General features: G+C 37.7%; 1 protein-coding gene and 1 pseudogene across 1 annotated transcript; both read left to right on the plus strand.

Moving 5' to 3' along the window:
* Positions 1-28276: 28276 nt before the first annotated feature.
* On the plus strand, positions 28277-31241 carry LOC149234859 (serine/threonine-protein kinase PEPKR2-like). Its single transcript, XM_089371969.1, has 4 exons — positions 28277-28634; positions 29031-29874; positions 30034-30330; positions 30452-31241. Exons 2-4 carry the CDS (start codon positions 29748-29750, stop codon positions 30847-30849), a joined length of 822 nt encoding a protein of 273 aa, XP_089228095.1. The 5' UTR covers positions 28277-28634; positions 29031-29747; the 3' UTR covers positions 30850-31241.
* Positions 29115-29720, plus strand: LOC149234860 (serine/threonine-protein kinase PEPKR2 pseudogene; annotated as a pseudogene).
* Positions 31242-72089: the final 40848 nt, after the last annotated feature.

The following is a 72089-nucleotide window of genomic DNA, read 5'->3' on the forward strand; positions in this document are numbered from 1 at the left end:
AACCTGAATGCTAGAGTAGCGGACATCCAAGCAGCACTAAATAGGGAATTTAGTAGGCCTAAGTTTGAGTCGCATTCGATTGTGGGATTCAAAGAAATCGCAATGCGACCAGGTGATACGCCTTGGGAATTGGATCAAAGATTGAAGTGTCAAATCTGTGAAGCCAATATGAATTTGACAGATGGACAACATCGTGAGTGGTTTGTGGCTTCGCTACTACCCCACTTAAGGAGCACGTTGTCGCAGAAGAAGATAAAAACTTAGGCAAAGGCCTTGGAGATTGCCATGAGACTGCATGAGACTCTTATGCAAGATCCTAATCTAGGAGTTTAGAAGATCCACGTGCAGCTGCAGAATCTGTGCCTTGAGATGTAAATTTTGAAGCAGGACAAGACAGTTAGACCAGAGGTACGCGAGGAGACATGGTGCTTGAAATGCAAGAGTCAGGGTCATGACAAAGACCACTTCTCGGTCTTTACAAATTACCTTGTAGGAGGAAGATCGATGCCTTTAAGGCCGGAAGCTTAAGCAGGACCTAGCGCGATGCCTACTTTATGGTGTGATATCTGTCAAGTAGCCGGAAAACATGTCACGGATAACCGCTACTTGTTACAGAAGTATGTTAATAGTTGTTCTGCAACTTTTGCATATCAATAGGACATGATGAGCGTACTTGCAGGAGCTATGAATCAATGATGGATAGAACTCCCACCTACAGGGTTCAGGTTGAAACACGACCCCTTGACCAGAATGCAGGGATGGCGCGGATAGGATTTCAAGGGCGCGGACGAGGCCGAGGTAGAGGAGGACCTGGTAGAGGTCGTAGATAGTTGATTTGCTACAATTATGGAGGACCAGGACATTATGCCCGCGATTGCACTAATCCAACGCGCCCGTCGTGCAAGTATTGCTCGTTGTTTGATCATGAAACAAAAGATTGTCCTATGCTGATAGCTAGGATACGTGACAAAGGGGCGCTACCGCCTCCCCTGACTCAAAACTTGCAGATGATGAGGTATGAGTTATGCGAGGAAGATTTGCATGTAAATATAGTGCTTTGTAGTGGAATCGAAATAGGAGATGACAAGGGGAAACAACCAGAAGACAATACATGGGTTCGCAAAGACCCAATGAAAGAGGCTGAGTTCAATTTGGAGCACGCTCGAGGCCTCCACTTCAGGAAGAAAGGATAAATTGGAGCTGGAGATGGACCCCTCTATGCTCACAACTTTCCTGGAAACCTGCATGAAGTTACTATGCGACAGTAAGGCTGTGAAAGGGTTACAAGAACTCATCAATAAATGTGCTGGGACCACGCCAGGTGAACCGTGCATAGTCCGAAAGATTGGTAAGCATAAGATAAGGATGGGGCGTGAAATGAGACTCATCGTGCAGATTGAAGAATACGAAATGGATCAAGTCATTATGGATTTGGGATCAAATGCGAATGTTCTACCGAAACAAACATGGGAACGATTGGGGAGACCTGCACTACAATGGTCCCCAATTCAGCTAAGGATGACGAATCAACAGAAAATCATACCCATGGGGTGGCTACAGGGAGTGACAGTGGATATTGAGGGAGTGAGCACGCTGGCAGACTTTGAAGTAATAGAGATTGTGGATGACAACAATCCCTATCTTGAACTCATGGGAATTGACTAGGCTACTGATATGAACGGGGTAATCAATCTGAAGAAGCAAAAGATGATCTTTGAGAAGAAATCATTACGCATAATAATACCCCTAGGTCCTGTTGAAGGATCACACTATACGGAACCAGTCTGTGATTATGAGAGTGATGATGATATGGACTGGATCTATAAGATAACAACGCGAGACCAAGACTGGGTGAATCCCACCGCGCATGGACAAATTACATGGGATCATGAGAGTTCCTGCACTTCAGACTCCGACAAAGAAATAGAACATTGGCAGAATAGGTTACATAAAGTAACTACGCTGAATTGCAACATGATGAGCAGATCGTTGCGCTGTGTGTCATCAGAGGTAAGAACTTTGTCTACTTATGATGGTCTAAATGAGGTAGATACCTTCTTGGATGGATTTGAAAGGGAGGTTCTAGAAAAGCAACGCTTCCAGGCCTTGGACTGGGCATTGCGCACTATGACCGCAAGATGGTGGGGAACGCACAAGGGAAGTTTTGATGATTGGCGCGAATGTAGGACGGTGATGCGAGCGCGATATGGGAAGCCTATGATGCGACTGACAGACAAGTACGATGGGAATATTAATCCATATGCGCATCTGGCCAAATGGATGTAGGCCTATGGAGAAAAGCCACAACCTGAATGGGTGCACCTATTCTATCATACCCTGGACATTATCCCAATGAATTGGTATATAGAAACAGAGCTCCACCATGGGACAGGTGAATGGGATATCCTGCGCGAAGGGTTCATGATGACATTTAGTTTTGAGGACGGTTTTGACGGTATTGATGAAGCGCTAGAAGAGGTGAAAGTAGCCATATTTAGGATACCGCAGGATCCTTTATACCCGACACAGCCTGAATGGGCTACTTAGCTGAGTCGTGCACTGGAATGTTATAATGTAAATACTAAAGAGGAGGACGAGGATCCGCAGAAGATTAACATTCCAAAAACAGAGGGCCACCATGAGGTCCAAGGACCGCAGATTGAGAACCCTGATATAACCGCACCAGTGAGAACTAAACAGAGGAACATTGGTACAGAGGCAGAACCCAAATTTGCGAAGATTGGAGACTAATGGGATGACACGATGGTAGATAAGGTAGCTGAATTTCTCCGCAAATATCAGGACTTATTCCCTACCAAGTTTACGGATTTGAAAGGAATAATCAGAGATCTAGGAGTGATGAAGATCACATTAAAACCCGACGCGAAGCCAGTTAAGCAGAGGCCTTACCGCCTGAATCCAAAATACAAGGAAAAGGTTCTATTAGAGCTAGATAAAATGTTAGAAGTAGGCATCATTGAAACTGTGGAGGAATCTAATTGGGTAAGCCCAATGGTGGTGCAAGAGAAGAAGTAGAAGGATGAGATATGCGTGGATCTCAGAAAACTGAATAACGCTTGTGTGCATGATCCTTTCCCAACTCTGTTCATGGATGAAGTGTTAGACAATGTAGGTGGCCAAGAAGCATACTCCTTCACTGATGGGTTCTCTGGGCACCACCAAATCAAAATCACGCTGGAGGATAGGAGCAAGACAACCTTCATGACTGAGTGGGGTTGTTTTCAATACACTGTAATGTCGTTTGGATTGAAGAATGCGCCTGCTATATTTTTGTGCGTGGTTGTTGCGGCATTCAAGGAATTTGTTCATAAGTTCCTAGATGTATATTTTGATGACTAGACTATATTTTGGTTGGTTAAGCGCCATGTAGCGAGCTTGTGCTTGATGTTGGATACTTGTCGAAGATACCAGATCGCGCTCAACCTCAAGAAGTGTCTATTTTGCGTTCCTTTTGGGAACCTATTGGGGCATGTGGTTTGCAGACGAGGGCTGATGGTAGACCCCGTGAAGATCCCGGTGATTCTAAACTTGGAAGTGCGAGGAGTGTGAAACAACTTCAGGCTACTCTGGGACATACGGGATATTACAGGAATTTTATCAAAGGCTATGCCCAGATCACTGTGCCGATGGAAAAATTGTTGAAGAAGGATGTCTCATTATGCTAGAACGATGACTGTAAGAAAAACTTGGATATATTGAAAGAAAAGATGGTTACAGTGTCGATTCTAGTCTTTCCGAACTGGAAGAAATATTTTCATGTACATGTTCATCATGTATAGTGTTGGGGGCAGTACTAATACAGGATGGTGGAGAAGGATTGGACCACCCTATCACGTTCCAAGTCGCAGATTATCCAAATTAGAGAAGAACTATTCCATAATTAAGCGTGAGGGGCTAGCTATGGTGTATGCACTCCAGAAGTATCGACATTGCTTGCTAGGAGGTCACTTTAAGATGTATACGGATCACTCCGCGCTAAAGTACCTGGTCAATAAGCCTGTGTTGGGGGGGAAATTTGCAGATGGCTCTTGATGTTCCAAGAATACAATTTTGAAGTTGTTGTGAAGCCTGGACGATTGAACGTGGGACTAGATCACCTACCGCGCATCGAGATAGGGGAGGAACCCACTAATTTGGAGGAAGGATTACTTGATACGTAGTTCTTTGTTGTGCGTGTCACGAATGGAAATTTTGAGGATATAATACACTTCCTAACAACAGGAACTGCGCTGGAAGGATACTCTATCCAACAAAATAAGGAATTAGTGGTGCACGCGGTAGATTTCTCTGTCATTGCTGGGCATCTATACAAGATGGGGACTGATGAGATATTGTGAAGGTATGTACCTGAGTTTGAACGAAGCAGCATCCTCGCAGACACTCATGGGAGTGTTGTGAGAGGACATTATGCAAGGAGAGCAACCACGTAGAAGATTCTATGTGCAGTGTTGTGGTGGCCAACCCTTCATCAAGATTCAAAAGCATATTGCAAGGTGTGTGATGTATGTCAGTGAACAGGTAGGCCATCGCAGAGGGATGAAATGCCTTTGAATCCACAAATAACATTACAACCCTTCGAAAAGTGGGCAATAGATTTTGTAGGACCTATTCAGCCCCAAGGGAAGACAAGCGCAAGGTACATTATCACTGCGACAAAGTACTTGACTCGTTGGGCAGAAGTGTAGCCGATGAAGAATTGCATGGGCGTGACTGCCGCAAAGTTCCTATTTGAGCATGTAATGATGCGATTTGGATGTCCAAATATTTTGATGAGTGATCGGGGTACGCACTTTCTGAACGAAACGATTAGCGCGCTGACGGAAGAATTTCAGGTGTATCACCAAAAGAGCACACCTTATCACCCACAGGTTAACGAGACAATGGAGGCATTCAACAAAGTGCTCGAAGTGATTGGGACCTATGCATACCTGTAGTATTATGGGCTTATCGAACGACGTGCAAAAATCTAACAGGATAGACACCCTTTAGGTTGGTATACGGGGTTGAAGCGGTAATGCCTATGGAATACATCGTGCCTAGTCTGTGGATAACAGTGCTCACAGATATGACAGATTGCAGAGCCCTGGAAGAGAGGCTCATGTAGTTGGATGAGCTTGAAGAAGAGAGATTTTTGGCTGGATTTCACCAGCAGGTCCAAAAGCAGCGCAAAAATGTGTGGCATGACCGACATATTAAGCTGTGCACTTTTAAGGTGAATGACTTGGTGCTGTTGTATAACAGTAAGTTTGATAAATTTCCAAGGAAATTCAAAATGCATTGGCTGGGGCCCTATGTTATTAAGGAGATTACCGACGGTGGCACGGTCCAGTTGGTTAAGTTGAATGGCGATCCCTTCCTAAGAAAGGTGAATGGCAGTGGATTGAAGCCATACACAGGTGGCCCAACCATCTAACTAGGCAACAGAAGCACAGTCTTAGCACTCTAGGAAGCTGGAAGGAGGCATGAGACTATAAACTACATTTCCCGGGTTGGGGAGCTGCGCGATTTCAGAACTGCTTGAAGCAATGAAGTGTCACAGGGTCTGCGACAACGCAAAGACAACTACGATAGTGCGTAGTTCTGTCGGAAAGTGACTGTTAAAGTCACTATTCATGATTTGATGGTCAGTTTGAGGCCAATTGGAGCGAGCGACAGGAATTTAAGGCAAACTTTATGGCTCAGATTCTTGAAAATCTGCCGCCAATCTAGCATTAATGGGCCGAATGTGGGGGGAATGGTCAAATTTGAATTCAAAAGGCCCTATAAATTACAAGTGGCTGTCCAGTGAAAAACACTTGGCATTTTGAAAATCCAGTTGTTGCGCTATCAAGTGTGTATGGACCTTATGAATTTTGAGGCTTTGAGAGCAAGTTCAACGTTTGCGACATATCCGACAGAGACACAGGACCTCCTGACTAGAATGATGTTGACACCCAAGGAAGCCGCGTAGGAAATTACGGTAGTAGAAGCCCCAGAGAGCATTGGAGCAATAGTTGAGGTCCCTAAATCACCCAGAACACCGAGACCTAAGAAGGATAAGCAGGCTATGATCCTGGTGCGCATCTCACCACGAAACCCACAGAGGACCAAGCTCAACTTGCAGGAAAAGGGGAAGGGCATTAATCTGGACAATGACGAGGAGGAATCTAAAGAAATCCTCATGGATGAGGAGGACGTGGAAATGGAAGTTGAAACCTAGGGTGCATACCCTATTACTCGGTTACTCGAATATGTTCCTCAAGATCGCAGAATTGCAGTCGTGGGCTCAACCCTCAACTCCACTGGAAATCAGGGAACAACGTACCACCACTATTACAACAACAATAACGGCGGTCAAAAGTGCAGTAGCAGACTACATGCAGCTTTTTGAACAGTCATTTGAGGTCCTCACCACCCTGTAGGAGGACCCGGATGTAGAGTGCCTGGAGACAGAGGCATGTGAGATACAACAAAAATATGACAATTTCAAAGGGACCGCGCAGATGATTGCCCTTACACAGAGGCTCTCACGAATGTAGGAGGCAAAGGAACTCAAGGAACAAGTGGATGCCACTCAGCATAAAAAGGTTGTCTTAAAAGCGTGCCTAAAGCCATGGATAGATGAGGCTTATGCGATCACAGCCTCCATTGAAGGAAAGCTCGCGTAACTGCAGGCAGATCAATAGAAGATTCAGGGCAACAGTTCAACAACAGTCACCGAGAAGCGCATGGAAGAAGTCCAGCAGGCGGCAACTCAGTGCGCTACCGAAGTTGCAGTGATCCAAACAGAGCTGGGATGTCTTCACGCTAAGCTCTACGCACCTATAGAGTGACTCGAGGGTGAGTCATGATGTTTGTGTTGGGGGCTTGTTGGGTGCGGGATCCCCCAAGGGTAGCTTTGGGGCTAAAAGCCCATATTTTGGTCAAAATTTTGTACTCCAAGTGTAAAGACTCCGCATTTTGTGGTCGTGGAGCACGTAGATGTTAAAGAGTCATAGGGTTGTCTACCCTTATTTTGGAAATGTAATGTCAATTGTAAAAGATCTAAAATAGAGTTAAGCTCTAAGTAGTTAGTGAAATCAATAAAGAAAGATTGAACATGTATGAGAGATAGCTCTGAAGTAGAAGTCTAAGTCTTGGGTCGTAGCATAGGTAGAGGCTCTGCAGCTGAGTGCGCAAAGGCCTAGAAGTCCAAAGCTGAGTGAACGGACCCTTGTAATTGAGTGCACAGGGCGGGTCAAGTCTGTAATAGTTGGGAATTATCAATAAAGAGAAGTATTCAACAATTTCTGCGTCATTATTTCCTGTTTATGCATCTGGTTATATTGGGTATGAATTTCACTTATAATGCTTATATGATGCGCGAATATATGTAATTGTGTTGGTTAAGTGAACTCAAGTAAGAACATCTGTTTACACGAAGCTAAATAAGATTTGTTAATAATACAAGTAAGATACTTAGCGTAGTTTGGGAAATATCGCAGCTCGCTTCCCTAGCGGCACGAAAGTATATCAGCCCCAGGTTAGAGATGTCCGGAAGCCAATTGTACCCTTTCGCGAAGGTAGTGAAGGGTGGAATAGAGGGCTAAGAAAACTGCACAAAGGCAAGTATCATTGGAATAAAATGACATCGCATCCATCTCAAGGGTGCGGAAACTTGGTTCCAGCATCTCTGGGTGAGACTTCAGTCCACGCTACATGGGCTGATGCCGAAAGGGACAGTAGTGTAAGGATTTGTTTGGATAACTAACGCTGAACCTAGGTCAGGCCCCCACAAGCCAACATAGCATCAAGCCCTTCATAGGTGAGGTACTATGTGATGTTGCTCCTCTTGAAGTTTTTGATGTATTATTAGGCCAACCATACTTGTCGAAGAAACATGTTGTGCATGAGTCTAGGCCTCACACTGTTATTATTGCTTTGAGAAATAAGTTGTACAAGATACCATAGGTAACACCGCCTACTGGAATTTCTTTGATCACTACGAAACAATGTAGTAAGATCATTTCCTGGACTGGGAAATTTGTTTTCCTTGTGATTTTCCCTCAGTGCAAGAAGAAGATTGTGGCCATGACCTCCAGACAAGGCTCCTCTACACGACAACAACAAATGGAAAAGGTTGTGGAGGAGTACAGGGACATCTTCACCTCACCCACATGGGTACCTCTACACTATCAGGTCAAGAACTCCATCGATCTGGCCCTGGGCATGCCGCTACGCAATGGATTGATCTATCGATGCTCTATTGTGAACAACAATGAAATCAAGAGGCAGATTCAAGAGTTGCGACAGAAAGGGCACATCAGGAAAAGTTCATCACCTTGTCGGAGCTCGATCATGTTGGTATAGAAGAAGGACAAGACCTAGAGACTCTATATTAACTATCAAATGTTGAACAAGATCACTATTCGGAACCGTATCTACTCCCACTGATTGATGACCTTCTGGATCAGCTTAAGGGAGCCAAAATATTTCAACAAGATTGACTTGAAGTTTGGTTATCACCAGTCACAGATCGAACCCTCCAATGTGTGGAAGATTACCTTCAAATCCAAGGAGGGCCTTTTCGAATGGCTAGTCATGCCTTTCAGGTTGATGAATCCCCTCGTTACCTTCATAAGGTTGATGGACAACATCTTGCGACCCTTCACCAAATCATTTATGGTGGTGTATTTGGATGAAATTCTAATATTCATCCAGAGTTGGGAAGAGAACCTCCACCATATTCGATAGGTCCTCCAAACCCAGTGACAACACAAGTTGTGCTAATTTGGAGAAATGCACTTTTGGTATGACTCCTTCACCAGGGACCAGGTTCAATAGAAATTTCCTCACCTCATGGAGGTTCTCGACACAATGGGGACCATTGCTTCATAATAAAAGAGGACTTATTGAGTGGATATTGGCAGCCACCCACCTATTCAACCTAGACCTCCAGTTGGTTTCATCAATTTCCTTGTTTATAGAAACATTTACTATTTTTAGCAGTTTTTCAGGTCCTAAACTTCCGGAGCAGTTTTGACCCCTTAAATGACATTTGTTTCAGGTCCGCCATAGGCACATACTCACAAAACTATTAAAAATCATGTAGTACTCAAATATATCTTTCCAATGAGGTATTGTACATGCCAAACATAGATAATATGACCAAGTTACGACCCTGAGAAGTTGGTTTCCCAACTAACCCCAACGGGCCCCACAAACTCATAGCGTTCCATCTCTTGGGGTTAGGGTTTTGGTTGTTTAGGGTTTTCCCTGGTTGTTAAATAATAAAAATACCCTTGAGCCTCATTGTAACAAAGTTCAGAGGCATGTAGCCTCCACATATCTTCTCAGAGATAAGCTACCATCGCTTGAGCTAGTTTATTTCCATTTCTGTATGTAAGCATATTTGAGTTCTTTGATATTAATGAAATGGAATTTTATTTCCGTTGCATCTCTGTGTATATGTTTATTTCCATATTGTGTTGTGTTCTTGCATAAGTCTGTATTATTGGGGATCTTTAGCCAAAATACCAAGTATAGAACGCCACAAGCGATGGCACGATCAAAATTCAAATCTTGTTGCACAAGCAGTGGCAACAGGAGCACCAGTGCTTGGGAGGAATTAAAAGTATCTAGGATGCTCTCATCTAGGACTGAGGGTGACTACATTTGATTATGAGGCTTCCTGAAAAATAAATCCCTCAATGCAATGATGGGAATTAATTTTGCAGGCGTGGAGCATCCACAAAATAAGCATTGATTTTCTGCATAATTTGAAGAGAATCTGGACATAGTCTAAATAAATTTGAATTTCAATTCAACTTTTGATTTCACCACCCTTTCAACTTTCAAATTAGATAACGACGTTGGAAAACGGTGGATAACGTAGGTTGTCAAACTGTGGGAGACGAGGATGGTCGACGGAGCTTGCAAGAGGAGATGGGATATGTTTGACTGGTCGGAAAAGGGAGATGGTAGATGTCACTAAAAAACTGAACACAAACATCGAGGTGTTGACCGACTACAATTCTCGGGTGAAAAATATGCCTGGGTAGACTACTAAAAAAAAAACCAACAAATATGCTATGAAAGTATTGCATGTGTCATTGAACAGTGGGACCCTCATCATAGTCTAAAAAATTGACGCTTTTGTGCTTGGTGCTTGGCGTTGTTGTGCTGCAATCACCTTTGTGGATCGACCACTTCATAACAAAAGCAAAGCTCATGTGTTATATATACCTCTTCAAGCTTGTATAAACTCTAATCACGAAAAGGCAAGTGATAAACAAGGTTTGAAATGGTTTTTAGGATCAACGATGGACGAATTTCCATAATTTCTATCAACCAGATGTGTTGATTACCCAAACAATGTTCGGTTCAAGGACAATCATGCGATATTTAGCCAACCCACCCTTTTTGAATCTTTTGCTTCACACTCATCTCTTCAGTATTGGGCTTCTTTGTTTCTCTGTCCCATCTCTATTTCAATTTACGAGGTATGCTATAAAAGCACCACTGTGCTAATTGCATAGGAGGACAAGCGACGACAAAGCCTCACACATGTTGAAAACACTCCTAAAAATGTATAATCCAACTACAAAAAGAATCATTGCGAAATAAGAGGCAATTCCTTTGCACCAATTTGAAGATATATATATATATATATATATAGTAATGTGGAATTTATATATTGTTTGTTTAATTTTTAGTCAATATTGAATTAATTCGAGGTCAACACATTACTGAATGTGTTATGAGGGATAATAATAATCAAGAGAGTTACACCCTCATAATGATTGCTAAAACTAAAACTAGTAACAAGCACTTAAAGTGTCATGTTTGATATTTAATTCGAGGTCAACACATTATTGAATGTGTTATGAGGGATAATAATAATCAAGAGAGTTACACCCTCATAATGATTGCTAAAACTAAAACTAGAAACAAGCACTTAAAGTGTCATGTTTGATATTTTTTTTGCTTAACGTAAATAGGGTTTTTTTTTTTATGATTTTTTTTTTTAAAGGTATTTATTGTTATCATTTTATTTAAATTTTGGTTATAAATTATTAGAATGATAAATTTTAGTGGCTAAAACTATAAAATTTAAATATATACAAATTAGATGGAATAGCTTTTTTGTTAAAATTCAGGCAACATAATTGTGTAGAGAGGCGGCCCGTATAGGGTATATGTGTGAGTGTTAGATGTGAGATGTTAATAAGGTATATGTGTGAGAGTTAGATGTGAGATGTTATACGTTAGACGTGTTAGATATTTTGTAATTTTTATTTATTTATTGTAATTTTGTTTTTTATTAATAAAATTACAAACAATTTTTTAGATAAAAGAAAATATAATATACATATCACATTAAAATATATAACATATAAACAATACTTATAAATTAACATCCATTTTACCATATAAATTAAAATAATGATTCCATAACCATCTACAAATTTAATTAATAAGTAGATAAAAACTTAATATTTACAATATGACAAGATTTTTAATCATGAATATTACCATGAATATTATTAACTTCTAAATAGCATTTTTTACAATACCATGAGCCAATATAGAGAGGGAGGGAGAGGAGGGAAGAAAATCAAAATACCATGGGCTAATACCATGGTTTATCAATACCATAAGCGATCTAGGCTTTTGATTATTATGTCATGGATCTAGGCTTTTAATTATTTTGTTACAATAACATTGACCAATACCATGGCTTATCAATATCACATGCCCAAAAACCATAACTTATTTCAAAATCAAAATATTTTACAAATACTTAATTTTAATTTAATTTTATAAAAAAATTTAATTAAATCTAAAAGCAAAAAGGTTATAATTACTAAGCTATATCTAAACCCTCCATCCTCACGACTACTAAAAATATTCCCATAGAGATTAAATCGGGGTTTTAATAAATTAAAAACGAGAATGATTTTAAGCCAAGAGAGAAAGCGAAGTGACTAACAATGATAGAGGAAAGATAATGCATGATTCTTTTAAGTTTTTTTATTATTGTACTTTATTTGACATGATTGATCCAAAATATAGATTTAATATTTTACAACCAATTATTATTATTATTATTATTATTATTATTATTATTATTATTATTATTATTTAAATTTAGATACTTTCTTAAATACAATACACTAGGATCATATTTAAGAGAGAGAGTGAGATGGAGTGGGAATAGAGTGGGGGAGAGAGACATAGAGGTGGGAGAGACAATGAGAGAGAGGAAGGGGGAGTGAGGAGGGAGAGGGAGGGAGAGAGATGGATTTGTAGGGGGAAAGAGAGCGAGGGAAGAACAAAGACATTGAGATATAGAGGTGTGGCGAGAGACAAGGAGTGACAAGGAAGAGATGAAGATGGAGTGAGGGAGAGAGAAGATGAGGGAAGAGAGAGAAAAGGAGAGGATATATATAGGGAAAGGAGGGGAAGAGAGAGATAGGGAGGCATAAATATGGAAGGGGGATAGAGGGCGACAATGAGAAGGAGAGAGGGAGGGAGATAGTGACAGAGTAGGAGGGTGGAGAGACATAGGGAGGTGGGAGAGAAAGGGAGAGAGAAGAAGGTAGAGAGAGAGGATTTGAGAGAGAGGGGAGAGAGAGGATTTGAGAGAGAGGAGAGAGAGAGGGGGAGAAAGAGATGGAGTTGGAAGGGTAAGAAAGAGATAGAGAGAGAAAGGTGGAGAGGGAGAGGGAGTGACAAGGGAGAGATGGAGAGATGGTGAGGGATAGAGGAGAGAAAGAGGGAAGAGAGAGAAGGAGAAGGAGAGAGAGAGGGAGACAAGGGGAAGAGAGAGAGAAGGAGAAGGAGAGGGAGAGGGAGACAAGGGGAAGAGAGAGAGAAGGAGAAGGAGAGAGAGAGGGAGACAAGGGGAAGAGAGAGAGAAGGAGAAGGAGAGAGAGAGAGACAAGGGGAGAAGAGAGAGCGAGAGAGAAGAGGAAGAGAGAGAGGGAGTGGAAGAGGGAGGGAGAGAGAGGGAGAGAGAGAGAGAGAGAGAGAGAGAGAGAGAGAAGAGGAAGAGAGAGAGGGAGTGGAAGAGGGAGGGAAGGAGAGAGAGATAGATATGGAGAGAGAGTGTGTATGTTTTGTGGGTGAGAAGGAGAGACAAGGGGAGATAAATATATAGATGGACGAGGGAGAGAGGGCATAAGAGAGAGACAAAGAGAGGGGGGGAGGAAGAGATATTGATACAGAGAGAGAGAGAGAGAGAGAGAGAGAGGGAAGAGAGGGGGGGGGAGAGAGAGAGGGAAGAGAGAGAGGGAGGGAGGGGGAGAGAGATAGATAGATATATAAATATGGAAAGAGAGTGTGTTTGTTTGGGGGCTAAGATAGAGAGACAATGGAAATAGAGACAAAGGGGATAGAGATATTGATGGATGGGGTAGAGAGAGAGAGAGAGAGAGAGAGAGAGAGAAGGGGAAGAGATAGAGAGGGAGAGGAAGAGGGAGAGATACATAGATAGATAGATATGGATATAGAGAGTGTATGTTTTCGGGTTGACATAGAGAGATAAAGGAGATATACAGGGAGATAGAGATATAGATGGAGGGGGTGAGAGGAAAGAACACACACACACACACAAAGAGAGAGAGATGTGTTTAGGGGGCTGAGATAGAGAGACAAATAAGGAGAGATGGAGGGAAGTATAGATATAGATGGTAGGGAGAGAGAGGGAATAAGATATTTTAGTGTAGTTGTCGGTTTTTGATTCTATTTGACCGCTTGCACTAGATGCATTGATTTCAATGTAGATTTCGAATTCTAATCCTATTTAATACCTTAGACTAGATGCATTGATTTCAGTGTAGATGTTGATTTCTACTCCTATTTGATTTCTTGCACTGTATGCATTGGTTTTAGTGTAGATATTATTTTCTAATCCTATTTGATCAATTCCACTAGATGCATTTATTTTAGTGTAGATTTTGATTTCTAATCCTCTTTAATACCTTACAGATGCATTGATTTCAGTGTAGATATTGATTTCTAGTCCTACTTGATAGCTTGCACTGAATGCATTGGTTTCAGTGTAGATATTGATTTTTAATCCTATTTAATTGCTTGCAGTAGATACATTGATTTTAGTGTAGATGTTGATTTCTAATCCCATTTGATTGTTTGCACTAGATGCATTGATTTCAGTGTAGATGTTGATTTCTGATTTGATGCAACTAGATGTATGATGTACATTAATTTCAATGTAACTAGATTAATATGGTGCATTGATTTCAATGTAAGCACATCTCTCCCCCCTCCATCTATATCTCTATCTCCCATTATCTCTCCTTCTTTATCTCTCTATCTCACCCCCCAAACATACACATTCTCTCTCCATACCTATATATCTATCTATCTACTGTTACATTATCAATTTGCACTCAAAATTTTTATTTCATCATTCAAGTTACTAACAATCTCTCCCAACTCAACAAACTAAGGTAACTAAGAAATTTAAAATTAAATTGATCAAATTAATGTTAGACATATTTAGCATATTTAAAATGATCAAAATAATTAGATGTTCAACAAATTTTGTATGATTGCACATGATTGAAACCAACCTAGATCCATATTAACCCCGGATCTATTAAGCGACAAGAGGGATCAAATCTCTCAAGGTGCAAACCTTTCCTCAAGTTTTGCACTCAAAAAAGAGGTTTTCTCCTCAAGAGATTTGATCCCTCTCGGTGCTTGATAGATCCTAGGTTAAGATGGATCTAGGCTGGTTTTGAATAAAATTGTATTTTCTTTTTTAAAATGCACTTTTGAATGCATAAATAGCTTCAATTCCCTAAAACACTCCTAAAGCTTTCCAGATTAAACAACTTAAAATTTTGATTCTTAAAAATCTCTGTCAGATTTTGGAATAAATTGTAGGTTTTAACCCCGTACAGAAATTACCTGCACACGAATTCTAAAACGCAGAAAATAAACAATGCGATAGCATAACACATAAAACACATATACACAGAGATTTTCCCCTAGATCCCAAAACTGGGACTACTAGATTGATTTTTCATTATATTCCTTTCAATGTCACAATACATATTTATACATGCCAAAGCATTCAATACCATGGACCGAAAACCATTGCGTCCAAAACCATGGACCGAAAACCATTGCGTCCAAAACCATGTGCGAAAATCATGCACACAACCATAGGTAGGTCCACCCAACCTAACATAAGGTCCAAAACCAAAATTTTTCGGGGCGATGCCTCGGACCCCATAGAGTGGGGTTACTTGCACCCCTCAAACCCCCTGTGACTCCCCTCGCTACGCAATCGGCGCAATGAAGGGGGGGCTCCTCTCCCCTTCTAACCCCCCGGTTAACTACGTGGGCTAGTTGTGGAAAAAATATAACACAACCCAACATTCTCCCACTTGTTGTTTTCTTTCCACAGGGGGCCACAAGAGAGCTTAGTCATTTATCCATCCCTGCAATGCCCATTGTTTCTCTACACCAAGAGAACTTCTCAGAGCTCACATATTTTGTCAATGCATCTACAGTATTCGTCAAAGTGTCCAACTTTACCAGCAACACCTTTTTGTCTTCTATCATATCCCTCACAAAGTGATACTGAACATCAATGTGCTTTGTATTTAAATGATATGTAGGGTTCTTTACCAAGAAAATTGCACTTTGGCTGTCACAGTCTATCTTTATAGCTCCCTGTACTAACCCCATATTTGAACACAATATCTGCAACCAAACTGCTTCCTTGCTTGCATGAGTGGCTGCCATGTATTCTTCCTCTGTAGTTGATAGTGCCACTACAGATTGTTTCTTACTCATCCAACTGACTGCACCTCCAAATAGGTTAAACACATACCCACTTGTAGATCTTCTCTAATCCATATTTCCAGCCCAGTCTGCATCAACAAAGCCACAAATATCCAACACTTTGTCCAATCCTGGTCTTTCTTGGTAGCACAAACCATAATCACTAGTGCCACGCAAATACCTGAAAACCCGCTTCACTGCTGTCCAGTGCTCCTTCCTTGGTTTTGACATAAACTTGCTCAATACTCCCACTGCATGTGCAATGTCTGGTCTAGTACAGACCATCATATACATCAAGCTACCGACTGCACTTGCATATGGAACACGGGACATGTCCTCTTCCTCTTCTTGTGTCTTGGGACACTGTTCAGCAGATAACTTTACACCTACAGGAATAGGAACCTTTCACCGGTTTACTATACTTCATATTAAACCTCTGCAATATTGTCTCAACATACTTCCTCTGGTTTAATTAGAGCTTCCTCTTTGTCCGATCTCTTTTAATTTCCATGCCCAAAATATAGTTTGCAGCGCCAAGATATTTCATGTCGAATTTGGAGGACAAATGGGTCTTCAAATCCTGGATAATTTCTTTGTCATTTCCAACCAGCAACATATCATCCACATACAAGACCAGATAAATAACACGGTCACCAATTAATTTAAAATAAACACAATGATCTTCTTTGCTTCACGTGAAGCCAAGTCCCCGTATAAATGTATCAAATTTCTGATACCACATCCTTGGTGACTGTTTTAACCCATACAGAGACTTCTTTAACTTGCATACCAGTTCTTTCTTACCCTTCACCGCAAAGCCTTCAGGTTGCTTCATGTAGATCTCCTCTTCCAGATCCCCGTGAAGAAATGTTGTCTTCACATCCATATGTTCTACCTCAAAATCAAAAGCAACAACAACATATGAAAGTAATCTAATAGAAGTTACCTTGGCAACAGGAGAAAAGACATCACCAAAATCAATTCTCGACACCTGGGAATAACCTTTTGCTATGAACCAAGCTTTGTATTTCTCCACCTTTCCTTCTACATTTGTCTTCTTCTTGAACACCCATTTGCTGCCAATGGGTTTCCTTCCAGCCGGCAACTCCACCAGATCCCAAGCCTCATTTTTGTGCAAAGATGCCATTTCATCAACCATGGTTTCTTTCCAAAGTTTTCCATCCTCTGAATCTACTGCTTCCTTCACAGTTCTAGGATCATCATCAGTAATAGATAAATCAAAATTTGAACAGAAATCATATGGACTATACCTTTTTGGCTGCCCTCTTTCTCGAATTGATCTTCTCACCCCCGGAGTTTGTGGCTCTTCATCTTCTAATTCCTCCTCTTCTGTAGAGTCTGATTCTTCCTCCTTTAGCTCAAATCCTATCTTCTCAGGTTCCTTTGGTTGGACTTCATGTTTAATAACATCTTTCACCTCTCTGAACACCACATCTCGGTTGTACACAACCTTCCTTGTTACTAGGTTCCAAAGCTTATAACCATTTAAACCATCCTTATACCTAATAAAGATGCACTTTTCAGAATTATTATCCAACTTGGTCTGTTTCTCCTTTGGAACATGTACATATGCATCACATCCAAATACCCTAAGATGTGAAAGAGAGGGTTTCTTACCAGTCCATACCTCTTGTGGAGTCTTATCCTCCAATGCTGATGAAGGTGATCTGTTGACCAGGTAACATGCTGTCTCCACCGCCTCTGCCCAGAATTCCTGTCCTAACCTGGCACCACTGAGCATGCTTCTTGCCCTTTCCATCAACGTCTTGTTCATTCTTTCTGCAACTCCATTTTTTTGAGGTGTATATGAAGTAGTCTTTTTCCGTGCTATACCACACTTCTTACAGAATTCTTCAAATTCCTTACTGCAAAACTCTCCACTGTTATCTCTTCTCAGCACCTTTATCTTCTTCTCTGTCTAGTTTTCCACCAGAGCCTTAAATTCTTTAAACCTGTCAAAGACTTCAGATTTCTTCTTAAGGAAAATATACATGTATTCCTTGAGAAGTCATCTATAAATGATACATAGTACATAGACTTACCTAGTGATGGAACCTTCATAGGTCCAAACACATCACTATGCACAAGCTCTAATATATGTTTTGCCCTCTTACCACCAGAGGGGAAACTCACCTGATTCTGCTTCCCATATGCACAATTTTCACAGAAATCAAATTCCAGAGAGCTATTACTCATATCTTCTACCATACCTTTACCATGAAGTATTCGAAGGCCATTCTCTCCAGTATGTCTAAGCCTTTGATGCCACAACATGGTCTTCTCTCGAGAGACCACTAGATTTTCTGCTCTAGTTTCAGGAACCACAGAACTGTTGCACCCATCAACAACCATGCTACTTTGCAGCTTGTATAGAGTTCCAATCCGAACTCCCCTCATCAATACTAGTGCTCCCGAACCATCTTGTAGGTATCCTTCTCGAACATTGTTTTTACACCTGCATCATCCAACTTGCTTACCGAAATCAGATTTCTGGCCAATGCAAGAAAATGTAAAACATGCGGAAGTGTTCTAACCCTTCCACCTTGCAACTTCAACTTTACTTTTCTGCGACCAATGATTCTAGCCTTCCTATCATCCCCTAAGAAGACATCACCACCATCGTATTTCTCATACTCGCAGAACCACTCTCTATGGGGAGTGAAGTGAAAGGATGCACCTGAGTCAATCAACCATGTCTCATGATCTACATGTGTACTTGAAGAAGCCAAGTACACATCCCCACCTTCATCTGAGGTGGTTTTCGCCTTTGTAGAAGGAGCATCATCAGATACCTTTCCTTTATCAGGAGCTTTAGATTTACAGTCCCTTTTGTAGTGCCCTTCCTTTCCGCATTTCCAACACACCACCTTTACAGGTTTTCCTGGAGATTTAGATTTCCCTCTAGATTTAGATCTCCCACTCAGTGACTTATTTTTTTTATGTTTTGGGATCGTCCTTGTACAAACAAGGTATCACCATTCTAGCTCTCCATATTTTTCCATCTCATCTCCTCCGTCAGCAAGGATGAGACTATTTCATCAAACTGCAAGGTAGTTGCATTGCTACCTATTGCAATAACCAGACTATCCCACAAATCTGGTAGAGAACAAAACAAACTAATGCACTTATCTTCATCTGAAATTTTAATATCAACAGATGCTAACTGACTTACCACAGTATTAAATGCCTTCAGATGCTCTGTCACCGAGTCTCCATCTTTCATCCTCAGGTTATACAGCTTTTTTCGCAACAACAGTTTATTCACCAGAGACATAGATTGGTACAAAGTCCCTAACTTGTCCCACAAAGCCTTCGCCGTAGCTTCCCTTGATACATTCAGCAATACTAAATCTGAGACACATAATCGTATTGTGCTCTTTGCTTTCTGATCCAACTTCTTCCATTCTTCATGGGACACTCCTGTTGGTTTAGTACCCGGATCTACTGTGATCCACTGATCTTTATCCACCAACAGATCTTCCATCTTGAGTTTCCACAACTCAAAACTCTAACTATTAAATTTCTCGATCTCTATCTTTCCACTACTCGCCATCTTTTTTCACCACTAGAATCGATCTCGCAGATCTCCCACTGAACAGGGTCTACCACAGGCTCGATCGAAACCCCTCAGCAACAAAGGTGTCCCCTTGAAGCCAAAACAACTCTGATACCAAATGTAGGTTTTAACCTCGTACAGAAATTACCTGCATACGCATTCTAAAACATAGAAAATAAACAATGTGAGAGCATAACACATAAAAAACATATACACAAAGTTTCTCCCATGGATCCCAAAATCGGGACTACTAGCTTGATTTTTCATTATATTCCTTTCAATGTTACAATACATAGTTATACATGCTGAAGCATCCAATACCATGGACCGAAAACCATCGCGTCCAAAACCATGTGCGAAAATCATGTACACAACCATAGGTAGGTCCGCCCAACCTAACATAGGATCCAAAACCAAAATTTTCCGGGGCGCTATCCCGGACCCCATAGAGTGGGGTTACCTGCACCCCTCAAACCCCCTGTGACTCCCCCCGCTACGCAATTGACGCAACGAAGGGGGGGCTCTGCCCCCCTTCTAACCCCCCGGTTAATTACGTGGGCTAGTCGTGGAAAGAATATAACACAACCCAACATAAATTAACTACAAAAAATACCAAAAAAAAACATTTTATTTATTGATTAAACTCTACAGTAAAAAAAATTACAATTTTAATTATTATGATTACTAAAATCTTAAATCATAAAATATTTAATATTACAGTCAAAGGAACTTAGCTCACGTGGTATGATTCACGATTCTGTCCCAAGTTACACTATGCCTAGTGAAATGTAATCATATATATATATATATCTATATATATATATATATATATATGCAACATTGTTGCTTAGTACCTTCTTCTTATGTAAAAAGTAATTGATAACTACTTTAGATTAATTTAAACGTTTAGAGTTAAAAACCTTCAAAAGCATGTAATTGATAGTTACTTTAGATTAATTACATCGTAAGGCGTTTCCATTTGAGAAGAACTCCCCAGTTGCCACTTTGCACTCTTTTGCGGCATCAGATTCATTGTTAGACGATTGAGAGTTCTTCCACCCTTAGATCTCACTTTTTTAACTGTCAACCAAATCTTGATTTGTAAAGCCAAATAATGGAACAATTAGGGGACAATTTAGGTCAAACAATGGGCCCTCGAAGCTCCTTGAAATGTTGTGTTTTCCGCAGTAGTAGGGTGTTGTATGCTATTGGATGTAAAGCCATCACGTCTTCCTCATAATTTTCCTATCTTTTTTAATCCAGAGATCATTGGTGAAAACCCGTGCGCGCAGGATGAAACCTTGAACCCCAAATTTTGTGATCGCCCAATGTTCCAACACCCTTCATTCTCTGTATTTGGCGGCTTTATAATCTCGAACTTCTAGGCAAGTCCTATGCCCTTTGTGCATTTTCAGGCGGTTGGCCTCCCATTGTTTGTTTCGTGTTCAATTCTTGTAACCCTACATTCACCTCTGCGATTTCCTTTCTCACTGAAGAAGAAAAATTATGGGATTGATGGTCTCGTGCGCCCAATGGATGGAGGCGGTGAGTCTGGACGTCATCAGGGTCGTCCACCTTAGTGGCCAAGTGGACGAATTTTCGACGCCATTTATCACCAAGCGAGTGCTGCAAAACCACCCTTGCCATTTTATCTATAGCTTGCATGATCTGTATGAAGTTAGCTGCCCACCATTGCAACCCATAGGTGAGCTCTACTTTCTCTTGTCGCTCTTGGCCCTCCAGTCGGTCAAGACTTTGGTGGCCTTGGTGGTGAGGTTGTATGTTGCCGCTAGAAAGGAGGCATATGGGGCGGCGCAACGATGGAGGAGCGGGGATTCGACCTCTGGTCTGCTAGCTGAGAGCTTGGTGCCTAGGTGTGATGATTTGGAGGTGAAAACATCTCTTAATGTTTCTACGACTTAAAATTTTCCTTTTCAGTTTTAAGTTCGATTAATGAGAACTGTGATGTATATTCAAATACACCTGGGAAAGCTAGCAAACCTAACTCCTATTCTTCTTGGGGCAAGATGAAAGACTTTGTAGGAGACATGGAAAGGAGAACTTCTTATTGATTCCTGGCTTACCACAAACTATTTTGGAAATCAACAAGATCTAATACAAATTTCTCGATAGGTTCCTCATTTCAAATTATTTTCTCAACCCTCAAACTATCTCACAACAAATTGTCTAATCATCTCCCATTTTTTCTTAAATCGTCTGTCGATTCAAATAAACATTCACACCCACTTTGTTTCAACCAATATTGGTTTTCTAAAGAGGATTTTAAAAATATGGTCGAAGACACATGGTCACACTTACATCCTACACTTAAGTAATATGATATAGTAATTAACTTATACATGTAATACAAAAATCAGAAACTTGAAAAAAATCAAAGAAATAACTAAGAGTAAAAACATGAGTGAAGGAAACTGATAAATAAAATGTTTTATTTTAAAATTTAAAATGGGTAACTACATATGTATACATGTGAATGATACATGCTAGCATGAATATTTTAGATAAAAGTAAATTATAATTTTGAATGGGTGAGATGAATGGCATAAGCCACAAAGGCTATAAAAAGAGGGCTTGGGATTAAAAAAAATAAAAATACAAATTTATACATCCTAATGCTACATGGATGTCATAATGACAAATGAATTTTGATTAATATTGTTGAAAGTTAAGTTAATTGAGTATTATAGAGAAATGTGATATTATCAAGTTTAACATCCATAAATCATGGAGAAAAATTAAGAATGTGAATCTTAACTCAATTTCAATTGTGAAATAAAATAGCAGTTGTGGAATGAAAATAACAATATACACCTAGTGAGATATAGTAATTAACTTGTACATGTAACACAAAAACAAGAAACTTTAAGAAAATCTAAGAAATACCTAAAAGTAAAAATAGGAGTTAAGGAAGCACATAATAAAATGGTTTATTGAGCGAGGGCTCATTCTACAACCCAACTGTAGACGCCAAAAAACTAGGTCTAGAAACTCTTTTAATAATGTTTTTTTTGGAAATAGGCATTTAATGTGCATGTAATGAAAAATAGAGTGCCATGTAATATCTTGTTTGCTTTTACATATGTAGCTTCCATTTATTAGCCTGCATTAATCAACTCACCATCCTTAGACCATTCAGTAATATGTTTTCATTTTACACTAATAAATTTACAAAATTCAAATTAAAAAATCTCAACATTCAAAAAGAAAAATTGAGTTATAAATTGTCAGTTTGCACATTTAAAATTATATCATAACTACAATAAGCATAGTATCATCATAGATAATATGATCATATGAGAAATTGTCACATAATGAATTGAAACTTTGAAAATCTCATTACTTAAAAGCTTTCATTCATGCACTACACATGTATTACTAGAGGAAGAAGACATTGAAACACAAACATCTGAATATAACTCATGATTTCCACAAGATGAAGACAATGGGACACAACAAATAACTGAACTAGAAAATAAAGCTCACTTATTGTCAAGGTGTTTCCTCCATGTTGGCAATCGCTTGGAAGCTTACCTGAACTAGTATGTGTGAAGGACTTTACATTGAGATATCAATATCTGTTAACCAATCATTTGCATCAAATGGTTTTGTATGCAAAGAGTCCTAGATGATGCATTGGACCCATGGTTTTTTAACTGAATTTATTCATTGAGAACTTGTGTTCCCTTTCCTTTTATATACCAAGGAAATTAGTGGGCATAAATGTTCTGATCAGAGAGATATCTTCATTGGCATTATTTGATTTCCAATATTTGTGCTTCAATGCGTTTCTTGGGATCCTAGTGTATAATCTACTTACTTGTATCAATAACTTAATTTAGCTCATGTCTCGAATCATTCTTCAGTTTTATAAAAGTCAAAATATGGAATTTGGATATGTTCAAACTATGGAATTTGGATATGTAAAGCATCACATGAAGGTATGAAATATTGAACAAATCAATAACATCATAAATATATGGAAAATTGAAATTGAAATAATGAACATATAAGACTTGAGGTATTTGCAAGGAAATTCTTCTAAAGTGGATTTGGCACAATCTCTCATTATATTAATTTGACTTGCAAAGGAATGAATATAGACTATAACACATTAACATAACACATTTGCAAGGAAATTCTTGTAAGTGGATTTGGTAACAATTTGTCATTATATTTTATTTCACTGGCATAAGAGTCAATATAGACTATACTACATTAACATAATGTGTTACTTCACTAGTATTGGAGTCAAATGTGTCACTTGTTATAGAAGTTAAATACAAAATATAGGGATGCTACATTACAACAAAACATTTTTCCCCAGATTGTCTTCTAGACTACCTACACTTGTCATCTGAACATCACACCTTAGATATTGTAAATCACATTGAAACTAGAATGCTTGTGTGGAATCAAGAACTTCCTTCAAAACACACATGGAAAATATAGCAAACCTAAAAGTCTTCTTGGGGCAAGATGAAAGACTTTGTAGGAGACGCGGAAAGGAGAGAACTTCTTGTTGATTGAGCAAAAAGTCTTCTACTAGCCTTGAAGCATAGGTTTCCTAACTTTCCACAAACCACTTTGGACATCAACAAGATCCAATACAAATTCTTCAATAGGATCCTCATTTCAAATGATTTTCTCAACCCTCATACTATCTCACAACAGATTGTCTAATCATCTCCCCATTTTTCTTATATCATCTGTCGATTCAAATAAACATTCAACACCCACTTTGTTTCAACCACTCTTGGTTTTATAAACAAGATGGTCAAGGAAACATGGTCACACTTACATCCCTCATGCTTGAACTCAGATATGGCTCAATTTGCAAAAACCATTTCCAGACTAAAACGGGTCGTGAAAGGATGGTTTCAACATCATAAAGACAATTAATTAGTTTATTTAAATGAAGTGGAACATTACATAAAATCATTATATATTAATTCCAATGGGGTCTTCTGGAAGGATGTACTAACCACTCTTAGAAAACAGGAACAAGAGAGATATGGTCTTCCTAACAAAGAAGATAATGAATGTCACCTTAAAAGTAGATATGTGTCGATTAGTGAGGGTGACAAAAATACTAAGCTTTTCTATTGCATAGAACAAGGTATTCTTTATGAAAAAAATATGACAAAAAGGTAGTTTAAAATCGAAGGGTTGTGAATGTTACAGAGATGATAATACTCCCCACTAGCATAAAATAATTTACAAAATTGTAGGAAAAAGGACCAGTAGCATAAAATAATTTACAAAATTGTGGGAAAAAGGAGAACTATTTGTCAGAAAGAAACAAAATTGTCGTAAAAGTTGTCATAAATTCAAAACCAATGATAGGTGATCATAAAATGAAATAAATAGTACTAACCCTATTTTTTCATGTTGCTTTTTTAATCAATTTTTGTTCAGTAGTTAAGGTAATTTCGAAAGAAAAATAAAAATAAAAATAATCTTATGTTAAAATAATAATTTTATGTTATTATTATTATTTTTTAATTAATTTTTGTTTGGTAGTTTTGAGTTGGCCAAGTTATAGGTGGTTGGTGGTTGATTGGATTTTGTGAATAATTAATGTCTTCAACCATGTAGAGGGTTCTCCACCATGTAAACTATTGCAATGGTTTGTTGCAATTGTCAATATAAATCGATGATATATACAAGAAGTTATAAAACATATTAGAATTTTGGCCACCAGGAGATGTAAACCTTGTACTGTTGAGAGGGCAATGCTAAAATAGTTTGTTGTTAGTTTCAGTGCAATTCAGAATGTTTCTTTATAATTTTATAAATGAATGTTTCTTTACAATTTTAGAAATGATGTTTTTAGATGAAACATTGGAGATATTGAACATCATCAATTGCACTGCACTAGAGTTTCCCATGAATGTTGCAGATTTTACACCAAAAGTTATGAATAACTGAGAGATGATGTCTGGCTCATTTTCATCTAATACATGGTGATGTGTGAAATTTGTGAGGTAGCGATGAAATTTTAGATTTGGAAAGATAGCCATCATATTGTTCATGAATTAATATTATTTTATTTACTACCTGTATTTTTTCAAAATATATCAAATATTTGCTATTAGAACTTGAAAGACCATCTTTGAAGATTAAGAGGCAATCTATGTTGGAAAGGTTATAGAATCTGTCAATTTGGCATAATGTACATGGTTTCTCTTTATCTTCTAGCTTTGAATGTCATTTTGTTTACTAATTTTTATCTTCAATCATTTTTTATATGGCACCGTTCTTCTGGAATGTATGCCTTACTACATTTCATTTGCAACATCTGGTGCAATTGATAGTTTAAATGTTTACAGAATTAAAAACCTCCAAAATCATGTATATATAAAGTATGCTACATAATAATCATAAACCCCAATTTAAAATAGCCTAACATATAATATCATATTTATATCTCTTAAAATTAAATTAATATTATTAATAAATTTATTATAAATAATATTATTAAAAGTAATTAGTAGTAAAAATTTTATTATTATAAATAATATTATTAATAAAATTGATTATAATAATAATATTATCAAACAAGACATAGAGTAAGATTATAACGGTTAGTTTGAGTCAAGAATAATTATAAATATTAATAAAATAAAAATTATTTTATAACAAGAAATAATTTATAATTATAAATTATTTAAAATAAATTTATTATAAATAATATCTATTTATAACATTTATAAGAAGAACTCATTCAAAATAAATTTATTATAAATAATATTATTAAAAATAATTAGAAATAAATATTTTTATTATTATAAATAATATTATTTCAATCAAGGGATAGCACAATATTTGAACCCCAAGACTTTGTTTGGTGAGAATTCATTTCCACAACGTTGACATTTAAGCTACCCCAAGCAAACATACATTTGATAATATTATTATTATAATTTATTTTATTAATAATATTATTTATAATAATAATTTTTTTTACTAATTATTTTTAATAATATTATTTATAATAAATTTATTTTGAATAATTTATAGTAATAAATTATTTCTTACTATAAAATAAATTTTATTTTATTAATATTAATCACCGTTCTTGAGTTAAACTAGCCATTATAATCTACTATATGTCTTGTTTGGTAATATTATTATTATAATTAATTTTATTAATAATATTATTTATAATAAATTTATTTTTGAATAATTTAGAGTAGTAAATTATTTCTTAATATAGAATAATTTTTATTTTATTAATATTAATAACTGTTCTTGAGTTAAACTAGCCATTATAATCTAATGGCTAACTAGCTTTTCTTTACATCTATTTATTTCCATGTCTAGATAGATTTGATAGTTGTACTCTTTATTAAATGTTAGGACACTTCGTTTAATACTTTATACAATAACAAATTATTTTCATATATATTTAGATTTGATAGATGTACTGTTTATTAAATGTTATGACACTTAGTTGCATACAAGGTTTTTTGAGTTTTTGTTTTTTAAATAATATTTTTTTTTTACAATTCAATTTGAAATAGAGTTCTCTAACCAGGCGAAAGAATTGCCTAAACAACAAAAAATAAACGGAATTCATTAACCATTTGATGTAAATAAACCAATCATAAAAGAAATTCAAATTTCAAAATTCATTTTTAATTTTCAAAATATTTAATTTTTTCAAAACATTAATAAACTTTATAAAATCTATTTAAAAAATTCAAAACTATTTAAATATAAAAAAATTTAAACTAAAAACAAAATAACTCGCTTTCCACAAATATAATAATATATATTTAATAACATTTAAATCCCTCCTCATATTTTAAATAGTAATCATAATAGCTGAAGTTGCAACTTCACGCAATGTAAAAAAGCAATATCTTACACTATGGCATTATATTCACACTTAAAGGACTCTCGCTATCATATTCGACATTAAGTGTTTTATAAAATAATATATATATTTTTTAAGTTTCTAATATGTTTATTTTAGTTATTATTATAATAATTCATAAATCCTTTTCTTACCTGGGAAATAGTAAGACTCATTTCTATAAAGTCTACTATATATTGATATTCTATTTATATTGTATACTACTTTTTAATATAAGTTAAATAATAGTAGAGAATTTTCCCCTTTCATGATTAATGTAAATAAATTTAGTATACATAATATAACAATAATTATAATTATTTTAATCTTTTCATTTTATGATATTATCCATAGATCTATTAATTTTACATTAATTCAACATAATTTAATAGATGTTAAATATTAAAATTCTCTATTTTTTCATGAATAATCTGAAGGGAGCTAATATATATAATATAAGGATAAGTATGTAAATTTTATAATCCTTAATTAAGACTAACACTATAACATTATTATAATAAATATTATAATATTAATTATTAGTTATTATTATACTTTTTTATTACTAACTATTATTTCAAGCTATTTTAATATAATATAGCAACTTTAATTTAAATATTAATCTCTTAAATAACATACGTTAAATACCATAATAATATTTTAGCAGTATAATATTATATAATTAAAATTGATTAGTCATATTGACTCGTTTTTGGTCAATCTTAACCATTTATCTAATCTAAATTTATATAGCCATTTTTCAATATAACCATTTTTTAGCCAAACCTAGCCGTTCCATGATCTGTTATCCCTATTTAATATGTAGCCGCCTTGATCTGGTTATTCAACTTGTGCTGATGATGAGCCACACTCATTGGTTTGAAATGCGTAGACAAAGGAGTAGTCTACCTAGACAGAGGAATGGCTGGTTTTCCGACACTGCCCGAAAAATCATCCTGTTCTGGCCGCTGACAATCCCTCAGCCCTTGATCGGGGCATGCCCTGATAGATTGGGTCCGAGCCGGAGAGTTATTGCCATTGGAAATTCGAAATGAGGAATTGCGATCCCGCGGGCTGCTCACTTACCTTCCTCCTTGACTCGGCGCCTCCCGCTCTGCAATTCCTAAACTCTGCAGCTCGCCACCCAGGTACAATTCGGACGAACCTCCGACTCTGTTAATTGAAATTTGGTGGTCCGAACAAGCATTTCTATTGCGAATTTGGTGGTCCGAAAGTGGTTCTTCAAACATCGAGGGTTATCAAATTGTATCGGTCATTGTAGTTCTACGACCCGGAATTATGCACTTGCCGGATGCAAAATTGAGGTTTTCTCACGGATATTCTAGCGGGAGTTGAGGCGATCAGCAGAGAATGCCAGAGGTATGTAACGATTCCTAAATTTTGGGGCTCAGGGTTTTCTTTTTCTCGCGTCTCTGTGTGGAAAGGAGGGTTGGGGCATATTTGCGGTAGTAGGATGTATAATGTTGGGGATGGGATTTGAAAAGAGGGCGCTATAATTCTTCTGGATTAATTTCGGTGGAATATTGAGAAGGGTATTTGATGTATTTCGTGAATTAGAAAATAGGGTATTCGTTAGTGTAGAAATGACTACGCATTATGAAGAAAACGGGAGGGTATCATGAGCTTGTCATATATTGACACAGCGTAGGCAGTTTTGATTCTTTGTTTTCTCGTGCTTTTTGTTTTGAAGAAGCATTTCAGATCGTATGAGTGGTTGTTCTTGTTTTATTTACTGGTTTTTTCTTGTGTCCGCAGATCGATTTGTTTTCCCTAGCTCCTATTTGACAAATAGTCATTCTTCGCGTCCTCTGTGGTCGAGAAACCCCAGAGACCTTGGCTATGGATTCATTAAGAAGGAAGCGAAAAGGAGCAACAATAGATCTTGCCATTTTGGAACAGAGAGCTCGTCTATGTGATGATGGTGCATCTTCCACATCATTGGCCACACACCTTTCTTTCCAACAGCAGAGGAAGCGGAGGAAAGAAAAGATGAGGGACGAAGAATTGGGTTCCCGGCATCTGCATCCTACAGCAGCTGCTACTGCTCCTCCTCCAAGAAGGGGTTGTTTACCTAATTCACCAGGACGAGGGTTAAAGAGAAAGGTTGGCTGCATTGATCATGCTACTCGGACTGGCAGGAAGCGGAAGCTTGAAACTGATTATTCTTTAGGCCTAGAATTGGGACGAGGCAAATTTGGTCTGGTAAGAATATGCAAGAGCAAGGCTACTGGAGAAGAGCTGGCCTGCAAGACTCTGCCCAAAAAGACTGAAGAAAACGTGCATAAGGAAGTTGAGATTATGCAGCATCTTTCAGGCCATCCCAGTGTTGTCACACTCCAAGCCGTGTATGAAGATGCAGAATCTTTGCATCTTGTGATGGAATTATGCTCTGGTGGACGCCTGATCGATGAGATGTCTAGGAATGGATGCTACTCTGAGCACTAGGCTGCTAAATTGATCAAAGAATTAATAATGGTCATTAAGTACTGCCATGAGATGGGCGTCATCCATCGAGATATAAAGCCTGAGAATATTCTTCGAACTAGTACAGGACAACTGAAGCTAGCTGATTTTGGCTTGTCCATGCGGGTTGCAAAAGGTATTTATTTCTGAGCTTCATTGTAATCAACCCTGTCTCTCATTTTAGTAAACACATAATTTTATGACATCCAGACAAGGGCATTATTATCATTATTAAATAACCATGGATTTATGTTGACTTATAGTTCATTAACATCACTTGTATTTATTCTAACAGGACAAAACTTATCAGGTGTTGTGGGAAGCCCTGCGTATGTTGCTCCTGAAGTTTTGGCAGGGACCTATTCAGAAAAGGTTGATGTGTGGGCTGCTGGTGTCCTCCTACATGCACTGTTGATAGGTGTATTACCATTTCGTGGGGAATCTGTTGAAGCCATATTTGAGGCAATAAAACAAGTCCAATTGGATTTTCATTCTGAAAAATGGCAGTCTATCTCAGGACTAGCAAAGGATTTGTTATCAAGGATGCTTTCCAGGGATGCTGGAAAGAGACTTTCTCCAGAAGAAGTTTTGAGTAAGTAAAACTATTGTACTACCAAGAATTACATATTTTGTATGCGGTGTCTTGTATTTTTTGCTAAGATGCAATTATGCACATATGAATTTTATGATCATATCTTTTGTTGCTGCTGCAGGCCACCCTTGGATCATGTTTTACACAGAATCTAATATAAAGGTGCGATCAAGCAGTTCAAAAAGGAAAAAACATACCTATCCTGTCAAGGATGAATGGTCAGAATCCCTGCCTTCACTATCTCCACGTACAAGGGAGAGGAGAGCACAGTTCATAAATTCAATTCTGACAGAGCATGGAGAAGATGAATCTTTGTCTGGGGATTTGCTCTCACGTCCAAAGCAACCAGAGTATGATATCCAAGCAGCAGGGAAATATGACCTTGTAGATGCTCTTGCATCTGCTATCTCCAGGATAAGATTATCGGAACCCAAAAGGAGCAGATTGTGTACCACTACATATCCTGTTCCACAACAGTGTTCATCTAATCTAAAAAGCAGCTTGTGTACAACATTTTGAAAAACATGCTGACTGTCACTGACTGGCAGTGCTCATTAATTACTGATTTTACGGCCCAAAATACTTTGACATTTCAAGAGTGACTGATAACATGAGTCATGCCATACACTGACTGAAGTAAGCGTTGCAGCAGCTGCATTTTGAAGATTAAAACTGATCTGAACATGAAATGACTCCATTGTTTGTGCCAGCCTAATTTGCAACTTCCTATGGTGATCAACAATTCTAATATCATTTTATGTATAGCTTCTAAAAGATTAGTTTGACTATCTGTATATATTGGGCTTCCCAATGAAGATGGAAAATGCAAGATATTAGAATTGCATTTTCTGTAAAGCATAACAATACTTTCTATAACAATTTTTGGTGAAATACTGTTATTTCAAACTAAATTGCTCTTGTTTGTGTTTTAAGTCCTCGTTTGAGGTAAATGATAGTACACTCTATGACGTGCATTGAGCATTTTAGCAAATTTGGAGGAAAAAAGAATTGCTCAGGACCAGATAATTAATAGAATCAAAGTCATTAATGAGACATCTGTCAATTTTCATGATACATCTAAGCTTTTGACATTTCTGTGTTGCCTTGCAATTGGAAATCATTGCAAAGTTCAAACAGTTTAATATCTTATCCCTTGCATCTACAATTACTTGTTTACAATGAACAACCATTCTTTGGATTTAAATCCTTTGAACAAATGTTCCTTTTTTTATAATAACTATAGTTTGCTAGGCCTCGTTGAAAATTTGAACTAGGGGCTCCATTTGTAAATGAGATAGCAACACTCATAATTAACGCTGAGTGAAACACCATCCCTGACAAAATTGTTTCTTTGAGTTCATGTCCAGTGAACAAGTGTTTGTCGCATTTGTTGTCAATTCATTGCTCACTAAGGGAATGTTTTTTTCACATCAAATGCCTACCTATGGAAAGAAAATTGCCCATGAGTAGCATTTCGGAATGTTCAACATTCATGCAAAAGATGAGTGTTATCTGGGGATTTGCTCTCACGTCCAAAGCAACCAGAGTATGATATCCAAGCAGCAGGGAAATATGACCTTGTAGATGCTCTTGCATCTGCTATCTCCAAGATAAGATTATCGGAACCCAAAAGGAGCAGATTGTGTACCACTACATATCCTGTTCCACAACAGTGTTCATCTAATCTAAAAAGCAGCTTGTGTACAACATTTTGAAAAACATGCTGACTGTTACTGACCGACAATGCTCATTAATTACTGATTTTACGGCCCAAAATACTTTGGCATTTCAAGAGTGACTGATAACATGAGTCATGCCATACACTGACTGAAGTAAGCGTTGCGGCAGCTGCATTTTGAAGATTAAAACTGATCTGAACATGAAATGACTCCATTGTTTGTGCCAGCCTAATTTGCAACTTCCTATGGTGATCAGCAATTCTAATATCATTTTATGTACAGCTTCTAAAAGATTAGTTTGACTATCTGTATATATTGGGCTTCCCAATGAAGATGGAAAATGCAAGATATTAGAATTGCATTTTGTATAAAGCATAACAATATCTTCTATAACAATTTTTGGTGAAATACTGTTATTTCAAATTAAATTGCTCTTGTTTGTGTTTTAAGTCCTCGTTTGAGGTAAACGATAGTACACTCTATGACGTGCATTGAGCGTTTTAGAAAATTTGGAGTAAAAAAGAATTGCTCAGGACCAGATAATTAATAGAATCAAAGTCATTAATGAGACATCTGTCAATTTTCATGATACATCTAAGCTTTTGACATTTCTGTGTTGCCTTGCAATTGGAAATCATTGCAAAGTTCAAACAGTTTAATATCTTATCCCTTGCATCTACAATTACTTGTTTACAATGAACAATCATTCTTTGGATTTAAATCCTTCGAACAAATGTTCTTTTTTTTATAATAGCTATAGTTTGCTAGGCCTCGTTGAAAATTTGAACTAGGGGCTCCATTTGTAAATGAGATAGCAACACTCATAATTAACGCTGAGTGAAACACCATCCCTGACAAAATTGTTTCTTTGAGTTCATGTCCAGTGAACAAGTGTTTGTCGCATTTGTTCTCAAATTGTTTTTTGTCATTGGCTTCTAGCATAAGTTAGAAAGCCACTAATTCCCTAAACTGATCCAGATCTTGGGAGGAGGCCCCCAAGATCTAAAAGATTGAAATGGATCTTGGGAGGAGAGACCCCCAAGATCTGAAAACTTGCATTGCCAGAAGAAAAATAGGAGAATGCCCAATAAACAAAACCACAAAGAATTTTTTTTATTAAAACCGATAATAACTGTAAAGGCTACATTGTGGCGGACAATCTGTCCTTTTACAAAATGTGACTTGTTACTTATAGTATTTTTCAGTTACAATACCACGGGTCAATTCCATGGGTGGATTTTACAATACCACGGGCAGATGCCATTTACAATACCATGGGTAAATTCCATGGGTGAATGAATACCATGGGTGGATTTTACAATACCACGGGCGGATGCCATTTACAATACCATGGGTAAATTCCATGGGTCGATGAATAATATGGGTGGATGAGTACCATGGGTTGATGCCATTTTCCATTCGGATCATTCCTCCCTCCTTAAGAAGCAATGGTCCCCATTGCGTAAATTTCCCTCCTGCAAAGCCTTTGTTGAATATGAAGATCCACTGAAGATAAGGGTTTTACGTGGTTAACCCAAAACCCTGATAAATGAAGATCCGAGGATAGAGATACCCTGTAATGCTTGTGACCAACTGTGATTCTGACAGTGTGTGGCCTAGCAAATGGACTTCGATGAACTGTGGGTTTGTGGATGACCCATAACCATGAAGAACGAAGATCCGAGGATAGAGATACCCTGTAATGCTTGTGACCAACTGTGATACTAACAGTGTACGGCCTAGCAAATGGACTTCGATGAAGTGTGGGTTTGTGGATGACCCACAACCGTGATGTTGGTTGTTGATGAAGTAGCAGGTGCCCACATAGCTTGGGGTGGGAGGGCACATCTCCAAATAACCCAAGCCGATTGCTGCTATGTTGAAATTGATGAATGTGAAGCAGGTGCCTACTAAAGTGGGGTGAGAGGGCACGTCTCCAATGGAAACCCACTCCGAATGCTGCTCTAGAATTAAAATGGACATAACTCGGCCAATATAACTCATAATATTTATTATAACCTGTTTTTGGAAGCAGAAGGACCATTTTGCATCTTCCCATGTGATGGAAATCCTTATCTGGGCACTCTGAGATCTCAGATTTGTGCTGCAACAGTTCCGCCGTCACAAAAATTATGATAAAATAGCTGATTTTAAATCAGCGATATCTCCCACATCCGGACTCTGATTTGACCCATTTTTTTTTTGAAATTGGGTTAGTTTTCGAGAGGAATCCAGATCTGGTATTTGATTTTGTAAATTTTGTACCAAATGTTTCAGATCTGATCTGCAAATTCGACGCCCAAAAAAAATCCTGCAAAAAAATGAGAAAAGAAAAATTCTTCCTGCTTGACCCAAGAAAGTGCTCTGTGGAGGTTGTAGCACATGCCCGAAGTTTGTTGAATATTGCTGCAAAATTTGAAACTGAAACATGCATCAAACCCTCGTTCCCATGGAATCATAACCTGCTCCGATACCACTGATCCAGATCTTGGGAGGAGGCCCCCAAGATCTAAAAGATTGTAATGGATCTTGGGAGGAGAGACCCCCAAGATCTGAAAACTTGCATTGCCAGAAGAAAAATAGGAGAATGCCCAATAAACAAAACCACAAAGAATTTTTTTTATTAAAACCGATAATAACTGTAAAGGCTACATTGTGGCGGACAATCTGTCCTTTTACAAAATGTGACTTGTTACTTATAGTATTTTTCAGTTACAATACCACGGGTCAATTCCATGGGTGAATGAATACCATGGGTGGATTTTACAATACCACGGGCATATGCCATTTACAATACCATGGGTAAATTCCATGGGTGAATGAATACCATGGGTGGATTTTACAATACCACGGGCGGATGCCATTTAAAATACCATGGGTAAATTCCATGGGTCGATGAATAATATGGGTGGTGAGTACCATGGGTTGATGCCATTTTCCATTCGGATCATAAACTCTGCATGTACAGTGCTTGTATCCTGCAAGTCTACACCCCGAAATTGGTAATTAAGTGTGTAGGATTTAAACCAATAAATTGACCAACATTTGTGTTCCTTCTTGTTTAACTTGGTTAATTCATGTCTTACATTATTACCAAATTTGTGATATCTCTACAAGAAAGTAAACTAGCGAGTCAATTTAATCAATGTCAATTCATTGCTCACTAAGGGAATGGTTTTTTCACATCAAATGCCTACCTATGGAAAGAAAATTGCTTATGAGTAGCATTTCGGAATGTTCAACATTCATTCAAAAGATGAGTGTTATCTTCCATTTAAGGTCTGGTCTTAATGCAATCCCTAAATAATCATGATTTCAAAGTTTTTATGATATAAATCTACATAGATGTGGGTCAAAATATTAGACACATTGGTAATTAATAACATGGAATGCTATCATCAATTTCAATGCTGAACAGGGGTTTGTCAAATCTTATAAATTTTTGCATTAAGATGAATCACATCAGTTCCTCATTTTCCGAAGAAGTTAGATAAAAATGTCATAGTGCACAATGAAGCAGTGTCAAGTTAGTGGTTCAAGTCATTAATTGACAAGAGGATGGATAATCTACAGCACAAATGACAGGAGGAAGGCATCAAAAGCATGGACAGCACCATGATTTCTTATGTAAAGGAGACAGAATATGTTGGTTGGTATGGATATATTTTTTATTTGTGTACTTTATAAAACTACAAACTTGTATTTATGTAAGCATTGAAGGTTATAGAGTATGGACAGGATGCATAATGTATTGGTTGGTATGGATGTAAGGGTTTATTTGTGTACAAGGAGAAAAAAGAAACTATAGCCTCTAAAAGTGATTCATTATGTCAATCTAAACAAAGATATGATATGCAGATCCATGATGGAAAGATAATAAATTCACACAAGCATCCCATGTATCAAACATTGACACTTGAATATGCAATACCAAGCTTTCAAGTGGTATCAGACCTGGGCATGGGCAAGTTTGTAATTTTCTTCAAAAATACCAAATAAGGGGTTTGATTTGTGTCTTGTTTGCTTCATGTTTTTAGAACTCATGGAAAAGTTGGTTGTGCAGTTGGTAACAGAGTTCATAATTAAAGCATTAGAATAACTAAGAATGCATGTTTCAGGTTGACTTGGTTCAAAAGCAGCAGGTTCAGAAAACTGCACGTCAAGATGCTATGAACCCAAGAGCTTCTTTCTTAAATATGAACACCGTAAATAAAATTAGATTTGTTTTGATCATATAACAGATCTAACATTTGAGAATATATTTGAAGAACAATTTAGATTGATGTCCAAAACACTAATTCATTCCCAAATTGTGGTGTGTATACAACATTGTTACAACTTAGTCTGCAGTATTAGACCAATTACGTGAGAAAATACAGAAACATTGCAGTAAAAAGAACCAACAATTCAATTTGTTGAACAATTACAGAGCCATGTGAATTAACTCGACATTCCATGTCAAAGTTCAAAATTTCATGAAACTTCAGGAGAGTAGTGGCATATAATTGATCTTTTACTTTTGCATTGATGAGGGCTCAAACATTCCTCGGTGCTCATCAGGCACCCATATTTTTAATATTGCACTGATGAAGGCTCAAACTTTCCTCAAATTTTGCAGGCACCCATGTTCTCAATGTACCTAGAGCCTTCTGAAACAACCCAACATTCCATGTCAAAGCACAAAGTTTCATGAACTTTAAGAGAACAGATTATGTCCATGAACAAATTATGAAAAAGGTATTTTTATAACAACATAACAATGGGAAAACATAAATATACTTATCATATGATAAAGGGCCATCTGACGACGCCATGATAACATAGCTTATCTATTCTTTGTGCTTATCTATTATACATTGATGTCGTGGTGATCATATATCTCATTGATTTCTTATCCCTTGCATCTACAATTACTTGTTTACAATGAACAACCATTCTTTGGATTTAAATCCTTTGAACAAATGTTCCTTTTTTTATAATAACTATAGTTTGCTAGGCCTCGTTGAAAATTTGAACTAGGGGCTCCATTTGTAAATAAGATAGCAACACTCATAGTTAACGCTGAGTGAAACACCATCCCTGCCCTCAACATTTGGACAAAATAACCAAGTGCCTTCTCCCCATACCCAGTGTTTGCATATCCTGCAATGATTGAATTCCAAGAAACCAAGAACTTCTCAGGCAAATTCAAGGGGGGGAAGAAAAGTTACCAACTCCTGGAAGCAAGAAAGCAAATGTGTTCTCCCTCTACATTGGAAAGGTGATGTATTTGGAAACAAATGGATGATTGATCAGGCAAGACAACCTATCTCGGATCTAATCCATCTAACAGGCATAAATGACACTATTAATCAATTTTTCATGAGCTACGCACTTCATTCACTTTCAAAGAAGTTGTTCTATTTAGATCAGACTCAGCTATCCAACTTTCCACTGGGATTGCCATGTTTAGAGAAGATGTAAACAATCTTCAAATCATGGACACAACAAATATGGTAGCACTCTTTGCTTATGTAGGCACAGGGGACTCTTGTCTGGCTGCTCTTTGGCCCTTGGATGTAATGATATCGATGTAGATGTATCTGACTTTTAGTATACTATATGCAGCATTTTCAAAAAAGGAAAATAGATAAATAGAGAAAAAGCAACAAGTTAGAGTTCAAGTTGAAATTGTTCTCAAGGCGAAGAAGTGGCCCTGTTTATTACAAACCTTTTTAACTTCTATACTCCATGCAATAAAAGAGAGCATTCGGGGGGATGGCAGGGATCCACAATACGGAATTATGGCTATTAATAATGCTTGATACATATGGAGATGATACCTGTGTCCAATATCTCTTGAAACATTAATATCAGTCCCCTGTACATCAGAAATAGGTCAGACAAGTGCAAGCATATAATAGTTTGAAATTTCCTACATGGGAAAGCATAGTTTAGTGGTAGACACATCACTAACAAAATTTGAAGTTTCCCAACAATGTGTACAACATGTGCCTAAAACAAATGCATGGATTATTGAGCTCATTAATGCAGCTAGCATATCTCATTGGAAAATGATGGAAAATATCATCTATTGGTACCATAGAGTTACAGAGTTGATGAGGTAATAGGATTTGAATTTAAGTTCATAAGTAGCAGATGGACATATGGGTTCATTCAAGGCTAACCTAATGCTGACTCAATATTTTCATCTTGGAAAAGATTCAGTAAAGATATTAATGGTTTGTTTCACAAAACAATTATTTAAGAAAAAACAAAAAAGAGAGAGACTTGATAACCTCTGGCCTACTGCGTTCCTTACCTATACCAGAGGCAATCATGGGAGGACATATTACTGATATAATAAAAAGGACTCCATTTATGTCACTGTTGATGATAATCAATCACATCCCGTATCATTGTCCTATAGAAAACCTGCATCAGTTGAAGGAAATCATTCCATGGCATGGATACCCCATGAAAACTGTGTGGCGAGAATATGAAATAGCTGAGAAAAATTCAAAACATTACTACCAGATTGAGTATTAGGTATCACCCAAAGTAGATAGCCAAGAACAGGTGCTTGATAACTCTTTAGAAGAGCATTTAAAATTCATAGGCTATAGTGATAAGTTACCTGAAACAGAAAAATGGGTACGGTTTTTGAAAATGTGTATTGGAAATGCCACTTTCAAAGTTTCAGGAAACCAGGAAAGGGTTGTGTATGTGTGTGCATGCATATTGTGTATATACATACACCCAATGCTACAAAAATATGTTGTGTTATATTAAATCAACTGTCCAGCTGCCAAGGAAGCATGAACATCATGGCTTATGCAATTCAATAACCCACCACTTCCTTCCCTGGAAATATCAGTAGCAGAAACGAAATGGCCAAAGTCAAAATGGACCTCAAGTATCATTAAGAGAATATGGAATGCAAGTCCAGGATTCATCATTTGGGATCTCTGGAAAGCAAGAAACCATTTTTTTATCAAGAGCTAATCAATGCTGGAAATAATTGGGCAGGGACTTACAGACAATCAAAGAAGATATCAAATCCCAAATAGAAGAGAAGACTAGGGCAGCCAAACATCTCAAGAATTGAGATTTCTGAAGGCTTGGAAGGTCCAACAATCAGGAAATCATACTCCTCTCACTAAAGGATAGACAATAAGGGACCCCTAAATGTTATGTGGATGCCAACCAAGGATGAGTGGTAAAAATTAAATTTTGACACAGCAACCAGTGGAAGCCTTCTATTGGTGGCCGAGTCCTCAGAGAAAGAAGATAAATCTTTTATATGTTTTGCAGATTCATTGGCAGAGCTATGGGCCATAAGGCTGAAAATGAAGCTCTTACAGAATGAATAAACTTTAAAGTTGTGTCAGATATGGAATCCAATCTATTGAAGTAAATGGGACTCAAAACTACTAATTGACATCCTTAAGGGTGATGCTTTGAGTAGTTAATGGTTATTAGGAGCAAGAAGGACTGGATTAAACCAGCCAGAATTTGAATGAATATAATCTTCAACCACACCAGGAGAAGAACCAACAAAATAGCTAACCCAACAGCCAGGATGGGTGGTGCCTTACCTGTCCCAATCCTTCTTACCTTTGAAGAGGTATGATCACCTGAAAAACAATAGATCTTACTTCTTGGCACCAAAACAGGTCCGACACAGAAGCCAACTTATACATCTCCTTAGAACAACTTCAAGAATAGAATTGTATAATGTGGGGAGACGCAGGGACAAGATTAGTGGAGAATGCAAGGATGAAGTTGACAGTGGCCTGGAATTGAACAGAGAGTAACTTCACTGAGTCAATGCTGTCTTTCAAAATATCACACTGAAATTGGCAGTCCTTGGTAAACTGGTTAAGGACTATGCAGAATCAACAAACCAAAATAATGATGAACTGCAGGCAAGCATGAGGAATGATTATTTTAACATCAACAATCAGCTGTAGTGCCTTGTTGTGGACAAAGGAAAAGGAAGTTATAACATACACCAGATACGAGGAGACATAGCCAACATATGAGCAGTTTCGACGCTGAAAATGTTTATAGCTCTCTGTGAACTCACGTGGAAGGGTTTGCAAAAGTTGTTCACCCACTCACTTGTCAAAGAGAAAGTTCCTTCAAGAGAGTATTGCTTAGGAGCAAAAGTTTCTGTTACTTTTGCTTCAATAACTGGAAATACTAGTTAATTTTTGGAAGCTTTTATGAAGAAGTATAAATGCTTGTGACCCAGAAGTCATACCAGGAACAATATAGCTTAAATTGTAGAGATAATCCAGGAATAAATTGTGTTATGAAAAAGCAATTGGACCTAATGGGACAGAAGTAAATCTACAATTTTGATGTATGCAACTGCAGACACCATACTGGTGGCCTTATCTAAAAGAGAACTTTTACTCCACAAATAAAAATAATATTGCTTAGTCATAAATCTTCGTTGCTCAAAAACCTGATGAAAATAAACAAAAGAAAAAAGAAGAAAACATGGAGATCTGGTTTGTTGCTTAGATTAAAATTTGTGTTTGATTTAATTTTTAAAACCAAAAAAATTAAAATTGGAGTACGTATTTACTATTAAGGTTTGGGAGGTGTTACCTACAAATGATGCACTTCAAAGATGTTCAAAGTCCAATCATCAAGTACAAACTCAAGGAGAGTTTGAGAACATCACCCACTGTCACTTCAATAGTCATCCTCCTCACTTTAGGCTGGTTCTTTTCCAACACAAGGGGGGAATCCCTTAAGATAAAATCACTAATCTGTCCTTGAATGTGGATCCAAAAATCATATTAGTGAAGTGGATTGTTTTAGGATTTTAGAATGTGAAAATGGTGGAACTGAGAGGACAAGTGCCTTATCCTTTGGGTTATGGAGTCAGAGCAGCATGAAGGGAACTAAGTTGAACATTTACCATATGAATGTTCCCTTCACCCTGACTCCATGAAGGTCCCCAAGATGATGATGAGGATCACCAAATCTTCCTTGGATGAAGGGAACTCCTCACTATTTAACCACTCTTGGCTTACGCATGTAACCAAGGTCCACACTGTCCCTCCAAATATGTAGAATATGCCTCAGACAATGTGAGAAGATACCTTGGTGGTGAGAAATACCTCCACATATACCTCCAATAGTGATTTATACACCAAAATATGCAGAATATCCTCCGAACAGGTGATATCAAAAAAATAAACTAGAACTTCCCCAAAGAACCATAGCTCTCATATCCATGATTTGTACCTTCATCTAGTCAAGCTAGATGAACAAGGTAGTCCTCGGGCAAAGAGAGACAAGGTAAATGGCCTTCAAGACAACGCTCATGCCAATGGATTCACATTCTTATAATTGAATTACTGAGAAAAGGATGCCTCTGAAAATGCATAATGAAACATTCATTTTCAGGTGATAACAACTAGGCTTCGTATGGAACACTCTCATAGGGTGCAAGAAAACTCCAGAATCTCTGATGGTTGTTGATATGCATGATGTACCTACAAAGGAAAAAGGCTAGAATAGGTGACATGATGGGTCCAATCATTCACATTTCCTGTCACCCCAAGTACAAAATCCAATTCAAATTTATTACCAAAATACTTAAGAAACCTCATATCTAGCTTCTCATTCTCAAGAGCCTCTGAAGATAAGGCACAAGCCAGGATGCCACAAGGAATGTAGCATAAATGAAACCTAATGCTTGCAAACATCAAGCTTATTCCTAATACCTAATTTAATGGCAGGAAGATATAATGCCAAGTATAAGCAAAGAGCCAATGCGGCTATACAATCAACTCATAAATCATAAGAAATTTCCCCTTGTGTTTGGTAACAAACCAAAATAAGGAAACCTTGAGTTCCCCCAATGTTTACGTTTTAACTTCTGGAAATTTGTTGATGAAGAATAAGGATTGTTGATGAAGAATAAGGATGGGTTGATCATATCCAGATTGATTTATATCTCTGCATGCAAGGTCCATCCTCTACTAGATAGGGTTGATATAAAAGCGATCATTGGGATACAAATAGGACAACCCACTATCAAACAAACAATCATATCTAGAACTTACAAAAAGGTCTCACCAGAGGCTAATTTGAAATGGAAGAATGTAAATGGAAGAAATCTCTGCGGGCTTTGTGACAGAATTGCCCCAGACAATTAGGAAGCATGACTCTCTTATTTTGGTAATAAGTGCACTTACCAAGGTTATCCCTGGTAGTACAAACTTAGAATATCTTAGCCAGATAAACAATAAGCCTCATACACATTATTCAATATTGCTTATAACAACAAATGCTATAGTATAAGCAAAATTAAACAGGGAAAGCTAATGCAATAGTTGAACCTGAATTATAGTCCATCGGGCTGTAGTTTAGTGCTCGAATGGAGCAGTTGTTGTGATGAAGATCCAGGTTCAAATCCCGGTGGGCATGCTCCTCCCTTGCATAGGATTTGCTGGTTGTGGCTATTGTTTAGACTTCAGGCGTTTGGGTTTGGTTCATCTTGTTGAATAATGTTAATTATATTTGTTTGTGTACTGTCCATATCCTTGTGATCATTGTTGGCCAAAATTAAAGTATTTTGAGATGGCTTAGTACCAGCGACCCACCCATAGCCACTACAATTACATGGGATAGGGCAATTTTCTGGGTCCACTGTTTAAAAAAAAGGCATCTTCCAGTCTTACAAAAATAGTTTAATCCGAATCATTTAAAGTTAAACTCATTGATGTCCTTTTAAAGTTAAAAATAGTTTAACTTTTAGTTTCTGTTAATTTTGTCAGGTCCCGCCATATCTTTAACTCGGCAAAATATGTTGATATTGATTCCTGGTTAAATGCTAATGGTGGAGGCGGGTCAAATTTTTTACGTCCGTCAATTCAAATGCATTACTTGTGTTTCTGCTTCTCAACATTTTCACCCCTTCGCATTGATATGCAGCATATACTTATGGTCATGTATGCATAAGTAGTCATAGCGTACGCGTTTTGTTCAGTGAAACGCGGGCTCTTCAAAACAGGGGGTTTATTGTCATGTAAACCATGGTGATTGTTCTAGTGTCAAGTCCACTTGTCTGCACGTCAGCTCCCAAAATCTATCTGTCAATTTAATTGTTGAGGATACTCGGTGTCCTCAAGGGTTTTACAATGAAAATAACAGCAACAAAACGCGGGCTCTTCAAAACAGGGGGTTTTATTGTCATGTAAACCATGGCGATTGTTCCAGTGTCAAGTCCACTTGTTTGCACGTCAGCTCCCAAAATCTATCTATCAATTTAATTGTTGAGGATAGTCGGTGTCCTAAAGGGTTTTACAATGAAAATAACAGCAACCAGCAACCAGAACCTGATGATTTTACATATCACGGAATTTCGATTTCGCATTGAAGGGAATTTCAATTAACAGAGAGTTGGAGGTTCGTCCGAATTGTACCTGGGTGGCGAGTTGCAAAGTTTAGGAATTGCAGAGAGGGAGGGGCCAAGTCGAGGAAGAAGGTGAGTGAGTAGCCCCCGCGGGATCGCAATTCCTCATTTCGAATTTCCAATGGCAATAACTCTCCAGCTCGGACCTTATTTGTGAGGGGATGTTCAGGATTGCCCGCCCGGATCGGATCTTCTGTCAGGAAATGTCAGAATTGCCAGGGGAAGGTGTCAGGGGATGTCAGGATTGCCCGCCCGGATCGAATCTTCTGTCAGGCAATGTCGGGGAAGGTGGCGGAGAAGGAGGGTGGCGGAGGGCGGAGAGATTGCAGCCTGAGCCGGAGGAAAACTGCCTAGGTAGAATGTTCTATCATGTGATTTCTACCAAAAAATTTCTCATAACTTGATATGGATCACAGAAGTCTCAGTTCAACAATTAATTTTTTTTTTTTTTACATTAATAAATAATAATATTTTATTTAATTATTTAAAATAATAATTTATATTTATATTTAATAATTATATAAATTATAATATATAAATTAAATATTAATATATGTAAAATTAAAAATATTACATAATACTAAATTAATAAGATGTGGTCTTAAAAATGTGAGATTCTCCTTTTATATATATATATATTTATTTATTTATGGCAATATATGAAAGAGATTCTTATTTATTTATGGTAATGTGAACTTTAAATTTCTCTAAGTTTTAGATTTAATTCCAATTTTTTTTAGTGGTTATCAATTTTTTATAAAAAGTTTCTATATTTAAATATAAATTATTTTTATTAAAAGTTATTTTAATTAAAATAATAGATATTGAGGAGCGATGGCAGGAATTCGAGAGCTTAGGGTTTCATAACACCGGCTTGATGCCGCCGCCGCCCCCAAACATCTGCTGGATACTGGAACGGCTTGGAGCCTAGCCGTGGAAGCCACAGCGCTCGGGGCTACCCACAGGACATGGCCTGGATCCTCTGATGGAAAGAAGCATAAGGTTTTGAACCAAAACAAACAGAACTGGAGGTTTTCCCCCCCAATGGTCTCGGATTGCTTTACACAGGACGGCCCTGGACATCCCTCTTCATTGTCCGGGGTTATAATTTTCAAAACAACCGATCAACACAGTTATTTTCTGATCCGCCCTCCTATGCGGATGATTTGCCCTGCGTCTGCGTCAATGGGAAACAGAGCCCGGTACCTCTGCCCCTTTATGCTGTACCGCGGGCCCGATCTACTGCGCTATGGCAGTCTACAAATGGCTTGGTTGAAGACCAACCATGGGGCCGGATATTGGAACAGATTAACCGGTGGTCTGAGGCTCCTCTGTCCGCGGCGGGACAACGTTAAATACAGGGTATACTCAGAGCGGCCAGATTGATGAGGCCTGGAAGTTTTTATATGGAATACAGGAAGAATGTGTCGAACCCAAATCGATGACCGAGGCAGCGGCATCCTCATCAGATCTACGTTTCCAAATCTTTATAAAGCCCCCTTCTGGGAAATCAACCCCAATCTGGGTTCGAGCTTCAGACAAAGTCTCAAAACTGAAGAAAATCATCGCCAATCACATTGGCCTCCCGGAAGGATATCAACATCTGCTCTCAGAAGGCAGATCGATACAAGATCACTGGGCAATAGGTCACTACAACATTAAGCCAGGATCTAACATTATTGTCAACATGAGGCTTCGGGGAGGTGCAGCAGCCAGCGGATCACAGATTCCAGGCTCCTTTCGGGATGCAGTTAAGGGGAAGGGAAAAATGCCGACCAAACCAAATCCACCACCAGAGCAACCAGGGCCACATATAGTAGATCAAAAGTTGGCTTATTACGAGCTCAAAGTTACTATACCAGAGGTAAATGCACTACACTCTGAACTCTCAAAACATGCTATTATATGTAGATTTAATGGTTACTGGCCAAAATCCGATGCTTTACATCAATGGATATATTCCCACTGGACACCAGAATGCGATATATATCTATGTTCAAAAGGGTTTTTCATTGTAAATTTCCACACAGAGGAAGAAAGGGATAGTATCATTAAGGAGGGGCCTTGGTTTTGGGGTAATGCAGGCCTCTTTGTTACCCCTTGGTTTGCTGATTTTGACGCAAACACTATGAAAATCACAACAACACCTGTTTGGGTGAGGCTTCACAACCTCCCATTACATTTCTGGCATCATACTGTACTATCTGCGATTGGGGATTCCTTGGGGAAATTCCTAAAAATTGACGAAGACAGATATAGCAGAGGGATTTTCACCTTTGCCAGAATTTGCGTCGAAGTGGACTTGAGTCAGGGGCTGTCAGATAAAATTTCATTAAACTATAACAACAAGGAGTGGATACAACCCCTCGACTATGAAAACACTGCACTCAGATGCCGCTGCTGTAGGCAAACAGGACACCTCCAAAATTCTTGCCCTTTGGCCAGAAAGAATCCAAAAGGAAACAAGAAACAACAAAAAAAGCCAAATGGGTGGCAGAATACAGAACCGCTGGAAGAAGAAAACATTCAGACAGAGCACACAGCAAACCAAGAGGAACCGGACATAAATATGGAACAGAACGGTACACAGGAAAAAAAAGCACCAGACCCACAAATGGAGGATCATTCTCAGCACCAGAAAATTCCACAGCTGGAAGTTAGTGGCAACAAAAGAACTCATGGATCTGAAGGATCAGAATCCGACAAAGAACCTCCAGCGAACACACAAGTATACCAACAGGCCATCATTGTTCCCCCTTCTGACTCACAGGGTTGGCGTAGGGTGGAGAAGAAGAAGGGCAGAAAAGTATAGGCTTGATGTAGTTGTAAACATAATTTGTTATTTTTATTAGTGTTTTTTGTCCTTTACATGGACAGCTATCTGCAAATGCGCTAAGCATCTACAAAATGTAATTTATTTCAATATGAATATAAATTACGACTTTTTCTACGGGAAAAAAAAAATAGTATAGATTAACAAAAACTATGTGGTGGTGTGTCACTGTTTATTTGTATACATGAATTGTGTGTATCTAATTTATTTGGTTGAAATGATATGTATGAATATATTATTATTTGAAATATAAAAAAAAAACTTCATTAAAAATTATATATTTAAAATTTGGATTTTATAGATATATATATATATATATATATATATATATATATATTGAAAGTGTCCATAGGTTTAAAATAATTGATTTTAGATAACAACAAAAATATATCAAAGCTTATGCAAAAAGTACATTCAAATGTATATAAGGAAAAATACTTCTACAAATATTTATTTTAATATTTATTTGAGTAATATTACAAATAAATTGAGGGTAGACCACCAAATACCAATGCCATAACTCGTGAAATGAAAAATAAAATAAAATAATGGTTCATAAACTTTATAAATTTTATAGAATCTAATATTTTATAACTTTAATATTATTTTTTTCAAAACTTATAAATGTTATAATTTTTTTATAAAATTTATATAAAAATTTCAAAACTAATTAAAGTTGATTTTTTTTACCTAAAACAAAAAAACAATATAACAGGTATAAATATTGACATCATATATTTAAATAAAAGTTGGGGTCTTATTGTGATTAAATTCATTTTGTCAATCCGCATTGCATGCGAAACATACTTTCTCATTTAAAATTGACACCAGAAAATATAAAATATAATTATGGCTTAACAAATATAGTTTTCAATTCATGGACCGGGAACCAAGGAGATGGGCCACTAGTCGGTGGTTGGTCCCTCCGAAACCTCTACAAGTGCAAATTTATTTCAATTCCGACTCCGACCTATAGGAGTACCAGTAGTGTAGTCGGACGTGATCAATCCACAAACAATATAAGGTCTCGAAAACCCGACCTACACCAAGGTCTGACCCTGATCTATTGCAATATGGCACCAACTATATGGAGGAGAGGGGATGGATGCTCCCATATTAACTAAATGAGGTCTCGTGTAAGCGGCTTGTGTAAAAATTCTTGTAAATGTTAAGTTTAGAGCTATTTGCAGCCAGTGATATGTGCATGCAAGTTATTGTGTAGACATTGAACCATGACTGTGTGGCTTGGAGCATTGTACCGCTAGGCAGTCTAAGACCAAATGCAACATCACTCCACTTTCTGTTTCGACAACAAACCTCTGTAAATATCTCATAATCCATATCCGATTAACATATATTTCTTTTAATATTGTATATATGTAAAAGCATGTTTGGAGCTCTAACGGGTGCGAGAGGAGACAAAGGAAAGTAACAAATGATTTTATTTTATGCCCTGAGAGCTTTGTTGTGAGTTTCATTACTGTTGAATTTTCATTTAAGCTGTTTGTAGTTCTTATTCTTTTAGTAGAGGAATCCCGTGCAAAGATAATTGTCGTAGGTGAACTTGTAAGGAAGGTCAGAATGAAGGAATGAATTTCTTTCTATTTGTGCCTTTGGTAATTCTACTGTGGGTCGATTTGCTGTAGGAGATATATTAACTCCATATACTAAAATTTTGTGTAGGGTCCACTGATGGTCGGGATTCAATTTTGTTACCCGCTCCTAATGTTGTCAATGAGCCTAGGGCTCGACCTCTGACTAGTCGGGGTCGACTAGTCTGCTCAACAAATTTTCTTTATTAGGTTGCTGACTATATCACTTTTCCAAGTCGAGGGTATATGAGGCCGGTCATACCTCTTATTAGGTTCACGTCCCAATCTTTTACACGTGTCCCAATTTCCTCAGTTATCCAATAAACTGCACATAGATGTAGACTACTCATTAGCGTGTGTATTTATAGGATTTTTTTGTTGAACTGGGTGTCCATGTGACTCCCAAGCTCACTAGTAACATTCAAATATTGGAGAAAGTCATTAAACAATAACTAGGTTGCAAAGCTTTAAATCCTCTGCATCATCGAACTATTTATTATAAGCACGAAAGGATTGACAAAAATATACATTTTCAAGTTTCAACTATTTAAATAAATTATGATTAAAATATTTAAATAATATATTATAAAAACATGTATACTTTTTTTTTTATTTAATATAAAGTAAAAAAATATATATAAAAAAACTAAATTATTTTTGGAAAATTTGATCTTTACCAAACACATTGTAAATCTGAAATCAAGATGAAAAATTTGATCTAAACATATTATAAATCCAAAATATGATAAAGTTGCATTCAATATCTACATATTTTTGGGTCTAAATATAGCCAGATTTGATTCAATTGATGCTCTCTAAAGCTGCGATCGATTATAAGAAAAAACAAGCATGTCACCATCTTGTTCGACCAAGTAATTTAAACATACAGGTGAACTAAATATAAAGCTCTTAATATATTTTAACAACTCCCATGCCCTAAGAGTGTATCTTCGCGATGCGACCAAACACGCTGCACCATTATTTCGTGCGTCGACCAAACAACCCAGGTTGGGTGTTCAACTAATTGAGCAAACCCTTTGTCTTGATGTATTCCATAGCGTCATCATAAATTTCATCAATGCCAAAATTGAAGGAGAAACCACCATTAGGGGAATTTTGAGGTCTAAAATGGGCCTCCTAAGGAAATAATAAAATAAGATAAGATTACATCATCAAATTTTAGAGGGAAAAAAGAAAAAACTAATTTTTCAACTCGTATTTTCAACTGTCTCGCTATGGGTTTACTCTAATTTCGAGTGACAACATTTTTTGGATGTAAAATTTGATTCCTCATCCAAGGAGTACCCATGTTGCATACTTTCGATGGACCCTTCTATAATAAAAATGAGAAATACATGAAAAACGTGATTGAAATCACATTTTTTCATGTATTTCTCATTTTTCGTGTAGCAGGGTCCATCAAAAGTATGCAATATGGGTACTCTTTGGATGATGAATTAAATTTTTCATCCAACGAGTACTCCCACTTGAAATTTGAGTAAACCATTAAGGAGATAAGTTGAAAATATGAGTTGGAAAAATATGAAGGAAACCAATGTACGAGGAGCTAATGATGAAGTTACAGAAGGCTCCTGTGATGTATCATAATATGCATGTGTTTTAGTGGAGAGGCAATCATCCTTCTCTACTTGATCCCTACTTTATCCATTTATGACGAGACCAAGGATGCTAAGGTACACTTAGCTAAGTCCATAAACATATGTTAGGAGCTTAGTGCTTCCCTTAGTGTGGTGGCCAAGTTGTTCCTCCATTCACTAAATTGTGTCACTTGAAAGTGGCACTAACACTTACTTAAATATAACATAGAGACGTTTGACTAGCTATGAGACTAGTTTATTACCATGTTCCCCCGGCATTATGATTACACCTCTTAAGTTGTATCATTTAAACATATTTTCTAGGGAAAGTATGAAATGGTAAACCATTTGATACAATGATTCTAACTCACTTTGCCTCATTGTGATATAAAGTGATTATATGATGAACTTTGTCGCATTGACCTTGCATAGAAACTTGAAACAATAGTGTGATCATAACTACCCAACATCCCTCAAGGATGTGATATGCAAGGTTCTGGATCTATAGGCTTATTATGTTAGGCACAACCTTTTCAAATATGACCATGAAATTCCTCCTTTCAAATTTAGTGTTGTAGTGGAGCCTCCCAAGCTATGAATAGATCATGACCATGAGCATAACACTATGGGGGATGATGTCATCAATTTATCATATATAGGTGCTACTTCTCCAGCTACACAGTTGCTTACTGCGCTAGTGTAACCACTAGCTTAGCCTCTTGCATAACTACCCATTAGGATTATATAATGTCCTCAAGATTAGTGGCCTCTGACACCTCTCACTCTAGCTACTGCTACTACACCTCTTAATACTTCTTTTTCTCGATAGCATAACTAATAATGATATCCCTATGCTCATCCTAAACTGAACCCATACAAATTGTGTGAGTACCACTAGGTTTGTGGACATAGCCTAGAGTAGTGCATGGCTTTCTATCCTACCCAATGCAAGCAACAAACCCCTAAGCATGAGCGTAAATATCTTTTACATCCTAAGAACACTCAGCTAGGCATCTACTAGAACCCTTTTGAACAACACAACTAGCCATCATCCTCTAGCCCTCTTACCACACCACCTACTAGTAAGCCACCTATATCTTCATTTTCTCTCACATCCTCTTTTCCTCCCACCATTGTGGTATCCAACAAGAGTGATTCTACGCCTAGAGCTCGCTTTATAGTAGGGTATGTGTAGAAGGTTACACTAGTTTACATTTACATTACTACTTACACTAGGGTAAGTTGTCCACCATAGCCTAACCTGCTTGTCCTGCCTACTCTTCTTGCTCTATAGCCCGTGTCACCTATGTAGCTTGGTCCTTCTTAACCAATATGACCCATAGGTAGGCCACCTACACCTCTCACACAGTTCCATTCCATTTTTGTTGACTTAGCTAAGCTCATTCCAAAGATACTACCTCGTGGAAAGCACTTTGCACATCTCAGGATATTCTTCTTAATAAGTTGCAGAATCTTGGCAACACAATTAATAAAAGAATTGATAATCTCAATAAAATAGAATATATGATTATTCAATTAGTTAAAAATAAACTTAATGGACATCTAAGGGGTTTTGGAAATGATGAAGTAACTGAAAATGAGAAGTCAATGTTGGAAGGATCAATAGATGTGTCAAGCAGTGCCTCAGGGGTAAAGACACCAATTTTCATTATATTGTAAGGTTCCTTTGTGTGTGTATTTTGAAGTATATTTAGGATGGGGGTTTACATTTTACGTGATTAATATATAGTATAATCAAAAGTATTTACTTGCATAGTTATGAGCCTGTATCATTATCTACCATTGTTTTTATTCCTCTTGTACAATTCGTTTGCAGCAAGACAGTGGATCATTTGAGTCCAAAAATGTGCACTGACCAGTGGTATCCAATGTGGAAATGATAGAAGGATTCCAAGCATTGGGGATCCAACTTACTTCTATTTGGAATGCATTCTTGAGGTTTCACATGTATTGTTGCTTTACCTAGATAATTTAATTTTACTTTCTTTCGAAACAATTTGATGTTATCTTGTCCTTAACTGTTAAAACTCAGTTGGAATTAGAAACTCATTTTCTTTCCATTTAGAAGTCCTTGAATCTTTTCCTCTGTTGTATTCCCAATTGAACCATGGTGCAACTAGACGTGTTGGTATCTAGTGAATTAATCTCTTTGGTATTTTGGGTGTAAGGGTTTCCATGCCCAAACTTTGTTGGGTTGCATCCAAAGCACTAGATTGAAGAATAAGTGGCTTGACTTCATGTAGATATGGTAGCACAACTAATCCAATGACTATTTATTGAGTTCCATCCAGAAATAGCTTGTACTCCTTTGAGAGCACACACGTATGTAGAAGTGTATGATTTTGGAGAAGTCCAACCCAAAATTATTCAAGGAGGGTTGGGTCATTTGAAAAAAATGGTACAAATACCTGATATTCTATAATGTCAGACCTACTCTTCATGTAACGATATGCATATGCATTGACAACTGCGTGAGCTGCAAGAAGCCTGATTTTCACTTTACATCCAATTTGTTTTACAAATGAAGGGTAATAGAGGCCTCTAGATATTAACAATGGTGATGCAACCAAAGTTTGGGTCTGCCCTATTTAGCACATAGAGGAAACCAACTTCCCATCGACATGATATACCTCTTGACCATTCACTAGGTCTACATAGTTAAAATTGTAAGTGTAATATTCCCAAAAACAAATTTTCCAATATAGCACTGAGTTTTTTTGAGTTTATGGAATTTTTCTGATGAAGCATTTATTCAAAAGGTTTGATGTCAGAGCATTGTAGGTGTACTTTCATCATTTTGGTTCCAAATGAGATAATATAGGATGGTAACATATATTTTACAAACATTCAACTAGAAAATACCATGGATATATGCCATATGTCTATGGAATGAGCATTTTTCATATATGTTTTAACTCAGAATTATGGCAACAGTCAATAAAATGACACACAGTCTAGTAAACAGTTGTTACAGAGCACTAAAATTCAGATTGGAACCTGATAAATACACCAGCAAGCATATCTCCTTCCAACAACTACAAAGTCTCCCACAAGCTCCACTTTATTGTCAGTCCTGATCCCTCAAGTAGAACTCAAACTCAGCTCCCCAAGTAGACTGTTATACATATATTTTTGGAGGTGTACGAATAACAAAGAAATAACTTGGCAGTTGGGTCTCTTTCACAAATTTTTTGATTGCCACTCTAGCTTTATGCCCTTAGGGTCATCTGAGGGTTGAGTATAGGAGAAGTTATGTTCCAAGCTAATCCGGAGAAGTTATGGGAATTTTTTTTTGGGTTTTCGGAATATTTTCTTTTGGGACTTGTTGGACTTGGGGTTTCATTGAAGGTGGTTATTTTTTTTTCTCTCTTGTACAATGGTCAATACCAATCATCACTCCATAACATTTCCACCTTGTCTGAGCACTACGCATTTGAAAGTCTCAAGCTTGATTTCTATATCAATGCTCACCTTGAAGTTTAAAAATTATGAATCCATTTGAAGTACGTTGATCTTAAAGGGATCTTGAGAATGTGTTTTCAAATCAAAATATTTTTAACTGTAATCATTGTTTTGTCAAATAGATCTAAAGTTATCTTTGACCAATTAATGATGCCATGCAATGGTTGTCTAGTTATTCAGTCATATCCTACACTAGAATGTACAATCAAAATTTGACTTGGCCTTTTCACTGACTGTAGAGTAATATCTCTTCACAAATTATATTTGGATGGCAAATGTAATTAAACTAATGGAAATTTCTGTATTCAAGCTTCTGTGATCCATAATGAATTAAACAAAGTCTTTCCGTAGAAATCACATGAGATAATTTTTTGGCCGACATGTTTCGAACCAACAAGTGTGGTTCATCATTAGGACCAGATGAAGAGGCAGACCATGGCAAAGGCTTAAATAGAGAGCAATGTAGAGACATAATTTCAAGTAAGGGCTATATTTGAACAATAATGTTTAAATTATAATATTAATTTATTAATATATTAAAAACAAATATTATAAAGTAACGGCTATATTACACGGCTAGTTTTTGAAAAATAATATTTAAATTAATTTATTAAAACCAAATATCACTAGTTCTAAACATTCATCCATCCTTAATCTATAGCAGTGATATGACAATGTGGAAAATATTTGATATTATAAAAATGGAACTATGCGTCTCATTACCCTAAAGCCTGGTTGATCAAGATATAGAGACCTATTGGCAGATCATCACAGTGCAAACAATAGCATATGTATCCATGTATATTATCCGAAATGACCATATGAATAGTTTTGTCTCCAATTTAGGTGAGTCGACATGAGTTTTATATTTCATCTTGAAGCCAACTTGAAGAAGGATCACTTATGTTTGTCTTGGAGGGCTACCTGACAATCTTATTGACTTACATACATTTGTAACATGCCTAAGAAGGGTTCTTCATACATGACATTGACTCTCTTTGAATTTTATGACCAGATGACAAATCCTAAAGGCTCACAATGGGAGCCATCTAAAAACTAACTTCCTTGCTCATGAAACCCATGAGGAAAGCATTACAATAATAATTTTATTTTTTCTTCTTTACATCATTTACATAAAATCACAATTACACATGTCATTATGAAGACCAAACCTAGTTACTTTCCAACACCATCCAGGGTCCATGACTGTGTTTTATTGTCTTTGTTGTATCTTTTTATAAGAAGTCGTGCATGCCGTTGTAAGGGCTCTAAAATTTGTGGTATGGGCATGTACTATTTTCTTCAATTAATAATTTAAATAAAGGTTGCATTTCTAGGTCCCGTTGTGTTCAGTGTTTTGATTGCAAGCATTTCTAACTAGAACATTAAAATGTGCTAGATATGTTAAAAATTTTAAGGTTTGGAATTTTACACACGTTGAACCTTTTCTACTTTGCTAGTTTGCATAATAACATAAAATATTCCTTAAATTATTTACCTATAGTTTTCATAACCTTCTACTAAAGACTTATGTTAAGATTAGAATCAAATGTTGCTAACCAATTTCCATTTCACAAATGATGCTTTATTAAAATAAATTTCAAATTAATTTTTCCGGTCAATAGTACTTAGGAGATCCTCATAGTCCTTCAAAGATGTATTTCCAGTCCTCCCTCTTAGCCTTTTCTAGTCTGGAACAATCTATCTTCCCATTTGTGTAAATAGGCAACAACCTCAAGCTTGAGAAGGCATGAGTTTATGGCAGAAGCATTTAGCTCATAATAGATGTGCGAATCAATAACAGAGATAAGATGCATGGCAAATAGACATAAATCATAAACAAGAAACAAGTCAATTGAATTTGAGCTAGTTTAAAAGAAATCAATGCATGATTATGGTACACAATGAAGTATTTTAACATAATTTGTTAATAATGACCTAAATTTTTGTTGTGAAAACTATACTAGTGTATAATTCGAGCATATAAGTCAGTGGGGAATGGCCCTAAAGTTGCAATGTTTGAAGGGATGTTAAAGTATTTCAAAGTACTTTATGAATGTTCTGATTGACACTATTATGTGCTGCAAAAGACATTTTGACTTGAATTATTTTCATGCATTTGGTAATATAAAAATCCCTTGACCCTTAATCTCGATAGAAACGTGCACAAATTCGAAAATGGCTTGCAAAGGAAAACACAAAACAATTTGTCTCTTGATCAACTTTAATCTTAATGGAAAGCTTCAAAAATCTTAATGGAAAGCTTCAAAAATGTGATAGATAACTTTCAGATGCAAACACAGATGAATTCACGTCAATTAAGCTGTATACCTAGTGGGCCATAATTCTGATTTATAAAATCAATAATTACATGTTAAAACATTAGATGATGAACCCAAAAAGGATGAATATAGGTGGGGTGGCAGCTAGAACCTTAGTTCATATTTGAAATCTAGTAGTGTTATCCATTACCTTGGTCAAAAAATTTTGAATTACTTTTCCACTCCTTGAATGACCATGTCCAAAATATTCTCATGTAAAGCCTTGAAGTTGAAGGGGATACCAATGAATTTACATCTCTAACCTTGTTGAATTTAGGATCATAGTTGATCAACTAACAAACCACTGTGGTCTCACATACATTGTATAGAACTTTTGGTTGGGTTTTGACACATAGAATTCATGACCCTGGAGTTGGGTAGGTTTGGAGGTAGTCCATCATATTTTCCACTCATTCATGTTCCTTTAGGATGCGAGGAATCATCTGTAAAATGCCCATTAATTAGTTGCCTGGTTCCTTGTTTAGGGAGGGGAGTTCCTTTGATTAAATCTTGTCCACTCTATGTGATATATATCAGGTAGCCTAAAGATCCAACTACCAATAATTACAGAGCCGGGGTTAATAAGATATCTTGTTAGATAGATGTAACATGCCTTACTTTTATTTTTCTTTTGGTGATACATAGAAAAGGGTAAAATGATTAATAATTTTTTCATTAACTCAGAAAACTCAAGAATTTGTCTTTTAACCCTATTAGCATGCAAGCTTGTGGAAAATCATACCAAGTTTTGAGGTTTATTGTCCACGAAAGGTTTTCCATGTTTGTTATAAAAGCTAGAGCCTGAAACAAGAGAATTCTACAAGACATAAAACAAGATATAACTTATAAGGTGTTGACTTAGATTGAATGAGAAATTTATAAATACCATCCAAATAAGGTGTAGAAGATAGAGAAAAAATGGAGCCATTACTCATAATAACCCATTTTTTTTCTTCATATCAAAACTTGCTTTTGAGGCTAGGCTATTGTTCCATCATGTAATTTTAGTAACTTAGTTGAGTGATGAGACTTAGGCCTAGTTGATTTAGTCCAATATATATGATATATGTAAGTTTATTGCAATGAGATGGTTAAAATATTATCACTCTTCTAACTCATAAAATATTTCTATCCACCAATTTTATACTCTTGTATATACCTAATATAATATAGAGTGTATAGTTTGATTTTCTCTTGCACTTTTCTTCTTGTGTAATTGTTCTCATTTCTCTTTCAATTCATGCACATATCAATACGGTACATTTTCTTATTTCTATTGTAGTATGAGTTTTGTTTTGGGTTGAAGTATTATTTTGGTTTTTTCTGATAAAGTGTATTCCTATTTATTCAATTTAATTGTCTTGCAGTCAATTCTTTCAATTAGTGGGTACTAGCTGCAAGATCCACAGATAGAACATTGAAATGTTTTGATCTATGCAAGATAATCAATGTTTGCATACCATTTCTTGTCACACGTATGTGATTTGTCTTAGTTTAATTCATTTTCTTGTTTTTGGAAATATCATCATGAATTTCTATGATGTATGTGGAAACTTGAAATGTTATATCTCTTTATGTGGAGGTGCTTCGAAATTGGAATGCAAATGGATTTCCTAAAATAGAATATAAGGAAATGAATATCCATTTATTCTTCTTAAAATGCATTGTAAAGAAGAGATTTTTTCTCTCGTATTTTTATCATTTTATTTGGTAGAACACATGGTAGAGAATGATGCACTGCTCCTTTTCTCATTATGTTTGGAATTTATACCAATTGATTGAGTGTTTTGTGTAAGCTTCATTGTTGTTTGTTTTATACCAATAACTTCATTTTTATTTTGTGTAGTTACCAATAGAAACTAAGCTTCATTGTATAACCAATAGAAATTAAGCTTCATTGTGTAGCTTCATTGTTTGTTTTATACAAATCGCTTCATTTTTGTTTTATACAAATAGTTAGTTTTGTGTAGCTTCATTGTTGTACAATGTTGATCATAAGAGAGTATTAATTCTTATGTTTTATGACAAATATGGATGAGCATTATGATCTAGAGATATTGGGGCTAGCTTTGTTTTTGAAACAAATATTTTTTAAGATGTAAATGAATATGAAAGAAGAAAATCAAGTGGGTACATTGGTTAGATACATTGGAAGGGGGTATAAATGACATAGTTTTAGGAACAATTCCAAAATGCCATTTGTTTGACATATATGAAATTTTTGGTAGGTATGTGAAGGTAACATGCGAAAACGATACTACGGAATATAACTAGTTAATGATGGACTTATTTTTATTTTTTTGACTCATGAAGGAGAGGCAAGGTCAAGATGCAACCAATCAATCATTATTTTAGTAGGAGGTTTACTTAGTTTGGACCCTAAGGATCATGGCATATTGGGGCATGTTACCCACCTACATGTATGGGTAACCATAGGGGAATTTTTTCTTCTATGATGCAATTTTCCAACTAGTTGTCATATGTTATTTATTATATGTTTTCTTTTTCTTTCCATTTTTTTCACAAGATATCTACAACTTGATCTTTTTAGAATGTAACTAATTAGATGACATGATTGTTATTAAGTTACCAAGGTGTTTTTTCTATGGTGATGTTTTATTTGTTTTGTTTATACAGGTCATCTTGCCACATAGTGGCCAATATCGCCCAACTAAAGAAAACTTTTTCAAGTTTCTTTCTTTTCTGGGGAAAAATGGCATTGACATAGTTGATGTTGAGGTGTATGTCGTATAAATCCTTTATAGTCTACTTTAGTTTATATTCTAGTGTTCATCGTATTTCATGTCTTATACTCTTCATTATATCTTCTTTCATTTCATAAAAGAACTCAATATTAATGGTCAAAAGAAGGAATTGAAGAAAGAGGAGAACAATAACACTGGAGCGACAAATGCAGAAAGAGAGATAGAGAAGAGAATCGGTCTAGTGATACCCTTAAAGACAATATCTTGCATGAGACACACATATAAATAGTGATGATCAAGTCTTCAAAGTTGGTGAATTCACCTACAATGCCTTGGCAACACAATGATAATGTTTTGAAGTGATGAAACAATATTTCATGTGTAAATTGTAGTCCAACAAATATTAAGTTGGAAATTCCTATGACATTTTATATAATATAATTAATGTGGTTTAAATTATTTATAGTTGCACTTGATATTATTTAGTATTGTAACTAACATATGTAACTTTGTGTTTTCATATTAAATGAACATGCACATTATATGACTTTTTTTTTTTTTAAGTCACAAAATCATACTAATTAATTTATGTTGATTAATGATGAACATATAAAATCATTCTAAAACTACTAAATTAGTAGTTTATATTGATTAATGATGAACACAAATAAAATGAATATACAACTAAATTAGTCATTTATAATGATTATTAATGAAAGTAAATGAAATTAATATAAACAACTAAATTAGTCGTTTATATAATGAATATGAAACTACCAAAAAAAGATAAATGACTACTACAAATCACACATTTGTGATTACAAATGACGACTAAATTTTGCATATATACGACTATTAGTAACTAATTTACAGTATCTTATAACACGACCAAAATTTAGTCATATTTATTTGTTCATTAATTGATTTCAAATGATGACTAAAATTTGCATATATATGACTATTAGTAGATAATTTACAATATCTTATAACACGACCAACGTTTTAGCCATTTTTTTTGTCATTAATTGATTTTCTCGGGTGACCATATAGTAATATATTTTGTTGTATATTTAGTCATTAATTGTGGTAATTAATGACTAAATCAATAACTAAATCAATGACCAAATTAATGACTAAATATACTACTAGACGATAAAATTGAGACAACTAATTAATGACTAAGCTAAAAACAAGTAAAAGTTGGTCGTGTTATAAGATACTGTAAATTAGCTACTACTGGTCATCGACTAAAAAATAATCATTTATATGCAAAGTTTAGCCATTTTTTTAGTAACTAATTAACCATTTTGTACTAGTGATCCTTGCACAACACCCTAAACCAAGCCATGTACCATCCACCTTCCATGCATGCTTCCGACACTTCTTCTTAGGATGCCCCGCAAGATCACTGTGTATACAATGTAACACCTCATACTTCATCACATCTTTCACATAAGCACACTAAGTTACTACGAGTAATGCCATTAGGGTGCAAACATTATGCATTTTACACCATATACTTCTCCTAATACTATGAACTATAGGTCATCCATGATTCCATATTGTTTTGAGATTGTACTATGGGCCCATGCTATGTTAAGTAGGTGCTAGTCGATTATGGGTCTAGGGTTCAAGGGTGGAGGAGAGTTGTGGTTCCTTTGATTCTTAGAGAATGTTCCTTCCCCTCCTTCTTATGTTACTTCTCCGAGCGATTTCTCCTTGATTTTCTTTATCCTCTACTTATTTCAATTTATATATTATCTCCACGAGCACATATCGTGTTATGCTCTTAACCTGCAAAATGATACCCAATACAGAATATGCGAAGAAAAGATACCCAGAACACAGAATAGCAATGATTTTATTATTCAGAGAGTAATGTTCACTTGCCTCTTCGAGGGGGCAACCTCCAATAGAGCAGAGCTTGATTACAAAATAAGACACAATACTCCTCGCAGGGAGTCTCTATCCTTTATATATGACTCATACATGCAATACCACGGGCCAATACCGTGGGTTTTATTAATACCATCTATCTAATACTACGGCCCATTTGCAACTAACTGTGGTCCCGTCATTAATTGCGGGTTAACCACTTACAAATATTAATATGGGCTTTATTGACTCTTGACTATGATGTGATGCCATGACATAAATAAGGGGGTTAGGGTGGGACCCTAACATGCCCTCCCCCTTAAGACTAGCCTTGTCCTCAAGGCTGAAGCTGCGGAAACTGCTGAAGAATAGTGGTTGGTTCCCAAGTTGCATCTCCCAGAGAGGTGTCTTTCCATTTGACGAGGACTTCCTTAATCATGCGGCCGCGCAGGTGTTTGTCTCTTGTGTCTAGAACCTGTTCAGGTTGAAGCCAGATTGACCCTTCTTCGTCCAATTCAGGTAGATTGGTTTGAACTTGGCAATTGTTCCCGATCACTTTCTTGAGGCACGATACATGGAAACTGGATGGATTTTTGCAGTAGGTGGCAAAGCCAACTTGTAAGCCACTTCTCCAATGCGCTGAAGTACTTGGTATGGTCCGTAGAATTTTGGAGATAGCTTCTGACAACCCTTGTCTTTGAGTGATGTTTGCTTATATGGTTGCAGCCTCAAAAAGACCTGATCCCCTTCTTGAAATTGGCGCTCTGAGCGATGCTGTTCTACCTGTTGCTTCATGCAGTTCTGAGCTTGATGAAGATTCTCTCTAAGATGGGCGAGCATGGTTGCGCGGTGTTGTAGGAGTTGATCCACTGCTTGTACTTTGGAGCACCCTTTGAGATAAGAGGTAGGGGAAGGCGGAAGTTGACCATATACTGCTTCATAGGGAGTCATTTTGGTGGTGGCATAATAGTTGGTGTTATACCACCATTCAGCCAGAGGTAACCAATGTACCCAAAGGTGTTGCTTTTCTGAAGTGAAACACCTAAGGTAGGTTTCTAGACATTTGTTGACGGCTTCAGTTTGACCATCCGTTTGCGGATGATAGGAAGTACTGAGTTTTAGTTGAGTGCCTTGTATCCTGAAGAGTTCCTGCCAAAAATTATTGGTGAATATCGGGTCGCGATCGGACACAATAGAAGTGGGCATGCCATGCAATTTGAAAATTTGATCCATGAAATATTGAGCGACCAAAGTTGGTGTATGGGTGGGGTAGGGCGCAGAAATGAGCATACTTCGATAGTCGGTCCACAACCACCATGGTGACTGACTTGTTCCCGGACTTTGGAAGACCTGTAATGAAATCCATAGTAACTTCCGTCCAAATTGATGTCGGAATGGGCAATGGTTGTAAGGTGCCTGGAGTGTTGATGGTTTCCCCTTTGTGGCATTGACAGACATCGCATTCTGCTACAAAAGTAAGGATGTCCTTTTTCATGCCTGTCCAAAAAAATGATCTTCTGGTGCGAGCATACGTCTTCTGAAAGCCCGAATGTCCTGCAATGGGCGATGAGTGCAATTCTGCCAAAATGCGACCTTTGAGGGTGGATGTTGGGGATATTACGACTCTGTCCTTGTAGCGAAGAATATCATCCTGCCACGAGTAGCCCTTGGTGGAATTTGGATCTACCTGCAATTGAGAAATGAGTTGGGATAGCCCGGGGTGTGAAAACCATTCCTTACGAGCCTCTTCAATCCATTCTGGACATCTTTCCCTTTCTTGTAAATGATCTCATAATCATATCCCAACATTTTGGCGAGCCATTTATTTTGTTGTGGGGAGGATAGGCGTTGCTCCAAAAAATATTTAAGACTGTGATGATCTGTGCGGATTTGGAAACGTCACCCCAATAAGTAAGGTCGCCAGGTCTCGACTGCATGTAAGATGGCCATCATTTCTTTTTCGTAGGTAGATTGGCCCAGATTCCTCCCACTTCGTTGTTGGCTTGTGAAGGCCAAAGGTCGCCCTTCCTGCATTAAGACCGCCCCAATATCGGTCCCCGAAGCATCACATTCAATGACAAAGGATTTGGTGAAGTCAGGTAGTGCTAAGACTGGAGTGGAACACATGGCGTTTTTGAGAGCGGTAAATGCCTGTTGTGCTTCCTCATTCCAGAAGAAGGAATTTTTCTTTAGGAGTTGAGTGAGGGGCTTCGCTATGCGGCCATAGTTGCAGACAAATTTACGATAATAGCCAATGAGACCCAAAAATCCTCTCAAGCTCTTCAAGGTCTTAGGTTGAGGCCATTCTTGCATTGCCTGGATCTTTTTGGGGTCCACCTTGACACCTTCACGCCCCACAATGTGGCCCAAATACTCAACTTCTTCCATGCCAAACGAACACTTAGACATCTTGAAAAATAATTTATGCTTGCGGAGAAGGTGTAAAAGTAGATCTACATGCTGAAGATGTGCAGCCCAAGTGCCACTATAGATGAGGATGTCATCGAAGAAGACAAGGACAAATTTCCTGAGATATGGTTTGAGAATGTGATTCATAAGAATCTGAAAAGTAGAGGGGGCATTACAAAGACCAAATGGCATGACCAGGAACTCATAATGGCCTTCATGAGTTCGGAAAGCAGTCTTGGGAATGTCGACTTCATTCATGCGAATTTGGTGGTAGCCTGAGCAAAGATCCAGCTTAGTGAAGAATTGAGCCCCATTGAGTTCATCCAGCAAATTGTCAACCACCGGAATGGGAAATTTATCTTTGACTGCCAACTTATTGAGGGCCCTGAAGTCGGGACACATCCGCCACTCCCCATATTTCTTGAGCACCATGACCACTGGGGATGAATAAAGACTAATGCTGGGACGAATAACACCTGCTTCCAAAAGTTCCTTGATGATTTTTTCTATTTCATTCTTTTGGGTGAACGGATATCTGTATGGCCGCACATTTGGGGGTTGGGCCCTTGGAACCAAGGTGATGCTATGATCATGTTCCCCTCGCGAGGGTGGAAGCTCATGAGGCTTGTCAAAGACCGGCAGATGGTTATTTAAAATCTGTTGCATCTTAGGATGAATTGGCAGAGACTTGGTTTCGACGACCTGGATGGCATTAAATTGAGCTACCACTCCATGATTGCCATTTTTTAACAACTTTTCCATCCGATGCGAGCTGATGATAGAGGGGACTCCCGCCTGAAGTCCACAGAGGGTATGTGTGTAGTTGTTCTGCTTAAAACTCATATATAACTCCTGAAAATCCATTGTGATTGGCCCAAGGGTGCGGAGCCATTCAGCGCCGAGGACAATGTCGCAACCCCCCATGTGTATGGCAAACATGTGGGTTTTCAATTGATAGTCCCCCATTTGAAGTTTGACATTTTCACAGCGGCCTTCACATTTCATTGTGCCCCCATCCGCAATTTGGACTTGGAAGTTAGAAACTGCTCATACAAAACAATGCACTGCTTCTGCGATTTTTTGATGGATGAAATTATGGGTACTTCCACTATCAATCAAGACTACTACTGGGCGATGTTTAAGAAAACCCCTGCTTTTGAGAGTTTGAGGGGAAGAAATCCCTGCCAACGCATGCAGCGAAATAACTAGTTCGTCAGAGACATTCTCCTTTGGGTTGTCTTCTTCTAGCGCCTCATGTTCCTCAAGTGGTGGATCTTCCTCTGTTGAGCTGTAGTCAGTGGCATCTATTTGAAAAAATTTGGGCTCCTTGCATTTATGACATGGGGAGTATTTTTCATCACAGTAGTAACATAGTCCTTGCTTCCTTCTTTCGGCCATTTCCGCAGGTGACACCTTTTGGATCTTAAGTGTTTGAGTCGTGTTGTGAGCTTGTGGGGGACGACCTTTAGCGGGGAAATTTGGGCGACTGTATTGGGCTGCTAATGCACGTTCCACGTTACGGGCTACCTTGCAAGCCTCTGTCCAAGTGGGAGGGTGGTGCAGTAAGACTTGAGCTTTGATGGCTTCTTTAAGACCACTGATAAAACATTCCGTGTAGAACACATTTGAGAGACCCCAAGTGCGGAAGGCTAAGGCTTCAAAAGCTGTAATATATTCATCCACTGTACCTGTCTGTCGGAGCTTAGTAAGACGACCCAAAAAATAGTCCTCCTGTTCAAAGCGGTCTCGAAGAGCTTTGGTAAATTGGGTCCAAGTCTTAAAAGGTCCATTGCAACGTTGATGCCATTCCCACCATTGCCACCGTTCATTGTCCAAGTACATGCTCCCCAACATAAGCTTAGTCTCATCATCTAAGATATGATTCAGTTTGAAATACTGATCCATTTGTGCTATCCATGCGGATGGGTGAGAACCGTCAAATTTATGCATATCCAACTTGGGAGGTCGCTGACTGGGTGGTGGGTGGGTGTGCCAGACGTGAGGAGAGTGGCTAGACTCACCCTCATTGTATTCATTGTCATTATACTCCTCCTCATGGGCTTGCTCCTTGCCCTTCGGGATTAATTGCTGGACCTGGAGACTTAGTCCGGTAAGCTGCTTATTGATGGATTGGACGGTTTCTTCAAGTTTGTCCATTCTTTCATTGGCCATTGCTTGAGCTCTAGTTTCTACCATACACCAACCTGATGAAAAATTGGGACCGCCTAAAATTTTTCACTAATAACTGAATGGTACCACCGTGCTCAGCTCGTCGTCCTAATTCTGATGGGCTAGATCACCAATAAGCACCCTGGAAGATCTTAGACTCTCTTTTTTTTTAAAACTCCTAACGGAGTGTTACTCCTTCCTGATCAATACTGCAATCGCCAAATCCTCAAAATGTCAATGCGGCCAAAAGTCCTGCGAAAATTATACCTCGGTATAGGAACCCTTCACAACAACTCCGATCTGGTGGACCTGAGAGATCTGAATGGCGGATCGGATAGCTCTGGGCGGCGGAACAGATTGCTGCTGCGGATCGGCTGGCTCTAATAGATCTGAATGACTGATCTACGAACTCGAGACTGCGGGACTGCTGTCGACTGCTGCTGCACCCCGTTGCACCAGCGGATTTGGAATAGATGATGCGCGATCCCCAGATAGAAAAGGGAACTATGGTCTTGAGGAGTGTCAGGTGCTACAGATCGCAATATACATAAGGGTCTGGCAGTAGTACTCAGCCCAATGTTTCAGGGCTCTAACTAAGGAGGATCGACCGTACCCTTAGCCGTACAACCTGACTACCCTATCGTACGGGCGAGTAATCTCTCCGAGTGCCGTTCTCGGTGTACTGTAGCCACAAGACGGCCGATGGTTTATCTATGGTGAGGTTTCAAGGGAGACTAGGGGCTTCCGATATACCCAGAGGGTACGTGGAAGACAGTCCGTGCGCGGTTCTGTCTAATGCGCTACTACTCGAAGGGGTACCCACAGGGGTTACAAGGGAGTCCAATAGACGTGACCACCTCTTGTATTTCCTGCGTGCATGCCTCCCCAAATCCACAGGTTTATGCGCTCATTGACAGATCCCGTGGTTTAAAGACGCCGGAACACGTCTTTAGCCAAAAAAAAATTTGTGCTAAGAATTGGAGATCCCACCGGCCCTGGAAAGTGCTCTGATACCACTTTTTATGCTCTTAACCTGCAAAATGATACCCAATACAGAATATGCGAAGAAAAGATACCCAAAACACAAAATAGTAATGATTTTATTATTCAGAGAGTAATGTTCACTTGCCTCTTCGAGGGGGCAACCTCCAATAGAGCAGAGCTCGATTACAAAATAACTCCTCACAGGAAGTCTCTATCCTTTATATATGACTCATACATGCAATACCACGGGCCAATACCGTGGGTTTTATTAATACCATCTATCTAATACTACGGCCCATTTGAAACTAACTGTGGTCCCGTCATTAATTGCGGGTTAACCACTTACAAATATTAATATGGGCTTTATTGACTCTTGACTATGACGTGATCCCATGACATAAATATGGGGGTTAGGGTGGGACCCTAACATATCGATTAGCTCCGATGTGCTAAATAGAGATAAAATATGTCATTTACTTGAGCACTTTCTCTGAATAGAGTTTTTATTCCAATTGATTGACATGATTGTAATAACTCTGATTTATATCCTTCATAGAGCCTCCTGGGCTCGGCTCACTCATTTTCATCCCTCGTCTATCATGTCTAACAGAGTTTCCATTAGAAATAGTTTTGTTTATTACATAAATAGAAGTGAACTATTAGTTGGGTGTTTCCTTTATGTCTATCCTTCGTGGCCCAGGCCTGCTATCATAGAAAGAAGAATTTGGTTTGTTCCGAAAATGAAAGATAGGCCTAAGAATGACTTAAGGCTAATCCTGTTCATCGCATCCTTCCATCCTATTCATTACTCCTACTACACTTACCTTACGAAGGCAGTAGCCAGTATAAATAAGGATAGTAAAGTCCTTCTTCCTACTATGCTTACCTTACCTTACAAGGCAAGTAGCCAGAATCAATAAGGCCAATACAGTACAGTCCTTTCTAGCCAGGCAAGTAATAAAAAGGCCAATAGCCAGTAGCCAAAAAAAGGAAGGATTGCTCACCTGAAAAAGGTAGGTGAGGTGCCCACAAGCTGCTTTATTGCTAATTATTTACCCATCCACCCCAATCCCTGAAGGATGACTCACTCACTCATATGGGTGAGTGTTGAGGCTTCGAAAATCGCTGCAACAACATTGGGGGATAACCACCCGGTCCGGACCTTAGTACAGCTCCTTTTCCGTTTGGAATGGTGGCTCCGACTGGGGATAATGGGACCAATTTCCTAGCAATGGATAAACGAGATGAATGGATAATTGATTGACTAATCTATCGATGGGCGAATAACTAAATCTATCAACAAAAATATAAGAACTATGACTTATCCCGGGAACTTATTAAGCTTTGAAGTGTAGTGCTTGATGGTCTGTGTCTATGGATAGGCATATAGATGAATCCATCTAACAGACATAGACATTAATGCATTCAAGGATTACTTTACTTAAATAGTTAAGCAAAGCGATTAAAGCAACATTACTACACTTGTCATTTATATCATCAACACATATATGATTAAAAGGAAAGCACACCATAAACATCCAATAGTGGAAGGAATACAGAACTGCTGTTAAAACACATATATATAATCGATAATAGCAAAGATAATCAAATAACAATTCATATGAAAGGAATGAAATCAGACATAGATAGAAATACCATATGAGCTGCTGGACACTCCCAATATCAATCACTACTTGTGATTCTTCCTTCAACGCAGAAAGACTTTCAAACAAAGACAATAGTGCACAATTGCATAAAAAGCTTCCTTGTCAAATTTAGAACAACTGGTCCAGTTTTATAAAAGAATATGACTGAAGCACAATAGTGCAACTTCAGTCCTTAAGTCAGGTACAAAACTTTACGACCCTTTCCAAAACAATGAAAGGGTCTATAAATACTTAATTAATCTACCTATCTATAAAATAGAAATCCTACTTAATTGGTATCAATAAATTTTGATCCTATTTTCTTCAGCAATCTGGTAGTCGGCGGCATGATTCATCAAGTAGGCTGCTTGCCTTTAAATCTGAGCTGACTTATCGCAAGCATCGGCTCTACTTCTAGTGGTTTGTTGAGGCGCGAGCTGAGCTGGGCGGCATAGGTGGCATCCTGAATATCGGGGCTAATATACCTGATTGCATCCGTAAGGCACTTGAGGGCGGCTCTATGTGTGTGCGGCTTTACCAAGAAGAACCAATAGGTGTCCCAGGTTAAACTGTTAATCCCAGGGATTAATCTTCCCTTTTCTTCTAGATCTGGATAACATGATTGCTCCAATGTTTTCATTGTTGTCAACTTTCCTGGTGTGCATTGGGAAATCATGTTTGATAAGTAGAGAGTGTTATTGACCAATTCAACTAAATTGCTTGAAGTTGATTTGCATCTTGAGACCGCCCTCTCTGCTTTCATTAACTGGGACTGCCATTCTGTGAAGAGTATATCTTTGTGTGATTCTAAGATCCTGGGTAAATTCGCCGCTTGTCCTTGGTCAGAATCTTGCTAGTCGAGAAATGCAGCTATCGTTTCTTCAACTTGATCCAATTCAGTTCTGGCCTTGTCTACTTGCTTACTTATGGATGCCGTCAATTCACATAGTGGCTCTTCCTGGGCGATTTGTTGACACAGAAGCTTAATTTGGGATATTAATGCAGTATTTATTTGTAATGCTTCTGCTCTAAATTCAGCCACTTGTGGAATGCCCTTTGTTTTCTCGAGCTGTGAGGATAATTGAGCAATTTTCTCATCTTTTGTTTTCACCATTTGCTCATTTGCTGCCTTCAATTGTGCCAATGCCTCTGATAATTCTTTCTGCTTCTGGATTGCGCTTTGGTCAATCCTTTGTTTTTCTGCCTGCAATTGTTGAGTTAGTTGATTGTTTAATTGTTGTTGCGTCAACAATTGCTGTTCTGCCTGCTCCGCTTTCTGCTTTGTTTCAGCTAACTGTGCCTGTAACGAGAAAATCTCCTGATCCTTTGTTTTCAGTAAAAGGCTTACCTCCAATGCCTTATCCATTGTCGCTGCCGAATAAGCTTTCACATACTGTGACAGTTTTGTCAGGTCATCGAAGGGGTCGAATTCCTCCTTCCAAACCACATTGCCCGTGACAGTTTGCTCTGGGAAAAGGGAAGGTTGATCAGTCCTTCTTCTTTTCCTTTGTCGTTTAACTACATCTTTATGCCTTGGGCTGTAGAAGACATCCAGGGGAGGAATATCTTCTACCTGCAAAATGATTTGGTCGGAGGGGTCCTTTGGTATTACCTCTACCTCTTTAGAAATGGGTGGGCCGCTGGTTCCACTTAGAACCTGTGTTGAAGTGATTTCCTGTGTGTCTGTTGCCTTTGAAGTGTCTGTGTCCTTTGAACATTCCAAACCACTGATAATGGAATCAAATTGCTTCCATTCGTAGAGAAACTTAGGGTCGATATGAGTATCCACATTGACATCAATGGTGGTCTGTTTTTCTTTTTCAATTTGGGTCTCCTCCCGCACTTTTTCCTGCTCTCTCTTCTGCTTTTCCTCCTGTTCTTTCTTCTGCTTTTCCTCCTGTTCTTTCTTCTGCTTTTCCTCCTGTGGCTTCTCTTGTTATTTTGTTATAACTGGAGGTTCATTTGACTGTTGCTGATCAGGCTCGCTTGACGATGTCGCTGGGGTTGTCGCTAGTAGATCTAGAGGCAGAGTTTGCAACCTCTGTTCTCTAAGTGTGTTAAATTCAGTCAACCCTTCATCATGACATTTCATTTTGGCCAATGATTTAACCTGCATTATTGACTCAGCTGAAGAGAACAAGTCTTCAAACATATCTTCTTTATGATCAAATTTTGACAATTTGGCCTGCTCTAGTGCATTATAGGCAACTTTGTTTGGATCAAATTGCCTATTTGGGAGATTCGCCAGAGTTAATGATTTAATATTCGTTGCTTCCTTTTCTGCATGTTTGAGATCATGCAGAGTATAGACACCGCATCTCAAAGGAAAAGAGGGCCAGCCCTGCTTCTTATTTTTCTTGAGAGTCTGTGTAACACTCTCAGCAATAATCTGGTAAGAGATTTCCCTTGCCAACAATTTATCTGGTATGTATAAAGGGAGAACATGAGGTTCGGCTTGGCTACCAAAAACTCTTATGTAAGTGAACTTCTCCTCTCCAAACCATCTCCCTACTGCTGTTAAATCAATCCCAGCTTGGTAGGAAATCTTGGGAATGGGTTTATCAAAAATAGAATAATAAATGGGCAACATAAAGCCATTACAGACTTGGTACAGATGGTGCTTGTAAGAGGATTTCCATAATTTCTGGTGGTAAATGTGAATAGGCATGGATTCTTGTGGCGTCCACCTCCAGCCGAGCACAGGAAATTCAGAATTAAAACACAAGGTATCTAGAATATAGGCACTGTAATAAAATGGGGGGATTATCCTTTCAGAGATGCGAGTCTTATTCCTAAACTCAAGAATAGATTTGGCTAGTTTATCTGAGAGAATAGTGGCCCAATCCATTATTATACTGTTGCATGCAGCTTCCATTAAAGGAACCATTTCTATAGTGAAATTAGAAGAGTCATGCAATCCCCACAATCTACACATCATTATTCCAGCGTAGCAATAAGGAGAAGCCAAGGAATCAACCGAGTACTTACCGGAAGATTCATGTTTGTGCTTAGCTGGGTTTTGTCTCCAATCCCGGATGGGTTCGGATTCAACTTCGTTCTCGTTTCGGAATTTCTCCAAGAACGCCTTATTGTATGTTTTCTCTGGCTCAGGCAAATGATACATTTGCCTTAGATCATCAACTTTGAACGACCCGAAAATTCTCCCATCTCTGGTGCTGAAGGTTCTATCCAGGATTGGGATTTCCTCAATTGCCCATCGCACTACATCTGTGTATGGGAGAGTTTGTTCCCTAGCTGCTATCCGATGAAGGAAGGAGTCAGCTAAGTCCTTTAGAGTGGCATCAGATTTTCGAGTAGAATCTGCAGTAGCTTCTACTGTTGTCACTTTGGGTTCTTCAACTTCAATCAAGTTGTAGGTGCTCTGCCAAGTAGTTCTGCCGAGACTAGAACATGTGGTATCTGAAATCAATCCTTTCTTTTTGTTTGAGGGATCAGCGACAGCTTGTCCTGTGGCTGGCGCAACAGAAGCGCCTGTGGTCTTCTTGGATTTCTTCCCCATTTTGCTTGAGCTTTCTCCTTTGGATAAATTCTGCATAGAGGCGAAAATAAACGTAACACGGAGAATCGGCAGTGAAAACTTCAATATGATGAGATATATTGACCGATGCGTGATAAGAGATTAACTTTTAAAATGGGTGCAGATACAATCCATGGGAGGATTTTGGGACTTACAATTACATTAAATGGCCGTTTAAAACCTGTCAATCCTTAAATGCCCATTATATCATTAATCGGCCGAATGATTCATTTAAGCGTGCTGTAGATGTTTTGGCGGTTGAGCGCAGGTGAATCAATGTTGAACGAATCAAGCTTTTAATATGAATTAATCGTGATATCCCTTTGTTTTAACGGTTTTTTGAAATCTGCGCTTTATCGCAATCGTCCATCGGGGAAAGCTTAAATCTTAAATATGGACACCTTTTGAAAACCCCGATCGCCGATAGCGATGTCGCATCGCATCGGGAGCATTGGCATTATATGGGACATGTATAGTATATCACCGATCGCCGATATCGCATCGCATCGGGGCAAATGGCATGGGGGCGCTTTAAAAATGTGCATAGAGTTTTGCCGATAGCCGATAGCGATATCGCATCAGCGGAAACCAATGTGCCACTTACTTATGTACCTTATGTCATTGCGATATGTGATCTTGTGATCGCTTTATCGCAATGATAAAGATTGATTTATTTGATGAAAATGGGATTTTTCAAAAAGGGTTTTATAATGTTTTCATTTGGTTTTCAGACCTTTTTAAATAATATAATATTGATACCAATTAAACTCTAAAGGGACCCATTTCATATGATAGTTTTGTGAATAGAATGATATGAAATGGGGGGTTGTTGTAGAGCACAACAATTGGCGATTCGCTGGAAGAAACAGTTATCTCTGAAAAGTATAGGAATACTTAAACTTTTTCAAAATAGAGTTCTAATCAAAGGGGAAAATTCTAATATAACTAGGTATAAATGCATTCCGAGTGAAATGAAACTATTTTGTTAATTTTCTCTCTGTTTTAAGATAATAGATATATTCTAAGTTTTAAATATGCCTTTATTGGTTTATAATGATGAAACAGAAAACCTTTCCAAATCAGCTTTTATAGTGAACTCGTCTGTCATAGGTAGAGCCTCTGCTGCCAGCAAACATTCATAATTTCGACAGGGATACCTTTTAACCATGTTATTGTCCATTGTCACATCCAATTTAAGAGTGTGATTAACAGAATGAATTCAAAATATGTTTTCATATTTTGTATTTCTTTCTTTTCCTGTTATTGATAAGATAAAAAGCCATTGTCCTGGTTTGGTAGCCAGCTATTGACAATGCCATTCACTGGTAATAATCTAACCGAACAAGATGGCTCGTGATGAGACCCCTTGTCTTATAATTCTTAAGCCATTACCCTGTTATGGTATGCAGTATTGGTAATTTCGGTTAAACTATTTCCCTATGATCATGGTAAGCAGGCTTGTAATAAGACCTCTTATCTTTTATATCAAAATTTTAGAATTACACTCT

Source organism: Pinus tabuliformis, chromosome 8, assembly GCF_031772625.1.
Source record: "Pinus tabuliformis cultivar Carrire ecotype Pingquan chromosome 8, CPIR1, whole genome shotgun sequence".
NCBI lineage: Eukaryota > Viridiplantae > Streptophyta > Pinopsida > Pinales > Pinaceae > Pinus > Pinus tabuliformis.

What these genes read in the sequence shown, in the direction of transcription:
- LOC149234859 (XM_089371969.1), top strand. Translation starts at nt 29,748, where the DNA reads ATGGTCATTAAGTACTGCCATGAGATGGGCGTCATCCATCGAGATATA. An exon ending in GTCCATGCGGGTTGCAAAAG is followed by an intron (nt 29,875 to 30,033) that starts GTATTTATTTCT and finishes TTATTCTAACAG; the next exon opens with GACAAAACTTATCAGGTGTT. An exon ending in TTCTCCAGAAGAAGTTTTGA is followed by an intron (nt 30,331 to 30,451) that starts GTAAGTAAAACT and finishes TTGCTGCTGCAG; the next exon opens with GCCACCCTTGGATCATGTTT.